This window comes from Falco punctatus, assembly GCF_963210335.1.
Source record: "Falco punctatus genome assembly, chromosome: Z".
NCBI classification, from domain to species: Eukaryota; Metazoa; Chordata; class Aves; order Falconiformes; family Falconidae; genus Falco; species Falco punctatus.
This window is the reverse complement of record NC_137586.1, coordinates 73,010,471-73,082,369: the sequence shown is the minus strand read 5'-3', so window position 1 is coordinate 73,082,369 and position 71,899 is coordinate 73,010,471. Positions and strand designations below refer to the sequence as shown.

The 71,899-nt window shown below is 44.4% G+C and overlaps 1 protein-coding gene and 1 long non-coding RNA gene across 2 annotated transcripts; one reads left to right on the top strand and one right to left on the bottom strand.

Moving 5' to 3' along the window:
- Nucleotides 1-23,338: 23,338 nt before the first annotated feature.
- LOC308056841 lies at nt 23,339-24,235 on the bottom strand. Its single transcript, XR_013924990.1, has 2 exons — nt 24,107-24,235; nt 23,339-23,922 (listed from the first exon to the last, which is right to left on the bottom strand). It is a non-coding gene; the product is annotated as an uncharacterized lncRNA (long non-coding RNA).
- A 12-nt stretch (nt 24,236-24,247) lies between these two features.
- On the top strand, nt 24,248-29,176 carry TOPORS (TOP1 binding arginine/serine rich protein, E3 ubiquitin ligase). Its single transcript, XM_080372685.1, has 2 exons — nt 24,248-24,515; nt 25,622-29,176. Exons 1-2 carry the CDS (start codon nt 24,351-24,353, stop codon nt 28,625-28,627), a joined length of 3,171 nt encoding a protein of 1,056 aa, XP_080228811.1. The 5' UTR covers nt 24,248-24,350; the 3' UTR covers nt 28,628-29,176.
- The last annotated feature ends 42,723 nt before the right edge of the window (nt 29,177-71,899 follow it).

The window sequence follows — 71,899 nt, the reverse complement described above, 5'->3', positions numbered from 1 at the left end:
GCCACCAGCTGCTGTGTTATCCCATGGCTTGTTGCAGAGTCGCTGTCTTCTGCAAAGCAAGTTTCTTATGGTGTTTTAGAATTTATTCAGACCCCGTGTCCCTGTCAGGGTCTTTTCCATGTTTCCCAGCCAGGTGCTAGCTGCAGCACATAGCCAGGCAGCAGGAGAAAGACTGGATAAAGAAATTCTCAGCAATGTTTATTTGACAGATTCAACCACTGTGCTCAAAGACCCTGTCATGGTCTCATTGAATTTAATAGACATTTTGCCAATAACCTCAGGAAGGCAGGATCAGATTCTCCCTGATTTGTGGACAAGGCCATCATAGCTTTGGGAGAAATTAAATCCCTTCCCCTACTCTTTGGGTGGGGGGAAGAGGTGCGTATCATGCTTCCTCTTTGGATGATGCCTGTTCGCATAACTGGCAATTATCTGAGGCAGTAGCTGGTGTAGCATGTGTCAGAGGAGCGTGCTGCGGTCGTTTCTCTCACCATCATGTGTCGACCCCAGAGTCTGGTAGTTGAAGTCGTACTAGACAGAGCTGAGCTAAGGTTACCTCCATGATCGTAGCCATGCATTTCTAGTCTGTGCAGGTGCTGGTGCAGCAGAACCCAACTTTGAGCTTCCACTTCTTTTTATTCTTTCCTAGCAGACTTGGTAGAGGAAGGAGTGTTGAGGTGATTACTCTGTCTTCTCCTGAGATTTATATTTTTGGAATATGTCTTAAATGTATTTAGGGAAAAGGGATGAAGTTCAGCACTAGCAGAGTAAATGTTTTGCTGATGGTAGCTCTCTCCCCCTTGATGTTAGCACTGAAATTGTTCTTGTATTCCTGAAATGCCTTTGAACACTTCATTTCTTCTTTGGAGTGAGCTGAGATAGTCCCTTGTGTGAAAGTTAACTTTGGGAAGAAAGCCTCTTACAAAAGCAAAGCCATGCCTGTGTTTAGACTCATTCCATCACCCTCTGTGGCATGTGAGCTGATTCTTCTTTTTATGCCTGTCACCTTCTCATTTCCTTTGGCTGGGATCCCTTTCTGCTGAACTGTTTGGAGGGCAGGCATTTCCCTGGCTGCCTGCAGATGAAAAGAGATCAGCTTTCAGCACTGAGTTGTGTAACAGCTGCCCACTGTCACCACAGAGCCGATTTGGGGATAGTGTCATCAGCTTTGTCAATCCATATGTCCCAGGGAGATTTTTAATGGATCAAAGCTTAAGTGCACATTAACTGGGTCAAATTCTTGAAAGTACATACAAGATCTGAAGTGATGAATGGGACATCCAACTTCCATTAATCAAACAAAACTGTAATTCATTGATGTAAGTGGAAAGTTTCCATGAATTCCAGCTATCTATAAGTACATGATCTCTGAATGTTTGCCCCATGCTCACCTCAGTCTGTATATAAATGTGTGTGAATGAAAAAGAAAAATTTTAGTATTCTCTTCGCAAATTTTGCATTGTTTTTTAATAAAGCTTGTAATTGTTAGGTTTATGCTTGCAAAAAGCATATCACAAAAAGACCAGCGTGAATAAATTCAGAGTTTCGGTTCGACAGAGATAGTGTAAAAGGGCCTGGTGGAAGCATGCAAAGATGTATTGTAGCTTCCTAATACTAAAAATGTCTCACTCGTCTTAGATGTGGGACACTGTGTCCTGGAAGATTGCCTCTTGTTACCTCACAGCAGAGCGTTCTCCAGTGAGGCCATGCCCTGAATTGCTCTTTGCAAGTGAATTTCTTTCCGAACAAGGTGACAAGACCCCAGGGCTGGTAGGTCAGCACTACACAAGTTGCATCAGATCCCAGGTGGCTTCTGCTAGGAGGATCAGCATCAGCCCATCTCATCTGCACGTGCTAGGCAGCTGATCGGCTGCTGAACAGTATGTGAAGCTCAGACAGCTCATGATTTACACAGGTTTGCATAGACAGCTAGATACCTGAAGCACCGTGTGCCTCAAATGAATCATCTGCAGAGAATCTGCTACTGAAAAGGAAGTCTCAGGACTGAGTTTGGGCATATTTCTCATTGTCTAAACACAAGAACAGGATCAATTCATCTTGCTTCACTTACCTGGTTTGTACTAGTTAAATTTTTATACAGTATTATTCTTTCAGCCTAATAGGGGCTTAGCTTCATCCATTACCTTAATATTTCTTTAACTGGCTCAATTTAAATAAGAAACCAACCACATCTGGTGCAAAATTTGCTGAGTGATTAAGATGTGGGCCTGCTCAGTAGCTCACAGTCTGACATTAGCTGTAGGTCACTTCTCAGTAGGCTTCTGAGCAGCCACAACATGACAGCAGCCTTCAGGGTTGCCAAAGGAATGAAAAAATTAATGCTTGTTGTTTTTATTTTAAATAACCACCTGATGTTATCATAAACTAATAAACATACCTTAGCCACATGTGCAGCATTTATAAATCAGTATAAGCAGCAGCGTTCCTCTGATACATTGGTGTGTATTGATTTCCATCTTCCACTGATCAGACCTGCCTGCATGAGAGTAATCCCTTGCAATTATATTGTCTTTGAAAAGTGAATTTGGCCTACTTCTTTGCAGGACTGGGTAGCTTTTAATAGGAAATGTCAATCCAGCATTCTGGGTGCTTTTGGACAATGTGTTTCGTTATGGAAGTTCCCATAATAATTTTTTCCAGGAATAAGCTGTTTTTTTCAGGCTGGATAGATTCCAGCTCAAGTAATTACACTTTGCCTTTCTTGGTTCTCCCAAATATCCAATTAATTCAGGCATTCTTAGCATAAAATTGTTACATGCTGCCACTGTACACAGCTGAACAGCTGTTGTACTTCCCCCCAATGATGAATACATCTCAGTGGTGTGTGAACTGATTCCCTTACATCACTCTGTTGTGGTAAGACCAAATGATTTCAGTGCTTGCAGTCCTCCAAGAAAAATGCACATCAGTTATGCATACTTTTATTATGGTCTTCCTAGTCCTGCTGGTTTTGCTCATCCTTCTTTACTGGCTTTCTCATTCAGAAGAAAAGATGGGAGGAAGGAGAAAGTCCTGCTGGTTAAATTTTCTTCTGGATCTTGAATCACCATATGAGAGCAAGGTCTCAGAGCGAAGGGTGGCATGTTGCCAGAGGTGTCGGGCACACCAGGAGGCTTTACTCACATGGCACATGCTGTTCTGAATACTAGAGAGGGCACTCACTACTGAAATAATTAGTTATATCCAGGTTGCTTAACAGACCCATGACATCAGTGTGTTGGCTGTTTTCCACCAATAGTGAAAGAGGGTTGTAAAACCCCAGAAATTTAGTGGAGATGGGAAGCCTACAGCTGTAGTGGTGCCTGTTCTGCTTTTTCTTTTGAAAGTGTTTTCACCTCTGCTTTTTTGGCCAGGTCTTGGTGTAATTGTTGCAGCAGCAGCATGATGTTTTGATGACCACCAGTTCTCAACTGTAATTATCTGATGCGACTCCCGTGGTCTGTAAAATCAGCTGCAGTGCTCATGCCTGATGCTTGTTGGCAGACTGGGACCAGCTGTTGCATCAGTGCTCAGAGCTTGTGAATAGAGGGCTTTCCAGGTCTTCTCCAGCTTTGGAAAGCTTGCCCCTATCATAACTGCTGTGGTAGAGAGGCTGTTCCAACATCAGGGTTGAAAGGCACAGCCTCTTGCTGTTATAGTTTGAGCAGCTGAAAAGCAGTGTGCTGCCCAGAGGTAACCCCCAGGCTGCACAGACTGCCTGGTGGGACCTGTGCGCTGCTGCAGCAGTAGCTCACGGCAGGAGGCCTGCATTGACAGAGGTTCTCACAAAAATAAAGCTGAGTATGAGAAGGATCAGAGGGGGGAGTTTCTCTACCACGTACTTTGCTGTTTGACCTTTGGGGGTCCTTTTTGTCATGCTGTGGGATTTCCAGTTGTGTGTGTCAACCCCCAGCATACGCAGCCAGGTCTGCATGACGCAGTGGGGAGAATTTGTTTTGTGGAGCTGCAGCAGGCCAGGATAATCCGCACTTCTGTCTCCTCTGTGCCTGTGGATGCATTTATCTTTCAGCCCACGAAGAGCTCAGTTCACCTTCTTGTATTGCTCAAAGGACAGGATTTCAGCTAGCAGCTTCTGGGTCAAGCTGGCTTTGGCAGGTGGGGCAGTTCTGGGAGGGGGAAGAAGTTCAGTGCAGGGTGTCCTGTGCTGGTGTCTCTGATGCCCACGAGAGTCTCACTCAGTGTTGGTTTACAGCTTCCTTCCTGCCTGGCTGGCAGGAGTAGCTGTCATCCTACCAGACCCCTCTTCCGATGGTGACACTAATATCCTCTGACCACAGCGCAGGCTGAAGCCACAGAGGTGGCATGTGCCCTGCCACCAGAAAGCCGGAGAGCTTGCCGTTCCTGCATGTGCTGCCAGTATCAGCCAACTCACATTTCATCTGAGCTCAGTCTGGAGGTGGACACATTCAGCACGCATTCTTCCTGGGGAAAGCCTGTCAGCCCTGAAACATTGCTTCCTCCAAGCATGCTGGCTTCTGTCCTGGTTTCAGCTGGGACAGAGTTAAATCTCTTATTAGTAGCTGGTGCCATGCTTTGTTTTGGATTTGGTGTGAGAACAATGTGGATAGGACACTGATGGTTTTAGTTGTTGGTGATGTTTATACTAAGTCAAGGACTTTCCAGTTTCTCAGGCCCTGCCAGCGAGAGGGCTGGAGGGGCACGGTGAACAGGGAGCGGGCATCAGGACAGCTGACCCAAACTGGCCAAAGAATGGCCCATTGTCCAAAAGCACCCAGAATTCTGGATTGACATTTCCTATTAAAAGCTACCCAGTCCTGCAAAGAAGTAGGCCAAATTCACTTTTCAAAGACAATATAATTGCAAGGGATTACTCTCATGCAGGCAGGTCTGATCAGTGGAAGATGGAAATCAATACACACCAATGTATCAGAGGAATGCTGCTGCTTATACTGATTTATAAATGCTGCACATGTGGCTAAGGTATGTTTATTAGTTTGTTTACAACATCAGATGGTTATTTAAAATAAAATAAACATTCCATGCCAAAGAATGTCATGCTGAATATATAAGCTGGGAGAAGAAGGAAGGTGGGGACATTCAACATTATGGTATTTCTCTTCCCAAGTAACCGCTACATGTGATGGAGCCCTGCTTCCCTGAGGATGGCTGAACACCTGCCAGTCCATGGGAAGTGGCAAATTAATTCCTTGTTTTGTTTTTCTTGTATGAGTGGCTTTTGCTTTACCTATGAAAGACTCTATATCAATCTGTGAATTTTCTCCCTTTTACTCTTCCAGTTCCCTTCCCCATCCCGCTGTGGTGGGAGTGAGCGAGTGACTGTGTGGGGCTTAGTTACTGGCTGGGGTTAAACCATGACAACTTCCAAGGCATGATGTGGAGCAACTGACCAAGGGGGTAGAGAGCTAGTTAAAGCCATTAGGAAAACAGGTTTTGTTTCACATGTGTAACAGAGTTCCTCACATAAGAAAGTGGAATCATACTGTCTTTTTCTTCATCTGCCTCTCTTCATAAATGCACCTGCGTTGCACTTGGGTACCATGATGTTGCAAAGTGAAAGTATTTCTGATTTTTTGGTGCTAGGGATGTGGTCTGTTTGCTCTTTGCATTCCTGCTTTGCCAAGTATGCAAGAAGTGTGAGACCAGCACTTCTCAGACCCAGAAGCACATCTCCCTGCCAGGGGGCAAGTTGACCAAGTTGAAGTCTGGCTGGCTGCATCCATGGTCAGGTCCTTTGCTGATAGCAGCAGCTGTGAAGGAAGCTGGAAGCAAAGACATGCACCTCCTTTCCCAGGGGAGATGCTTTGGGGCTGAGCTGTACTGGTGGCCCTCACCACACTGCATCACAGCTGCAGTCAGAGACATCTCTGCCCAGTCTTGTACCTCCCTGATGCCGATTCTGACTGAGACCTCTGCCTCTGACGCCAACCTGACCCACACTTACCACTCTGCATCCTGGCACCTGCTAGTGAGGTCCCTGCTTGCACCTGCACTGCTATGGCACCCCGCTGCATGTTCACCCTGCTCTGCAGGGAGGCTGGCCCTCAGTGCTCTGCAAGTCCTCTTCCACACCTGATCCAGAGGTTTGATTTCTGTCCACACCAGCTCCCAGAGCCTCGTGGAAGTTTGTCCCTATGGGGCCAACCTGGTGACCCCTCAGCATCTTGGGACTTTTACCACGTCTCTATGACATGCTGTTGTGGTGTAACCCCAGCTAGAAACTAAACCCCACACAGCCACTCGCTCACTCCCGGCCAGTGGGATGAGGAATAGAATTGGAAGGGTGAAAGTGAAAGTAAAAATGTAAAAGTAAAAGCAGAAAGTAAAACAAAGTCATGAGTTGAGATAAAGACACCTTAACAGGCAAAGCAAAAGCTCTGCACACGAGCACGGCAGAACAAGGAGTTCATTCACCACTTCCCATTGACAGGCAGGGGCTCAGCCAGCTCCAGGAAAGCTGGGCTTCGAGCACTGCTCAGCAGTAATAAAAACATCTGAATTTTCAACACTGTTTCAAGCACAAGACCAAAACATAGCGCTGTACTACCTCTTAGGGAGAAAATTACCTCAACCAAAACCAGCACGCAAGCTGTCCACCTCACTGTTAGATGCCTGCATAAATGGTGACAAAGGTTTGTACATAACCTCAAAACTTTTAGAGGGGGTGCCTCACCTGAGCTGAGGTGCTGGTCTTATCTATTCCCTCCATACAGGTCTGCATCTCACCAAAGGTGGGCTGTGAGGCTGCTGGCCCCCTCCCCACACAAGCACCTGCCCCAGCAGGGGTAGCAACCGGGGACATCTTCTGCCGAGGAGAAGGGGTGTAAAAAGCTGGTGCTACAGTACCCTGGTGCTTGTGTTTGATGCCAGGGGCTGGCAACTCTCAGGCCCCTGAAGGTGACTGGTCCCCAGAAGAGCTGCTGAGGGCTTAGTTTTGGCTTGCGGGCTGCTCAGCCAGAGCTTAATTTGCTCTTCACGATGTGCCAGATAGGGAATCCCTGTGAGGGGCAGACACTGGCACCAGTCTTACCCCCGGGCCAAGGGTGTGCGGATATTAAATTGCCATTCTTGGGATGACCTCCTGCCTCTGTGCAATAGTCGCAAGAGCTAGTGGAGATACAGCTCCCCTTCTCCTCTTCCTCAGCTTTCCCACTCTGTTGTCTCAGTTTGTTCATCTCCCTGTCCTCTTCTCCTTTCTCATTAGCACCTGCATGACACAGATCCATATGGCCTTAACAGAATATCATTAACCTGCAGCACTGCAGAAGGCTGATGCTTTCTGAAAGACATGCCACTGTTTTTACCCTCTCTGAACTACAGGCGCCTCAGTCCAAGCCGAGGAGGTCTGACCCACTCCTGTGTGCTGGTTTCGGCTGCAGCCTCCCTGCCCAAGTCCTGTCTTCCAGAGCTTCAGAAGTGGATGGACTCCAGGTTGTGTCTGTTCAGACTGTGGCCCTGTCCCAGATTTTTAACAACACCATGTCTAAAAAGGGTAGGAGGAAACATGTTTTCAGATATGCATATGCAAATGAGTATGCCAGGAAATTTAAAGAAGAGTATGGGGTTTTGTTTTGTTTCTGTATTTCAAATACCCTTCTTCCCCCACCCTCATCTCTTTTTTCTCCTTCTGCTTTCACAAGTGCTGCAAGAAGTGAGATCACTTGCATTGTGACGCTTACGAATTTGATGTGGTACAACATGAACATGCCTGTGCTCCCTGCCCAGTGTATTGTAAGTTTGTCTTTTTCACATGGCTTTTTTAAGCAAGAGTCTGATAATAGTTTGCATCATAAATAAAAAGGGACTCAATCTAAGTTGTATTTTCCTCATTTAACAGCTGGATAAGCAAATATTTACTGCATTTACTTCACGTGGTTTCTTTTCTGCTCAGTGATAATGATATCCTTTTATGTAGTACGTTGGCATATAATTTTTTTGGGAGGTAGATTTTTTGAAGGGCAATTGCAAACATTTTCAGCATTTAACCAGCCATTGTGCTAGCAGCCAGTTAAATCACATCCATTGTAGGCACTGAAGGTCCAGCACTTGCAATGGGAAGCACATGGGGCTTCGAAGCTATGGGTAAATTGCATTGTTGTGAATGTCAAAAGAAGTTATTTTGCCTAAGAGTTAAAAAAAGTCTAGCACTGTGGGATCCAGCTGGACACCTAACTTTCCAAACTCCAGGAATTCTAAAATTAAAATTTGAAATGAAATAACAATCAGACTTTGAAACCTTCCCAAGTCCCCATGTTTCAGCATGAAAGGCCACCTTAAGTCCTCAAACATCTAGGGCTCAAAGCATGTGGATTGTACTGATATGCCTGAAAAAATATTTTTTTGCAGCAGTTTTTCACTTGGGTGTTCAAACTCTGAAGCAGAAGAACATAAGGCATAGAACATAGAATTTGATATTCCTCAGTGAGAATCGCTTACATAACTTAAATGTATATGATTAACAGAGGTCATGCTTTGCAGTATCAGTCTGACTCTGAGAACTCACCACAGCTGCAGAGCATGCTGGCTCCCCAAACCAGGCTGTTCCAAACTTGCTGTTTAGATGTCTAAAGTATATTTCCTTTTTTTAATAGATAGATAGATAGATAGATAGATAGATAGATAGATAGATAATTAATTGGGCAGCTGGCACATTTCCGCTGCTTACTTGGAAATATCCTGTGCTGATAGAGAACTGCAGTTGGAATGGGACCTCATAATTTATTGTGATTTATGTCTGTCATGGCCTAACTGTTCACAGATGGGTAAGAGAAGGGTTTCTTTTTTTCTTTCTCCAGATGCAGTGTAATGAGGTGACATACCCAAAATCTGCATTTCCACTGCACACAAGAAGCAGGAGGATAGCCCTGAAAGCCCTGCTGTGCACAGGGCTCAGCTGTCGTGGAAGCAAGACAGAATGCGAGTGACCACTCACCTTTGTTTTTTCTCTCCCTTGTGGTTTCTGCTGGACCTGGCACATCCTCTTTGTAAGGATTTATTACAGTAGAGTGTCACTTCACTCTCTGTTGACAGGTGTTTCTGTCACTTCAATCTCTGTTTACAGGTATTTCACAGTTGTTGGTTGCTTTTTTTTTCCCCATAAGAAAGCCAAGACATAAGGACAGATAATTTTAGGATGACTCTGGCTAAGGCTTCTAGTCAAATCATTGTGCCGTTTGTATTTCTGTACAAATTTCCAGGTAAATTCTTCAGTGCACAGTTCAGCTCTTGCCTCAGGATCTTACTGCAGCTCCTTCAGTCCTAGGGATGGGATGATGGGGTGCTTTTTCTGACTTCACCCCACCAGGGAAAGCATGGGTATTTCATCAGTGTTCAGGTGTGCCATGCAGCCCCCATTCTAAGGTCCTGTGTTTCTGCATTTAGGGCTGTGTGCTCTGAACACATTGCACTCAAGCACCTGATGCTGCCCCAGATCACACAAAGTTATGCCTTGTAAGCTTTGAAATTCCCTCCCAAAGGGTACTGTAGAAAGCCTTGTACGTACTGTCCTGCTAGCATCCCTTTCCGAGAAGGATGGAGTCATTGCTGGTTTTATTCCTCTCCTTTTGAGGCATTAGGCAGTTAGTGTGTGTGTGTAGACTGGAAACGGAGATATTGTCACCTAAAAGGATAATTTGCATGCGTGAAAAGTTCTATAGGCCTTTTTTTTCTTTTTTTTTTTTTTTTTTTTTAAACCTATTAGTGAGTGTGGGAGGTTTTCACTGCTGTCCTTGCCTATCTTTGAAAGCATATGATTTAATTTCCCTGCCTTGTCAGGATAGTTGCTCTTGCTTTTTTTCTCCTTGCCTTCCTGCTTTTGTAAATGGCTGCTGTTCCCAGTGCGGATTGTGTCTACTTTATACAACTCCTGCTTTCTTGCAACTCAAAACTGCCTTCAGTCTTGAGCAGAGCACAACCAAAAGCAAAGCACATCACAGCCACAGAGCAATATTGTCTCATAGAGCAGCTTTGAAATAACAACCTTGGTTTCTCACTTTGCTTAGCATCTTCTGTTTCAGACCCTTTTGACCCAGTTTTTCCAGGGCTTGAGAACTCATTGCATGCTTTACTTGGTGTCTGCTATGTGGCTCACTCTGTTCAGTGATTTCCGCTTGACCTTTCCAGTTTATCTTCCTTCTCTGCCATCAGCCACCCAAAGGGCAGGTGTTGAATATGTTTAAGGCAGCAGGTTGCTAATGCTGACACTGCTCAGCCATTGCATGTGCATCCCTGCAGCAGTGTGAGGAATGATGGGGGGATCTACAACTTACTGGTAGAAGGCAGCTGGTCTCAGAACCTGAAGGCTTTGCATAGGAGAGCCTGTGCCAGGGAACATTAAGTATATTACTCCATGTCCAGAAATAAAACTCTGCAGATGCTATCATGCTGAAAGGTATTTGTATCTTCCTTTCCAGTTGTTATCCAGAGAACTCCTCAAGGCCGGCTTGTAATTTTGCAAAATTTTGGTCCCCTCTGCATGCTGTACACATCTTGTCTTTTAGATTATGGCGCTGTTTTAGACTGTATATGCCCTTTCCACCCAGGAGACCAAACCTGTGTGGTTTTGCTTAGAGAATAATAATTTTAAAGTTAACAATTCTATTTTTAAATCCATTTACCCTTTTCCCCCAGTAACATACTTATTTTTAAAGGCAAAATAGCTTACTAGATTCTAGGGACCTGGCAGCTTAAAGAAGAAGTTATGGGAGCTAAACCTTTGCTTTCCAAGTTGCTGACTCAATTCCCATTGACATGTGAGCGATGTTACCATCTGACAGCTGCCTGAAGCTAACATCAAAATGAGATGGTGGTTCAAGTCCAGTCCTTGAGGCTGAAGGGAAACTGAAGGAAAGCAAAAATAATAAGCCCCTCTAATTTCTCCTGAAGGTTGAGACCCTGTGGGCACCCTTGGCTAAGTGCCAAGAACAGAGAGAGAAGATGCACACATGGTATTCTCTGCCTGGAAAGACTCCTTGTCTCAGTGAGCAAACTCACCCTGTCATTCCACAGGCCAAGACGTGACTCGTGCTCCAAGGTCCTTCTCAGCAGGGATGACCTGACTACCCAAATGGTAATTTTAAATTGTGTTGGGTGCTGGCTGCTTTCTGTTAGCCGAGAGAGGTGTACCTGGTGGCTCAATTTTCTTTGAAGAGACTAATGTTTAAAGAAGTCTGTAATTTCTGCAAAATGTGTGCATATATACTTTGGAATTCTTGAAATTCCTTACATCTTCCAAGTGTAACACACTTCAAGGCTTTACAAGAATAGGGAAACAAAATTTGACCTCTTAGGTGAATCATCTCCTGTGTTTGCAGAGGCACTACCAGATTTGTGGATTGATACGGTGCTAACATGGTACTGTTACAAGCCCGCATATGTTGCCTTCAGAGCTTGCCTGTAGTCAGAATATTGCTGATTTCATATCTTGATTTCAGGTCACTAAAAGGCAGCATAGGCCCTCTAGGAGATGGAAAGACTGGAATGGGCAACACAAGGAAAATAATTGGCGATGCCTGAGCTCCAGGAAACAGAAGCTCCCCTGGGAAAATGTCTTTTCAATAACTTATACTTCAGCTGCCTGCTGATAACCCCAGGGCCAGGATGAGACATTAGATTAAGCCCATCAGGTGTGCTGGATGGCACAACCTGGCTGATTTAATGAGTTGCTTCAATAGGAGTTACAACTGATGTGAATTAATGTCTTCACTGCATGACTGGATCTCATTGTTAGAAGTCAGACTGCCTGGTCTGGCAGATGGTGCAGCCTGGAAGATCAGCTCAGCAAGCAAGGCCATTGAAAAGCGTCTTCTCTTAGGCAGAGATATGATTATACCTGCTGCTTAAATACTAATCTATTCATTCTTTAATTCCTGAAGGTGTTAGGGGATGCTGCCCAGTCTTAAAGAGACAAAAAAAAAAAAAAAAAAAAAAAAAAAAAAATCAGTTTGTTACAGCGTTGGTCTCCTCCAGGTCAAAAAACAGTAGAAAAACCCACCTCGCATGGAGTTTGCCTATCTCCTCACTCCTGTGTCCTCACAAGTTTTATTTAGAGATACACAATTCACATGCCAGCTGTCCCTTGTGAATGGTTAGTGCCAAATACAACTCACCCTAGATAAGCACTCCTGATATTTCCTTCTTATGCTAGCTCTGTCCTCACACAGGAAGAGCCAAACATGGCACCTCTTGTGTGCACAGGAGGATTTGGGAGTGGAGGGATCTGCAGTCTGTGTTGGGAAGGAGAGGTGTGAGATAAGACGAAGAAGTTAAGGACATACCTTTCTGTTCAGCTTACAGTCCTACTACATCAGCAGACCCTGATGAAAGGCTAAGAAAAGCAAGGGGGTTGATTTTTGCACTGTCAGTTCAGACTTCAGGAAACTGAACATATTTTATATAAAACATGCCTGTGTAGGTACTTAAGCATGCTGGAATATGTTGGGCTTGGTTAGTGTTAAATAATACCTTCCTGAATCTTTGTTACCTTCGTTATCGTTATAAAGTGATTGAGGGGTTTGTCTTTGAACAGTGAAGCTCACCTGATAATTTTGCAGCATTTACACAGCTTTGTTGCAGGTTGTCTCTTTTCAAGGTCAATGGGAGGATGAAAAGATCATTGACAGATGCAGAATTCTTAGGGTGAGGCAGCAGGAGCAAGTCAAGAAGGCAAACTGGAGGGCTAAGTTGCTGATTATACTTCATATGTCAAATGTTATCAAAACCAAAAGGCATTAGACATGAACAGGAAGAGTGTCCATACTCTCACACCATGCACAGGTTAAATTCTGCGTTGGCTTCTTCCTCTTCACATACTCTGTTTAATAAATGACATCATTTAAGGTTAATTAATTTAGTTTCACACATCTTGGAAGCCAAGGAAAGAAGAGCAGCAAACAGATGAGATGCTCAGCAGAAACTCACTTTCTATTTCTGGTTTTGAAATTGTCCCATCCCAGAAATACCTCTTTGCCTTAAATTTCTTCTGAAAAACTCATTAATTCTGATCATTTTTTTGGTAAAATCTTTTGTTTCAGAAGACATAAAACCTCCACACTGAGTCTGTGCAAAGAAAGTCCATGATCTTTGCCTGTTGCAATATAACCCTCTTGCCTTGCAAGCTTCTGTACATGCAATGCTGGGCAGTTTCAGGGAGAAAAAGTGCAGGTGCTGTCCCAAACTCAGACAGTGGTTAATGCATATTTTCCCACCCCTGCTTAAACTGAAGTCACTGATAGATTTTGGAGTTAACATTGCTCTGGTGTAGCAAGATCGCCTTATAGCTCTTGCCCTTGGATGTCTGTACTGTCATGCAGGTCTAAATGATTTATGCCTGACTCCCATTTTTCAGGCACTCCCAAGAAATTAGAGAAGAAAGCAATAATTCATTGAGGTGCCAGCCATAAGCCAGCTGAGGTTGGTCCATGAGTGAAAACGAAGACACCATATGATTCAGTAAAAATTAGATGGCCTGGGATGGTGGCTAATTTAACTAATTAACCTAGCTGGCTAATTTAAACTAGATATTTAACTCTTGGGTGTGTTAATGTGATGAGACACATTGCCTGTCTTTGTTCTCATAGCTTGGCCTCATCAGCTTCACACCACAGTAACTGAGCTTATCCACAGAGTTGTGAGAGGAGGATGAGGTCTTTAAACAGTTGAAGATTTGTAAACGTGGAGTGTAAAATAGGTACTATCTTGTGGCTTTTAATTGCTGTTAGTTCTGTATGCTGCTTGAATGCTTCATTCAAGGCTTCTAATAACAGTGAAAGACATCATCACCTCTGTTAAGTGAGGCTACATATGAGGCTGCTACACTGTAGAGTAAGATTTTGTGGCCTTTGTCCTTCTTACTGGATTTTCAGAACTTATGCTTTACGATTTTGAAAGGAATATTGTGTGAACTTAGCAAAAACCTGACTTCAATTTGAGTTTTAAAATTTAAATTTGTGGCAAGTTTTGCTTAAACTTCTAAATGTAGCACAGTAAGGAGTTTTTTTTTTTTTCTAATTCTTTTCAAAGGCATGACTTTGTGTGTGCTGAGCTGGTCGTGTCAGGAAAGACAGTCAAACTTTAGCTGGTGGAGGTGGCCTCATTTTCTCAGGGGCAAGTTGTTTCAGAAGCCTCTACTGATGCACTTTGTCCCCTGGCAGGCACTGGGAGATGTGCCTGATTTAAAGCTGACAGTTCTCTACATTCATATGCATATCATCAGTCTTACTCTTTCTTCATTTGGGCCTTTTGCTCAACACTAACAGGGAAAGAATAATTTCTTTTAGTGAAAAATATGATTGTGAAAATGTAAATTATCAGCTGGCTGCAGGCATAGCTTGTCTTCTAAAACTAATTGTAACTCACTTTTATTAAGCACTTAACATTGTCCATTTAATTCAGCACTGAAGCTTTATACAGGTTACTAAAGCATCACTTAGTTTCATTATCTGACTTCAACAGCAAAATTCAACATAGGTGAGCTATGTTTAACTCAAACAAACAAATAAAAGAACATATGCTTATTAAGCAATAATAAAGGATTCCTACTAAGCTATTTCTGAAATTGCTTCCCAAGCTATAAGTATGCATTCTTCAAATGAATATTGGGTACTCTTTTCCCAGAGGGAGCTGGTTAGTAATTGTTATCAATATTAATGTGGCTGAGAGAGGTATGTTGGCCAATGACAGATTGTAGCATGAGCAAAGTAGTTTTGAGGTGTAGTTATGTATCTTCCTGTTGGGTAAAGACTTCTGTCTATCTGAATTTATCTAAAGAAAAATTGGCAGAGCGATCAATATACTTATTCACAGACAAACTGTGAGTGAATCTTGCACAGAAAACACCATAAGAAGTTTATATCAGTCTACTGATATCTGTTAAGAATTTGTGGTTTTCTGAGCTTTTACTATTTTGAGAAAATTGAAAATTATATTTATTATACATATATTCAAATGAAGAGTTAGTGATCTGACATACAACACTCTATAAAGCATATGAAAAAATATATTTTTACATAACCTTTGTGCTACTACATATTAATATACCTTGGTATATCTGGAAAAGTAATTAAATAGTTGTTTCTGAATTCTCCACTCTGCTAACATTTGGTGTAAACCCTTTCTTTTTATCACCATGCAGTATTATTTTTTTCCTTTTTTTTTCTCCCCCCCCCCCCCTTTTTTTTTTTTTTGCTAGAAGGAAGATTTAATGGACCATTCAGAAAGAAACAATCTCTGCAAGGAAAGATGCAAATCAATCATCTGTGAGCAGCTGACGGTCCCGCACAGTCACTTGTGCTGGGCAGCCTACGGGGGATGGAAGAATACCTCTCCCTGCCAACCTGCTTCATCCTGGGGAAGGCAGTTTGCCATTGCCTGTCAGGTATAGTTATCTCCCCTCCTATCCTATCCCTCAGACCGGGATTGTCCCTCTGTCCACCTTGCTCTCCAGCATGCTCCAGGCTTGGAATGAAAGGCAAGGAAAATGTTAGAGGAGAAGACTCACTGGGGGCAGAAAGAGCACCTGGAGAGACCAGAGAGTGACAGAAATGTCAGTGGCTGTAATAAACACAGACTATTAATAATTCACAGACAACTTAAAAGCAAGGCAGAAAAAATATTTGCAAAAGGTGAAATTTGCTCCTTTCTCTGTGAGTTCAGGTGAGCTAGGAGCTGTTATCAAAGAAGCTCTTGAGGAAAAGGAAAAATCTGTCAGTGGGTTTGAGAAAACAGTTAGGATGGTCCTGGGACAGCAGGGTGACTCTGCTGCTACAGACTGCTGGTTCAGGAGCAAAACCTACATAAACTGTGATAAACTGATCCTGCTCCACTTCTGTTGGCGGCATGGCATGATTACGAGCATTTGTCTCCTGGACATACATAATGCAAAGAGCTCTTCTGCAGAAAGAGGCAGATGACTGCAGATTTCGAGGGAACAAATTTATTTCTTTGCTCTTCCAGTTTATTGCCATGGTAGCCATCAAATAACTATTGCCTCAGGTTTTACAACATCACTCATCGCCTTTGAATCTGGGCAGTCCACTGTGACACTACAGGATTTTTTTCTGTTAATCTCTACATCCCTCTGCTGTCATCTATTTGTAGCACAGTTCCCATCACAGCTGTGGCTGTTTTAGCAGAGTTTCACAAGGCTTTAGTAAAAAGTGTATGTTAGCTGTTTTTTCAAAGGCTCTTTAAAACCCTATGTGGCCTGGAAAGATGCTCTGGCATGGGACCGTCAGGAAGACTGCAGTCAGTTGCTAGCTCTCAGCCTGCTTGTGAGCACAGCCAGCTTTCTTATGAGCTCTTCTCTCCTCACCTTCTACTCAGGCAAGCAGTCAAAACTGTATTCCCCTTCACTTTTTGCAGCAATTCTACATCAGACTGTAAACTCCATGAGATGTATGCTGTTCTTCACACTCCCACAAAAATCTGGGCATCTCAGTCTTACAATTATGTATGCCACCAACACAACAGTGCTGACAGACCTCCCTGAAGTTGTTACCTGCTGCTGTGCTTTGGATCAAATGCTTAATGATCTACATTTATTTGATGAGGGGTTTATTATTAAGATGACACCTTTATCACTAGACCAAATTCCTTGGTTCTTTACTGAAGCAAACCCCTCCTGGTTTTAGTCAGTAAAATCTACATGCTGTGGCTGGATGCTACGTGTCTGAAACAAAGCGTAACTTCTGATAGGTGCCGTCTATTGGCACAGAAATGGAAACAAGGACTGGAATGTTAACATGGCTTAGTTTAGTTCTGTGGAGGTGAAATACCCAAACAGCTTCTCTATGGAAAATAGTGCTCAGCATTACAAACATAGGGGTTGTTGAAATGAAGTCTTGGACTTTCTTCTTTTAATCAGTGATGGGATGGTAATGGACGAATTCAGCTGCAAATTTCACACAATATGTGGTCCTCAAGCCTTTGGAATACAGATACTGAGCAAGCAGAGACCAGCTGAACCCTGTGGGCCATCAGGACCTGGGGGCCCACTGCTACCTGCAGTACAGTGCACTAGATGTGACCCCTTCTGGGAGGTACAGTACTTGGGTACATCTCGTCCCTGTGGTCTGATCCTGCAAACAGGATATGGTATGGGAATTTAAGATAAGTGATTAGAAGGTACCACCAAATGATACAGAAATACTGATTAATAAACAGCAGCCCTGCAAGGATTTTAGTCAGGAGCTTGTTTGGGAGCTTTTTTGATGCTAGGCTGAATTAACTGGTTTTATGTCCAGATTCTGGAAGTTCAGCATGTGCTTTTGTATGTGAATAGTTCCCTCGAAGTCACTGGGAACAACTGTCAAGGTTGTAGCAAGCTCCTTCTCTGCCACGATTTGAAGCCTACTGCAGATGTTTACACAAAGCACTATTTTTTAAATTGCATGCTGTCATTGACTTTGATAGGATTATTTGCCCAAAATCATGATGAGTTGTTTGTATGGATTGGGATTTAATCTCCTAGGGGGAGTTTCCTTTTCAATTCCTTTCCCTTTTCCTGCACTACAGATTTCTCCTTCTTGCATTAGGCATTTCTACCTGCTACAAAATACATTGTCCACCCACAGGTACATCTGAAAAATGACAACAGAGAAGACAGAGTGTGTTATGCTGTGTTTGAGAGCCTCTGTAGAAATGTGGAGTGACAGCAAAATGACTACATCTGATGAAAAAACATAAGATATGGTTATCAAGCTGCATAGCTAGCAAATTATTTCAATAGTTTGAGTTTAAATCTTTTGTCCTTTTGGGCTCTATTGCTGGCACTAAGCTTTTGGCTTATGATGAAAAATATATATTTAGTTTTAATTACAGTTCATCACTTCATTATTTTATTAATTTTTATTACTTTTCTACTTGAATCAGCACAAGGATAGAGTCAAATTGGAAGAGAGGACTAGGAAGATAATGCTATCAAAACACTGTTATGTTGGGTAAAAATATATTGTCATTGACTGTAATCAACAGCAACCAAAGGGTAAAGTAAATGCTGTCCCTATCTGCTGGCAATGTTGCACTCTAGCTGCTATAATTTCAAAATAATCCTCACATGAGTGAAGAATTCCTTCTGCGTTTCCTCGGAGTGACTGTTCTCCTGTTCTTCAGTGTGATATGTGACATGGAAGAAAGAACTAAAGGTACTTTCTGCATATGTTTTTCCATCTTACCAAGTCCAGAAATCACTTTTAGAGCAATCCTGTATAGTCACAAAGCTGTACCAGTTAAAAGATTATTGTGACATTATTATTAGAAATGGCTGCAGCAACAACTTGCCAAACGAACCGTTAACAGCAAACCATGCTCACTGAACCACAATAAAATTCATTAAAGGCTGCTTGGGGCAACATATGGTCTTTGAAGGTCTTTATCTTTTTAACCATTTGTCTCTTCCAGTATCTGTGGCAGAGCCCTCCACCTCTCTGTTAATCTCATTTGAATGTAAAATGCCATTTCAAAAACTGCAACTTCCTTTTAGTGACAAGCTCATTTGGTGGTATGTCACTGTTAAGTTGTACGATCTACTGACATGGAAACATGAATTAGGTGGGGGAAAAACATCTTTGTACTATTAAGGAAAATGATGTGTTCTTTCTGCTTTGGGAGCTCTGCTTGAGTCTGGCTGTTGCTTTCCCCCACGAGCTCCAAGTACCTCTTTTGTGGTGGTTGTTCTTGAGGCTGAAATTTCAAAGATGCTAAAAAATTTTTTCTTCAGGTGACAAAAAAGGAGGTCCAAAACTGATTCCTGCAAATGGAGGACCCACAGTTAGAGGCCACTGTGCAAAATACAAGCAGTAGCTCGTCTGTACCTTAGAGCCTGTGCCACTGCTGCCTTCTAGCTTTTGCAAAGGTTTTGTATGCTTTGCTTCACTTTAGTTGCTAACATTCGTGTGTTACACAGCTTTGTCAAGCTTCCAATGGTGAGTCAAGGTCCTGTAGCATTACTTTATGTTCAAATACATGTGTTCTTTTCCACAGAAATGTTTGAAGTGGTCACAGCATGGGATAGGTCATGTGTGTCATGGCAATCGGCAATCGGCAAGAAAGCTCCCAGCCTGCATTTGCAGATAGGGAACTGAAACTCGTCTGTCCAAACTCTCATGGGATTTTTGGCAGCACCACAACCGAGACAAACTGGTCCCAGGTTTGTTCAGTGTTGCTAATCACAAAGCACAGGTAATGTCCTTGGACAGGGTCCTCTGACATGTGACCCTCCTTTGGGATCAGTGGTGCCCTCTGCTCTCCTGTGTCTCCTACCCTTATGCTTCTCTGTCTCTTACCATGCATACAGCTTTTTTCTCTTTCACCACGGCATTTGTAGCTTTTGCTTCTTGGTCTCTGGTGACCTGGGAACTACTTGTAGTTTGAAGTACTGTCTTTAGGTTTATATGTATGTCTGGTCACCTTTGGGATTTTAAAGATTGTTAGGTTTCCATTTACCATGAACTTGCATGCATTTACAAAAATTTGTATTTATACAGCTTTTAGGTTACAGGTGGTAGTGTATAAATAATAGAGAGGATAATGAAAGCATATAATTATTATTAAGCAGGCAGAGGGCTCTATTAAAATCTAGTTTGAACTTGCATAATTCCTCCATTTTCAAACAATATGTAATGCAGGAGTGAAACAATTATTTTCCAGCTTCCTTGCTGGTGTAATTTGCGAGAAATTTATTATCGTCAGTACGTTAAAGTGATTTAAAGCTGAATTTAGCCCACAGTTGCCTGTGTAATGATTTTGTTTCTGTTTTTGACTGTTTTCAATAGACTTCATTAAACAACTCAGCTACAACATTAACTATCCATACATATTCTTATCAACCTTATAATTAACATGTATCCATGGGTACGGTGAGACAAGGTTGTATTTGAAGGAGAATCTTTTGTATCTGTTAAAGCAGCTGTTAGTGTGGCTGCATACTTGGCTGAATCAACTAATCATTTCATTAAACAAGTCCTCTTAGCATTGCTAATCAAAAGCATGCTGATCACAATTTTTCCAAACAGCCCCCTGAAACCAAAAAAAACAAACAAAACACTTCAAGACTAATAAACCAGTCTTGCTCTGATAAATCATCTATGCTTTACTAAAAAGGATTAAAAAGAAAGAAAAAAAAAGATCTGAGGGGAATTTCATCAGCATTATGAATATATTCCTTTAGCCGTCTCCAGTGATCTCATCTGAATGGTTAATGCTGCCTAAACATAGTTATTTGCTGTACCATTTTGAATGTATCAGGAAACACATGATTTCTGCTCAGCACTGCATCTTCGTGGGTAAGGAAAGGATGAGGGATGCTGAGAGCACTGGGTCCAAGCCTTTCTCAGGACATCCCAGAAGCAAGCTGAAGAGATTTGCATGTGCTTCTTGACTTACATGAACAAGCACATGAGCACAAGCTGAACAGAGATTTTGAAAGGGAGGGGGAGATGAAACTTTAACATAGGTGATAACACTCTAAGTGAGCAGCTTCAGAGACAACTTCTTCAGAGAGGGGTAGCTCAGTGTATTAAGAAATGAGACAACTGGCATCAAAATTGCATAGGAAGTAAATTTTTAATACTGCTGGTGGTGATATGCTGGACTTATATTCTCTTTATTTCTAATGACTAGGTTTCTACTAGAGATCATCTTAAATTACTCTCAATCCATGTCTCAGGAGCTTGATCATGGACAATGAACCTTATATCCTTGTCTTCAAGACAATGCTTAACTTCTAGGCAGAAGAATCCCACTCCAATGTGGGAACCTGAGCTGAATTTAAACCTCAAGTTTCTGGTCTTCCTGTCATTACATAGAACTGTGTATGTTTTATGATGATTTTAGTGGCACAACGCAGAGACTTTTGTTGCTGAAGTGGCAGTTTCAAAACCTTAGGATGGACGTAATTCTAATTCTTGCTTTCCTGAACGAGCTGCTGTTATTGGGCAAGTAGCAGAGGCAAGCAGAAAGGTGATCTGCAGAGACAGAAGCTGCAAGCTGTGTCCTCCTCACTAAACTTGAAGGAGGTATTTCCCAACCTCTGGGGGGGGGCTTTGATCCCACTCCCATGTTACCTGAGAGAAAAAAGTTGCTTCTTGCTGCTGTTGTCATCCTGACATGGCTTCAGTCAAATGTCAGGATGTGGGGCTGAGAATGTTACTTAGACCCTTGAGACTGACTCTGGCAAGGTGCTTTAAGAGCAGCACAGGTGAGAGAAGAGGGAGAACAGTCAGGGCAGAGCAGAGAAGAAAAAGCTTTTCAGATTGTCAGTTCTCTTAGTATCTGCAGAAACATCCCACGATTTTCTGTTAGTTAAGGACCATGCCATAAAAAGAGGAAGTTTGCTTTCTGCCTCCTTGCTGTCACTGTGCAAGGTCCTAGCCAGCAGCATTTTCGGGCATTTAATCTCTGTTGTGAGCAGCCGTAGGCTCTGTTGTGGGGACCAGAGACAACGGGCGGGTCCCGGTCCTCGAGGGGCTGTTAAAGAAGGCCCCCAGAACACGCAGAGCAGCAGTTAACCCAAGGGAGGAGAAATTCAGCCGATGCTGCGGCTTCCCCGCAGCCCTGCGCGGCTCCAGCCTGCGGTGCTGGCAAGCGGGATGGGAGGGATGCTGGGGGAGCTTTGCCATCTCGTGGCAGCTCGCAGGTAAGCCAGCCTGATGGTTGCCGTGACGGCAAACGCAGGCTGCCCGTCGCAAACACTGGCTACGCAGGAGAAATAAAGCCAGGATGGGCGATTTCAGTCGCGGTGGCTGCAAAACGACAGTTGGAAGGTTTGCAGCGTAGCGGAGCAACCCACACTCCTGCAGTAAGCGATACCTGCCCACGTGCAGCTCCAGGTGCATGCCAGTGGTGGCACCTGACCGAAGGCAGGGAAGCTAACTGTCATGTCAGAGACCGTTTCTAGCATGGCCGGCCAGCCCCATGCCTGTCACTCCTGCTCTAGGCGCTATGCCGCTGGAGGTGCTCAGCTGGCCAGGGAAGGAGAAACCTGGCAACTGTTTGAGCACCATGGTGAGGGCAACAGTGCACGTAAGGTGAGCTCTTATTGTGTGGACAGCGAAGGATGATCTGGCCACTCAACTTTGGCTCAGAGAAAAATGGAGAGGTGGAGAGCCACTCTGTTAGCACAGAAACCTTTGTAGGGGCGCTGCTGCCATATGTGACAACTTTCATGTATTTGTGGGGTGATGCCAATGTCCCCCCACCCCCAGGAATCCAAGTCTGAGCCTTCTGCTGACCTCCTTCCCCAGAGGAGCTGTTGCTGCCCTGCCTAAGAGGGCATCATCCCTGATGTCAGGGTGAGCCAGAGAGGGGCTGGGGGTTGCCCCCTCCATGGACTGTGGGTCCCACTGTCAATGGCTTGGGCACTGCTGGTACTGTGGCTGCTGCTCAGGAGGACATGAGACCAAGGCCCCTCGACTCTCTCATTCCCACAAAGCTGCTGGTGAGGAAGCTCCCTGATGCTGGCCAAGGCACCTCAGAGGACTCAATGGCCCACGAAGCAGGGCCAGGCCTCCCATGGGAAGGCTTTTCTCTGCCTTCAAGAGGTCTGTGTGTGGGATGGGGTGCTGCTGGTCTGTGCAGGCTGTGGGAGAGGAGCCACAAGACTTCTGGTATTCTCAGCTGTGTAGAAAACCAGCACCTCAAAACAGACCCATATAACTTTCAGCTGCTTCTTTCAGCTCATAAATGAAAATCCCCCTACAAAAAGCCTGGGGCACCTTTGATCTTCCCATTTTGGTAACTCAGGGAGTTTCAGATATGGACTCTTCTAGTGTCTCCAAGGGCTCTCCACCTTGCCTAAGAGCTGACACATGCACACTGCACTTACCAAGTCAAGTGAGTAGGAAGGACTATTAGGGATACAGATCCTTCTTACCTTCGTGCCAGTGATAGGAGTGTGTAAGGGTCTTAATGCCAGCAAAGGGTGCAGGTGACAGTGAGGGTCTCAGCCCCAGCTGCTGGGACAGGACCGGTATGTATACCCCAGGTGCAGCTACTGGGGAGACCAGTATGAGTAAAGCGAGTGAGTCTTGGCACCAGCATGCTAAGGACTGCAGGTCACAGCCCACACGCCTGGTGCTGCCTGCTGGGGAGCCAAAGCAGTTGCATCTCCCCCAGCCACCAAGGGGAAGTGCTGGGAGTAAGGGTGTTAACAAACTTCAAGGTGGTCTAGCTGCCAAGTAGGAGTCCCTGGGTCCAGGCAGGGTATCAGGCACAGGCCTGTGCTGGTATTTGGTGAGATCTGTGGGTGTGGAGTGCCCATTGGCTAAACGTGTCAGTGAACATGTGTGTTTTGCTTGTGAGCAGAAAGCTGGACCAGCTGTTGCGTAGGACTAAGAGGGCTCAGGATATGGGGCAGGGTTATCAGCTGGACAGAAGGGCTGTGCTGGTACTCAGGGGATCTGTGAACCCAAGTGTGCTTTCACTACTGAACTTCAATCCTTATTGGCTGTAGAGGAGAAAAGGGACATGGCTGGCTGCACTCACGTTTTATGCAAATTGTGGTGGTACTACACAGATGTGCTACAGAACGCAGCACCTTGCCTGTGACAGTCTGCAGAGCTGGCCATATATCTCTTTTTTTTTTTTTTTTTTTTTTTTTTGCATATGGGTATGTGTCTCTTGCAAATATGCACTAGTACAGATCAGTAAGGAGAGCTTTTTTTCCTAGTAACTGTTTATGCTTTATTTGCTTTCCTAAAAGCTACTTATCATTTGCTCGCCAAACTGACCACAGGGCTACTCCAGCCTTCCGATGGATTCCTCCGTACCCTCGGGGCCAATGCCGAGCTCCTGGTGGTGACTCACGGGCTCCGCCATAGCCTAGGGCAGCCCCCGGGCCAGGAGCTCGCTCTCCAGCTGCCGCTGGGCAGCCACCCGTGCCCCGTAGACGAGGAAGCCCCAGGAAAGGAGCACCACAGCAGCCAGCACCTGCGGAACAAAGTGCATTGCGCATTGGCGGCGGCGGCGGCAGGTCTCCAGCCCGTTATCCCCCAGGTCCTGGTGCCCGCTGCCCTCACCCGGAGGTACACCCAGCCCAGCTCCCCCCTTCCCCCAGGGAGCAAACCCGCCCTCCGCCAGCCCCCCTGGCCGCGCTCCCGGCCCCGGCACGCACCAGGCGGCAGAGCGGACGCGGGTCCCGCCGCTCCGGTGGAGCCATGCCAGCCTCGCCCCCTCCTCGGCCGCCGCTCCGCAGCGCCGCCGCCCGCCGGTAAGACGTCGCCACAGCGAGCGGAAGTGACGCCATAAAGCAGCGCCCGCGTTCCGCTCCCGGCAGGCAGCGCGGCGGCCTGGCGCTGCCCCGCTGCTGGTGGCGGGGGGCAACCGTTCCCCTGGCAACGCCGCTTCCGCCGCCGCGGATGGCAGAACCGTTACGGCGCCTGGTGGAGGGCGCCCGCCGCCGCCGTCGCCGCCCGCCCGGGGAGGAGTGGCGGGAGCCCGCGGGCTCCGGGCGCTGCCGGACGCGCCGCAGGCTGAGGGCGGACGCGGCCCCAGCCCGTGCGGGGATCGAGGGCCCGGTAGCGGTGAGTGCGGCCGTGGGGCCGGGGCGGCGCAGGGCCCTCCCGGGGGCGAGCTGGCGGCTGCCGGTCCGGCGGCCCGGGGCGCGGCGCTGGGGAGCGGGGCGGGGAGGCGTCCCGCAGCGTGGGGCAGGTGGTGCCGCACTGGGGCGGCGTGTGGCCCGTCCCCGCCGTGGGTGCGTGCGTGCCCTTGTGGCGTCCCGCGTTTGGGCTTGTGATGGCCGCCGCGGCCGGCCGCGTCCCCGCGCTTGTGCCCCCCGTCCGTGCGTGTCCGCTTGCCAGCCTGACAGGCTTCGTGCCCGGTGTCCCGCAGGTGGCTACGACCTGCGTCTGGGCCTGCTGGGAGGTGGGGTGATGAGTTCTGAAGTAGCACGGTAACTTGTTTACACCGAATTATAATGTCTAACGGTAACGGTGGTACCTAAAATAACTTTAAGATAGATGGATTTATTACTAACCACGCCTGACAGCCTGACTAGACACAAAGGCAGCGTGTACCTGAGGATGAGTGTAGGAATGACACCTGGTGGCTCCTGCTTCAGTCATAAAACCAAACAATAATTTAGGCTGGAAGACATCCCTGGGGGTTCTCTAGTCCAGCAAGCCAAGTGTGGTCCAGCATGAGTGCGCAGCAAAACAGGGGCAGCGGGTGCAGGAACGGGACAGGTCCAGCAGAACTTGGAAACTGGTAGTTTAGTTCAAGTGCAGTTACTTGTTTTTACTTTGGTTCCTAAAGGACAGAATTAACAGTTCTCATATTTTTCATATGTGAAAACTGGTCTCTTTTGGAAGTATGTTTTGGAGGGTACCATGTTAATTATAAACTACTGACCACATCAAAGCAGTTATTTATGAGTGGGGATGAAGAGAGAGTCCTGCCTGTTGTTACCTTTGTATGCGCCGGTGTGATTCAAGCTCTGTTTAAAACTTGCAACACTGAAGAACTAGATCTCAGCGTGAAGAGAAGCCAAGCAAGGTAGTTAGGTCGTGCTGCCTCTTTGTTTGGTGTTCTGTCAGTGCTGATGCTGGGTTTTGCAACCAGAAAGGTGACTGTTCTGGGTTTCTGTGTCTTGTCTGAGACTAGAATAGTCTTTTGTCTCTTTCTTCTGTAGAACATGACTTCAGCAGATAAGGAGTTTTCAGAAGAGAGCGGCGTTTCACCAAAAGCCAGCACCAGCAAGCTGCCAACAGATGCGTCTCCTGACTCTAAATGCCCCATCTGCTTGGATACATTTGACAATGTTGCATATTTAGATCGCTGCTTGCATAGGTTCTGTTTCCGCTGTGTCCAGGAGTGGTCAAAAAACAAAGCAGAGTGCCCCCTCTGCAAGCAACCCTTTTTTTCCATTTTCCATACAATTCGTGCTGAAGATGACTTTAAAGAGTACATACTCAGCCCTTCAGAAAATAACTCTTTTGCCAGCCCTGATGGCCAGAGATTTCGTTACCGTACCACCATGACAGGGGAACGCCGCACTGGTGGTTCTGCTTTCCAAAGGACACTGTCCCCTCCAGATAATGGGATATTGTTTGAAGGATTGTCAAGTGAACCAGTGCGGCAGAGAGATGGAGAGATTCAGCAGATGATAAGGAGGCTGGCCTCAAGGAGGCAGGCTAGTGCAGAGGGCAGATCTATGCGGCAGATTGAGGAGGAGGACATGATCAACTTCCGCAGAGCTCTGTACCGTACTGGTGTGCGTATTCGTAGTATTCAGGATGGTGGCCGCTATCGAGACATTTCAGCAGAGTTTTTCCGCCGCAACCCTGCTTGCCTTCACAGGCTGGTTCCTTGGTTGAAGCGAGAACTTACAGTCCTTTTTGGTGCCCATGGATCTTTGGTTAATATTGTACAGCACATTATCATGAGTAATGTGACTAGGTATGATCTGGAAAGTCAGGCCTTTGCTGACGACTTAAAGCCATTTTTGCTGAATCGGACTGAACACTTCTTACATGAATTCATCAGTTTTGCCCGTTGTCCTTTTAACTTAGAAGCATACGATCAACATGCCAATTATGACTGTCCTGCACCATCATATGATGAAGGAAGCCACTCAGACTCATCAATTATTACAATATCTCCAGATATGGCATATTCTCAAGGGCCAGATAATAATTTGTCTGCTGTGACTGGTCTTGGTCAGGCCCCCTGGGATGATGAAACTCCAGGGCCTTCCTATTCCATTTCAGAAGAGGTTCGTGCAACCATGGCTTCTCCTCTGGAGATGTCAGAAAGTTCTGATGGGGACTCTGCTACAAAGAATCAAGGAACCAAACTGCAAACTCAGTTACAAGCTAATGCTGACTCAAATAATAGTGACTCTTCCTCAGACAATTGTGTTATCGTTCGGTATGTTAAGCCATTAGCTGAGAGGACACCAGAAGTGGTCGAGCTGTCCTCGGACTCTGAGGAATCTATCAGGGAAGAGAAGAGAGAAGATGTGAAGAAACAGCAGCCAATCCAGTGTGGCAGCTGGAGTGACAGTGAACCAAGCAGGAGTTTCTCACCATGTTCCCCCACATATAAGGAGGGTATCGGTAGTGGTAGAAGCTGTTTATCTCCTGCAGTTGAGAAGACAGAGTCAAAAGATGTTGAGAAGAACAAATACAAGGTAAAAGATCTGTCTCCACAGAACTTAAGCTGGAGCCCCTCTCCGGGGAGTGACACAGTATGCTCCCCTTGGAATCACAGATGGTCCAGAAAGAGGAAGTCCAGGAGCCCACAATCGTGTTCACGGAACAGTCGAGGTAGTCATGACCATCAGTCTAAGAGGGAGCGTCGTAGCAAAAGCCAATCTAAAAGGAAACGATCAAGAAGCAGAGATAGTAGCAAACACAAGAGCAAAAGAAGCAGCAGGAGGTCAAGGGCTCATGACACCAGAATCTCTCTCAAAAGCCAGAGAGACTCCCTAAGTCGTGAGAGCACGCCATCCAGAGAAGCAAGCAGATCACGATCACGTAGCAAAGGCCACAGCAAAAGGAGATCAAGAAGCAGAGACAGTGATCGTTATTATGTAAGACACAATTATAAAAGTAGATACCAGTGGAGTTATGCTTTCTGTAGTCGAAAGACACTTGGAGATGGCTATGAGTCCTCCAGCAGGAGGAGGACTCAGTCTAATACCCTCTACTCAAGGCAATCTCCTAGTCCAGAATACAGGATACGATCATTTATTGAAAAGAGAGATCCACATGCCCAGAGGGGACTCCATGAGAGACACTACTACTGTTATGAAAGATGCAGGTCAAGGAGTCGATCAAGCAACAGGTCAAGGACTCCTTCTGGAGGAACTGACAGAATGAAAAGTGAAAAGCCTGGTGGAAAAAGGAAGTACAAAACTCGCCACCTGGAGAATGCATTCATGGAGAGCACAAGTCTAGAAAGAGAAAATGACCCTAAGAAAACTTTCTCAAAATTCAGTGACTGTTACAAAAATGAAGATAGCCTTTCAGACAATCGAGGAAGCAGCGAGACAAAGCATAAGAAAAAGAAAAAAAAGATGAGGAGTCCAAGTGTGGAGATAGTCTATGAAGGAAAAGCAACACACACAAGACATCTTAAAAAGAAAAAGAAAAAGCATAAGAAGAAACACCGAAAACATCACATGAGTAACACGGCACATTCTTCTCCAGTAGTGATTACAATTGATAGTGATAGTAGCAAGGAGCCAGAAAGTACTGAATGTGACAGCAGTGTTACCTGGACCGGCACAACTCAGATAAATGAGAGGGAAAATGAGTCACCATCTTCTTTTCTGGGAAGGACAGGATGTGAAGATATTTACAGAGTTGGTGAGGGAACTGGAGGAGCAGCCAAAAAATGCAGTATTCCTACCAGAAGGGGAGATTTAGATGGTGACATTAAAAATGCTGATGTTGAACTTCGAGGCACAGTAGCTGATCAGAATCTTACGATAGTGGATACCAGCAGTAACACTCCTCACAGGGAAGCTGTAACCAGCTGCTTTCAAGAAGCACCAGCAGCACCTTCTGGTCAGCTGCCTTCCCCTAGGACTTCCTTCCTAGAGCGTCCAGAGAGACAACCATTGATACTAAGACTGCCAAAGAGACTTGTCAACAGATCCTCTTGGTTTGATTTTCCAAAAGAAAAAATGTAGCACACTTTCCATGGAACACTTCTTAAAATTGTGAAGTTGTTTTAATTTCTTTTTTAACCTTGAGAACAAAAATACCTGATGTTGTTCCTGTATTGTAGAATATGTCTGGGAAATGTGTAAAACTTACAAATCTGTATGCACTTTTAAGTCAAAGAAGATAGAATATGGATAGTACATTAGATAAGTCTTAAAGTTTCTAAGAAGAATATTTGGAAGTTTTAATTTCATAAAGCCATCCTGTATTCTTGTAGTAGGTAAAATATATCCAGAGAGTATTTCAAAGTTTTGTTTAAAACAAACAACAAAAAAGGAGCCCAAACCAAAAGCTAGAAAGTGCATTTTATGGGGATTGCTTATCTTAGGAAAAAGTGTTTAGTTCATAAGAAATTATTTAGGCTGAATTCTGTTATTATTTTAATCTATTTGTTTTAAGCTGATCTCTGGTGAAAACCAGTGATTTCTATAAAGAACTTCAAAAGGACTTCCAGTAATGTGAAAGTGTGCTATGTCAAAATCTGAATAAAGCAATAAGACTGTTTTCTAAATTAATTCGTAAGTGTGGACACTGTACTTTGTGGACTGTGTACTTTTCAAACAGAAAATTTATCTTTCAGTTTTGGGTGTCTTACCAGTACAGACCATTGTTGTTTGTGCTGTCAGGAGTACTCCCGGTTGAAAAGGACATCTGGAGGTAATCAGGTCCCAGCCTTCACTGAAAGCAGGAACAACTTTGCTCAGGTTACTGTGATCACTGAACTGACCTGTTCAGTTTTGAGTTTTCCCAAAGCTGGATGGCTTCTCTGTGCTACCTCTTCTAATGTTTGTGTATTCCCGGGGGAAACATTTTTTTTCCGAATTTCTTTGTCTTTCCGTTGTTGCAGTCTGTGTCTTCTACCTTGCATCCTATTGCTGTGCGGCTCTTGAGGGGCCTGTTTTCCTCTTCTGTATGGTGTACCACTAAATACTTGAAGACATTTGTTTTCTCTGTAGCTTTGTCAGTAGAACAGCTCCTCCTGACTTCCTTGCTTTAGACAACATTTACTCAGCTCAGCTCATATTAGATGTCCTGCTGCATGTATGTGCAAGGCACAGGGCTGAGGCAAGGTCTTGTTCTCCAGATCTGGGCCTTCTCTGCGTGCACAGCAGTAGCTCTCAGGGCTGAACCAGGAAGTTGTCTTTGGTCTCTCCTGTATTACTGCCTCTGTCTGCTGGGTTTGGCCTTGGCTGGTTGCCTGCCAGATACCCACCAAGGTGCTCTGTCACTTCCACTCCTTCACAGGACTGGGGAGAAAATAAGATGGGAAAGCTTGTGGATTGAGGTAAGGACAGGGACGTCACTTAATGATTACCATCACAGACCAAATGGACTCAAGGACAATGAATTTAATTTATTGTCAATTAAAAATTGAGTATGATGATGAGAAACAAAGACAAAACTAAAATCACCTTCCCCTCCCTTCTTCTCAAGCTTAGCTTCACTCCTCCATTCCTAATTCTTCTACTTCTCCTCCCCAGCAGTGCAGGGGCATAGGGAATGGGAGTCGTTGTCACTCTGTAATACTCATGTCTCTGCTGCTCCTTTCTTCTTACACTGTGCCTCTGTTCTAGCATGGGTCCTTTCTACAGGGTGCAGTCCTTCAGGAACAGACTGCTTCAGTGTGATCCCCCCACAGGGTCACAGGTCCTGCCAGAAAACCTGCTCCTGTGTGGGCTCCTAAACGAAGGCTGCAGCTTCTGCCAGGAGCCTGCTCCTGTATGGGGACCCCATGGTCTAGCTTCCTTTAGGATATCTCCATCTGCTCTGGTGTGGGGTCTTCAACAGGCTGCAGTGTGGATATCTGCTCCCGCTGTGGTCCTCCATGGGCCGCAGGGAGACAGCCTGCTTCACCATGGTCTTCTCCAGGGGCTGCAGGGGAATCTGCTCTGCTATCTGGAATGCCTTCTCCTCTCCATCTTTTCTGACCTGCAGGGCTGTTTCTCTCTTGTTTTTCTCACTCCCAGCTCCTTTTCTTAAATATGTTTTCACAAAGGCAGCACCAGCACGGCTGATGGGCTCAGCTGTGTCCCACAGTGGGTCTGTTTTGGATCCAGCTGGAACTGTCTCTGTCTGGCATGGGGCTCAGAGGCCACCCGGCAGCACTCCCTGCTACCAAAACCTTGTAAACACAGTACGCTCTGGTTTAACAGATGTTGATCCCATGTGTCAGCTGTTAGTTGATTGTGCAGGGATAGCGATGAGCACATCTGACAGCACTGGAGACTCACTATCTAAATCCCAAATCAAGCTACTGAACATGTGTTGCAGTCTCCTTTGTTACCTGCAGTTGGTGGTGATTTCATAACTGTTCTGGATTAATGAGGTGACATACACACCTTCTAAGGTTTTCCTCACTTGCAAGGGTGCTGTTCTCCCTGGAGCATGGGATATTTTTCGAGAGCTTGTTGAGTCAGTTGCTGCAATGGCAGAGAGATGGAAGGATTTGTATGAGAATGAGTGTTCTCACAGAGGGTCAGGCTGGTGTGGAAGATCAGTCTTTGGGGCTGGTAGGGGAGGAGACCGTTACTGGTGTATACAGAGCTCTGTATTGCCAAGGTCTGTCTGTCCAGTGTTACTGACCACTGATCACAGAACTGGAGGCACGACACCCGAGGGAGGGGAAACTTCTGGTACCCAGACCTGAGCTTCCACCATCAGGGACCTTGCCAGTGTTACGGAGGAGATGCTATCCTCCTAGACAGCCGCTGTGCTGCTGGGGGGACTGAGGTGAGCTTTATAGCTTCCCAAGCATGATGGAGGAGGAGGGAGCAAGGCCTGGCCTAGGGTGGGGAGTGGCGACCACCCTGCCTCCCCAGCCCTGGAAGAGGGATTTGCACATCCCAGGCAGGAAGCTTGGCATGTTCAGGTAGGTGGCCATGGAACAGGCTATTATTATTGCAACTACACTTGCCAGGTGAATGATCTTAAAAAAAAAGTTATTTCACCACTGCATCTTTTTGGCTCCTACATACCTCATTTTCACCTTGGCTATTCGAGTAAAGAGGACAACTGGCCTGAGTGCCCAGCAGCTTCCAGCAGGAAAGCAGGCTGGTGGCCCAGCAGAGCAAAAGGTGTCTGCTTGGATAACCACTCCTGCTTTGGGAACCTCATCCCTCCCGAGCCTCTGTCCTGCCAGCTGAAGACCTGCACACCAGGGTGGGTGTGAGTGGGATTGCACCCAAGGGTGTGTGAGTGTTTCCTCTGGTTTCCCTTGTGCTCTGCACATGCTGCTTTTCTGCCTCCATCAATTGTTCTTACAGGTTGTTTGTATAAGACTAGGTATCCCTCTGGGTGACAGCTGCAGGAAGATGTCCTAGATCCAAGGATCAGGACAGACTAGTGAAAGACTGAAGCAAACATGATTTTTTTCAGGACCTCATGCCTGCTTGTGAGAGCCTGCCCATAGAACAGCAGCTGTAGGGAAAGCACTCTTTGGACAGCAATCCCACCACACAGCCAGGAGACCATCGAAGTCAGGTCCCCTGGGGCCTGGGAAAGAGCTGGACAGTTTGCTGTTGCCTGTCTGCACTGCTTTCCCCTCTGGATTGTGGATGTGTGTGTACCCTCCTGCTAATCCCTGAGAGTGTGCTCCACTCCTGAATTTAAATGGGATGCGAAATGTGTGAATGGGATAAGAGCCCCATCACTGAAGTGTTTGTGAGTGCCTCAGTAAAGCCATCAACACATTAACATTCAAAGTCATCACCAGGTCAACCAAAGGCAAGTGCTTCTGGGGGCTGCAGTTGTGTAGATACAAGTAGGAGCAATGAGTGTCAGAGCTGCAGCCCACCCTCCTACCTATCCCTAGGGAAGACAAGAATTAGTTCTGGCTCTCTGAGCAACTTTATCCCAGTGACAGGCAAGTGGAGGAAGAGGAGAATGACTTTTCAAGGAAAGAGACATGTTTCTTTGAGAAAATGGGGCACTGTGCCCCATCATTATCAAATTCTGCTGCCCCAGTAAACCAGGGACAGCTGCTCCCTGGAGCTAGAGGCACAGAGGTGCCCAGTTCTGCTCCAGAAGACTTTGAGAAGTTTCAGCAGCCCAAAAGATTTTGGGAGCAGGCAGCACCAGTGATCCTCCAGGCAGGGCAGGAGGAGTTGCTGAGGGCTGAGCCTTCCAGCCACTCCTTCAAGGCTGGCTTCCAGGTCTGACCAGGATGAGAAGCTGAGGGGCAGAGCAGCAGTGTGCTTCCTCTTTCCCAGTCACCCATGAGGTCACTTTTTAGTCCTTGTTAATTGGTGGGCTGTGAAATGCCCCACTCCCAGGATGTGACTGAAATTAAATGCCCCAAGAAGCCCCTCTGGTACAATTCTATAGCCTTTGTGCTTCAGGCTGAGAGGCAGGGACAGCTGCCTGTCCTTGGGATGTAAAGGTGACAGGGACTTCTGTGCAGGTACAAGGCTGGACCAAAAGCAACAACAGAGAGTGTCATCATATGCCCGTAAAGCAGCACTTTGTGATACGCCAGCCTTTCCACCACTGCCGAGGAGAATAGCCTGGACATCCTGAACCCTGTGTCCATCCTGAACAAGGTGACTGACTGGCTGTCTGACAGGTCTCTACCTGGTCCCTCTGCTGTGGTCCCCTCCTTAGTGTCCTCTTAGCAGACCCAGAGATAGCAGGAAAGAGTTCACACCCTGAAGCCTCTGTACTAGGGCTGTGTGCTGGTGCTGTTGGTCTACATTCAGACCTGATTTTGTGCTGGAGACAGAAGATTCAGAAAGACAAAGAAACTTCAGCACTGTTAGCTGATGTTACCCCACAGCTTGACACAGAGGGCCGATTCTGGGATGCTCTGGGGCAGCAGGTTCATATCTACTGATGTCCCCAAATGCACTGCTCTCTGCTTTTTCCCTTTCCCTGCCTGTATGTGAGGTGCCAAGCCAGCCAAAGCGGAGCTCAGGGGGTCTTCCATTTGCACAGAGGCAGCTTCACCTTCTTCGGAGCCTGTCTTGGCTCTGTTGGACTAGATCACTTAAAGGCCTGAGAACAGATATCAGGGGACACCAGTTACACTTTTTTTTGTTACTGCTTCCTCCCTAGAATTTTGGCTTTGCTCTTCAAACCCGAGCTCCTCCTCATCCCTTTAAAAGAAAGGTCCCCTCTGAAATGGCAGAACAGTTCCTGCTGAGCTGAACAGTGTACCCACAAGCATGCTGGCTCAGCAGGTGTCAGCAGGGCGCCCTGGCAGCCAAGAGGGCAAACCGCACCCTGGGGTGCATCAAACATGGCATAACCGGCCCATCAAAAGAGGTCATTATCCCGCTGTATTCAGCGTGGGGGGGGGCCACACCTTGAGGACTGTGTATAGTTCTGGGCCCCACAATTTAAGAAGGATGTGGAGGTATTTGAATGTGTCCAGATGAAGTCAACAAAGCTGGTTGAAAGGGCTGGAAGGAATGCCCTGTGACAAGCAGGTAAGGACTTTAGGTTTGTTTGGTTTGGAGAAAAGGAGGCTGAGGGGTGATCTCATCGCTCTTTACAGCTTCCTGAGGAGGTAATGTGGAGAGGGAGGTGCTGGTCTCTTCTCCCTGGTATCTGGTGATAGAATGTATGAGAGTGGTTCAAACATGTGCAGGGTAAGTTCAGACTTGGCAGTAGGAAGCATTTCTTTACCAAGAAGGTAGTCAAACACTGGAACAGACTTCCTAGAGAGGCAGTTGATTCTCTGTGCCTGTCAGCGTTTAAGAGGCATTTGGACAATGCCCTGAATAACATGCTTTGACTTTTGGTCAGCCCTAGTGGGGTCGAGCAGTTGACCTACGGAATTAAACTCTGTAACTCAAAAGTTTAAAGTAGGTATGTTTATTGCATGCAGATGCGTGGGGGATCGCTCCTCCACAAGGGTGCATACCCGAAGTGACCAACCATCTCATATCTATACAATAAAACAAATGAATGTTCAATTGACGCCTATACATATTCGTTACCTAAACCCGCCTACTCTTGCTTGGTATGTTAATTAGCTTATCAGTCCTTTGCCTGGAATGTGGTGGTCTTGCAGGTTTGCAGCTAGTTCATGTCCTTGTCGGTCATCTAGCTTTCTTTAGCAAGGAGATCTCTAGATAATATTGGAATGTTTCTCATCCTTTTTATAAATAGCCGCTTTGTTAGAGGAAGAAGAGTAGGTATTTCCTTAAAACTATACGGTTATGTGACCAATCACCATACCTACACTCCTTGAGCAGACATATACAATCACAATCGATTTTTATTGTCCCTATTTTGCACTATTTCTCCATATCGCAGTTGGACTGGATGATCATTGTAGGTCCCTTCCAACTTGAACATAATATTATGTTCTGCTCTGTTCTATACTATTCTATACTATACTATTCATTTTCTCTCTTCACAAGGAGCCATATGGAGAAGACAAAGGGCAATGGGTACCAACTGCAGTGGGAGAGGATTTATCTTGACACAAGGAAGAAATTTTTTACAGTAAGAACAGTTCTTCCCTGAAAGCCAGCCAGACTACTGCCTGGGGGAGCTCTGGGGTGGCAGATGTTACTCTGTAGTGGATGGTGATGTCACTGAGCAGTGGGCTCTGATGTCACTGAGCAATATGTCACTTCACATCCCTAGCTGCTTATCTTGGGGTGCTGGCAGAGCCTGGGCCTGGCCTCCTGCCGAGCATGCCTGTGAGGTCTGAAGGGTGAAGCGAGGCATCTCCTGGTGCTGGGTGGTCCTTCAGCAGCTGCTACCGGCAGCTCTTGGTGCCCATCCCAGAGCCATCACCTGTGTTGCCCAGACACTGCCTGGATCAGGCAGCTGGGCACCATGGAGCTCATTTGCAGCAGCACAGGAGAGCTGTGTGGGCAAACATCCCCTCAGGGTGTCCATGGGGTGGGTGATGAGGCTCAGGGAGCTGGGACAATGTCCTTCTCCAGGGGCCTTGGCATTTCTTCCTCCCTTCCCCGGGGACAGTGAATGACCATGGCCTCTATTCTGCAGTGTGCAGTACCCACTGCTGTGGTGCCAGCAAGAGGGAGCAAGTCCTCTGTCCTCAGCACTCCCCAGCTTGCTGCAGCACACAGAGTATGGCTACTGACAGCAAGTAGAGCTGCCCCATCTGCCATGACAATCAAGAGGATATCACCTACGTGTCACCCTGTCTCCACGAATTTTGCATAGGCCTGTGCTCTGTGCTGGGCATGGCATAAAGTGAACTGTCCCCTGTGCAGGTCAGGGATGAAAGTCATCTTGTTCTCGGTGTGGTCTGATGATTATTTGACATTTGACATCCTAGGTGCCATAGAGCCTCTGGCTGAAGACCTCCAGGATAAGCAAGGAGATGTGGAGCTAGTGCCTAGACCTCAGATGGGCAGCTTCCCTCCTGAAGTCTGGAGGGACTTTCTCAAAAGCCACCCAAATAACATCAGGCCTCTTCAGCTGTGGCTGCGATGGCAGCTCAGGGTCCCCACTGAAGGCCAATGGTGGGAGCTGGCTGTGGTGAAGGGCATTACTGTGGCCTGATATGGAGAAATAGTGCAAAATAGGGACAACAAACATCGATTGTGATTGTATATGTCTGCTCAAGGAGTGTAGGTATGGTGATCGGTCACATAACCGTATAGTTTTAAGGAAATACCTACTCTTCTTCCTCTAACAAAGGGGCTATTTATAAAAAGGATGAGAAACATTCCAATATTATCTAGAGATCTCCTCGCTAAGGAAAACCAGATGATCTACAAGGACATGAACTAGCTGCAAACTTGCAAGACCACCACATTCCAGGCAAAGGACTGATAAGCTAATTAACATACGAAGCAAGAGTAGGCGGGTTTAGGTAACGAATATGTATAGGCGTCAATTGAACATTCATTTGTTTTATTGTATAGATATGAGATGGTTGGTCACTTCGGGTATGCACGCTTGTGGAGGAGCGATCCCCCGTGCATCTGCGCGCAATAAACATACCTACTTTATAACTTTCGAGTTATAGAGTTTAATTCCATACGTCAGGCCCACCCATGCCTGTATGGGCAGGATGAGGAGGTGTAGGTGCAGCAGCCTGCAAGAACACACGAGGACATTCATCCACCAGCTCATCACTGCTGCTGTGCGCTTGTGTGGCAGGGACATCCACAGGCACCTGGACCAGCAGGACCCCTGTGCTGCTGGGGAGATGGACGACAGCCCTGCAGCCAGCCCCAGCCCCATCACTCCTGGGAGGGGACTCCCGACTCCAGCTGGGCCAGCCCTGCAGGCTCCAATGGGGAGGAGGAAGCCATGCGCATGTTGGAGGCCATCCTCTGCAGGGGTTCTGGCCGCCTCCCATCTGCTCCTGTCCCTGCAGAGCAGCAGCAGACCCAGGAGGAGCCAGGGCAGACAGCGGTGGTGGCTGGTCTCTGCCCAGGGCTGCAGCTGCAGCCCCTCTCCGCTCCTGGCCAGGGCAGGGACTGCTCACTGGGGCAGCCCCAGCCCCCCGCAAAGAGGAGGGCCACGGACCCCCAGGACTCTCCCCAGCCCTGCAAGAGGCAGCCCCGCTGGCGGCAGTAGGCAGGTGTCCCAGGGGCTGGTGAAGCAGGGGCCAAGGCACACCAGGAGGCTTTCCAACTTGCCTCAATCTGCTTACTAGAGAAAGAAAACAAAGAATAAAAACTACAGAAGTCTTGGTGTCTCTTTTGGTCTGGATGGCATTGCTGTCTCCTTCTGGTCTGCCTTTGGTGCTGCACTCACCTTTCCCCTCCGGTGTCCACTGCAGCCTGGGGTAGATGGGATCATCTGGAGGGAGCTGGGGCATGAACACAAAGCCCTTTGCTGCGCAGGAGGTGCGCTGTTAATGCCGACAGCTCCTTCCAGGTAGCCCAGGTGTTGTTTCTTCGCTTCTCCCCTGAGAGTAAATTCTGCTCAACTCCAGGGCTGCATCTTGGCAGCTTGTCCTGGGGGAGGCGTTTGCTGCCAGGGGGTCTCCAGAGCCATGCCTGCACCCCATCACTTGTCATCCCAGGCCTGGCCACCTCCACTCCTTGTCCTCTGCCCCCACATTTCAGGGCTTTGCACCTCTGTCAACTCATGCTGCTCCGTATGGCCTCAGTACGTAGCACCACGGCTTGATGCTGCTCTCTGTGTAAAAACAGAGCTGCACCCACCAGTGCTTTTGGTAGGTAATCCCAGAGAAAGCCCTGCTCTGTGGCACAGCAAGGCTGAACAGCCCCAGGCAGGAGGCCTTGCACACTCGGTGCTCTGCTGCTAGCAGTGAGGGTGCCCTGCACAGCTCAGTGATGCAGGTTGCTGCATGCTGCATGGCATGGACTACAAATACTAGAAAACAGCAAACTCTCAAAAGCATTAATATTTCAAAGAGACGTTTACACTGTGGGAAACTTCGTTTGGTTGTTTTTCATAACATGCATTGTTAGGAAATTGACATTAAAATGCAAAGGATTGTTTTCTCTGTCAAGGGCAGTGAGCTCAGCTTAGGAAATCAGAAGTCTGCCACAGGCAGCCATGGCTTTCCAGTGCTGCTTCGGGTAAACCAGTTCATCACGCTTGCTGCGCCCACCTGCAAAGTGGGAATAACAAGCAAGCTGATTCATGACATCAGCTGCTATTAAGCAACCTACTTCTGCTGAAGGGAACCAAGCTGCATTTATTTTCTCTGGGTAGAAATGAGACCTGTTACACCTCTTCCAGTGTTCACCTGGTATAATTGTAGGTTTTGTAATTTTGTACATCAGAAGAATTCTACAGGCAATGGTGCTGAATTTAGTGGCCCACACATCATTACCTGGTGCCTTTGCGATTCACTGGATACTCTGCCTGGCTTCCAGGTGCCTTTTGAGGAAGAAGATGTCTTATCTGCCAGACCTGGGGCATCTTGAATCTTAGGAGAGGTATGTTGGCAGATAAATCCCCTGAAGGTGTCTCCTGCTCTGCATGCATGCAGAGCCTGTCAATACAGGACTGGGATCTTGTCTGAGGACCATCCTGTCATGAATCAATAATAATCCAGGCTGCACTGCAAAGGGATCTCCCTCTTCAGCATTCTCATGCTGTGCTTCAAATGAGTACTTGAAGACCAAGGGACATTCCATGGGTACGTAGTTCATCTCATTGTAGAGAAACTGTGGGGAAGAATCACGTTTCAGTGTACATTCCTGCCTCCAAACTGGACTGGCATCCAAAGGCTGACCAGTGCTGCTAGCATGCATATCTGTTGAACATTTAACTGGTAGATCAATCATTGGCAGTGGCAGAGATGCTCAGTGCCTCAGTTTCAAGAAGTTTCAAGTCTCACTTTCCAGCAAGCTGGGGCTGTCTGCAGTTCAGTCAGTTTCACAGCCTTTGCTGTGGAGTCACAGAGACCTGGAAATGACCCGAGCATAGCTAGGTAATCTGCTCATTTAGGCACATATTCAGTGGTCTCCAAAAGGGGAACTAAATTAGCTGAAACTAATATTCTGGATTAGAAAAGGCTGATGGAAAGTAGAGGAAAAGCCCTCTTCCTTGGGATGCTGTTAAATGCTTAGGTCTAGGAAATTGTTTGCTTGAGGGGTAGAGTGAACCAGCATACAACTAAGTTAGTCTTCAATTCTGATGAATAATATAGCTGGCCACTCATCAAAAACATGTGAACCGGTATGTGTGGTAATATTACCATTTATCTTTTGAAAACCTGTAGCCCTTTAGAGATTGTGTATCCAGTATGCTACATGCAGAATGAGCCTCAACTAAGTGACAAGCTGCTGTCCAAAGCATTGAGATGAAAATTAAGCGCATAGGGACAAAGAGATGCAGAGCTGTGAAATAACTTTAAGATCATTCACCTGGTGAGTGTAGTTGGGGTAATAACAGTTTGATTCTCAGCCACCTACGTGAACAAGATCACGTGACTCTGTCAAACCACAGGGATTTGTGCCTTGAAATCATAGCAATTCCTTCTCTTCCATTAGCTGAAGCAGAAAAGATGTACATATGTGTGTATGTATGTGCTTGCACACTTGCACACATTATGTGTTTATGGGGAGGGAGTGAGAGTGTGAGTGAGTTGTCAGATGCCTATTGTACTTTGGAAGTGCAGAACAGAAAAACAGAGGCCGATGCTGTGCATCTTCTGCATGCACATTTATGTTTTTTGGACATATGAGAATGATCTGAAAGAAAGAAGGAGAAAAAACCCCGCTAGATGGGCTCGTGTCTTCTAAGATTTATGAACTGCTAAATTTAGAAAAGTCATTTTGGTGTTGCTGGTATATTGCAGGCTCTTGTGCATGAGTCAATAAGAAAAAGCTTGAGTCGCTTCCTCTGTGAAAGCATGTACAAGTAACATAGAATAGGTTCAATTAATCTTTTCAACCACTGAATTCACTCTGGATAAACAAACTGTGTATCAGACGTTATGCCCTAGAAAGGTAATCAGCCTTATAAAATGCTTCTCTTCACAGCTCTGCTTTTCTCATTACTGTATTGCAAATAATTTTCTGAAAGGAAAAAATTTTCAAGCAAAATGTTAAACACCATTCATTTGTCATTTTCCTGCGTGGACCAGGCAGCAGCCTGCTGGATCTCAAAACAACCAGTCATTATGAGGCTTGTATTGAACTGTTTGTCTTTTTGGTCCTTGTTCTCAGGTGGTGCTCCTTTGTGACTGGTAATTTCCAGCATTCCTGCTTGAATTGGCCTATGTGAAAACTCTGCATGACTCATACATATAATTAAATACAATGGATCATCACAAGCTAGTGATCGGGCTGTGTTCTAGTACTACACACGTGATCTCTACTGCCTTACCTGTAGCCGTAGGTCATAGAATCATAGAATGGTTTGAGTCAAATGAGAACTTAAAGATCATCTAGTTCCAGCCCCCTTGCCCCAGTGGGTTTTTTTTTTCATGGGGGCCAGCTATACTTCAGACCACATTACCAGGATCATTGCAGAAGAAACCAGTAATTTTGGGCTTAGGCATTAATGAGTGGAAACAGATTTTATCAATCCCTTTGTGTTCTTTATTTTTTGTAAGAACAATAGGGAAAATCTCTACAGTTCGTGTTTTGTGGGAAGTTATAGGTTTGATGCAGAAATAACCCAGTAAGGCTCTTTGTTTTTTGCTATGGAGTGCATCAAAATAAGCAGACTAAATTGTCCCTTCTGGGCAAAAAAAAAAGGGGGAAAATAAAGCTATGAAGATAAAAGAGTTCAGCCACAAAGCAGAGCCTCATGTTGTTTAATGGCAAGGTCTTTTGTGCTGGCATCTCAATTTTAGAGTGTGAGAGATTGCAATCATCATTACACACTAGGTATTGTTGCTAGCTTGAAAAATAATGCAAGAATTCCAGCACTTTGAAGAATGATTAAAGACCATCAATTTATAGTATTTTCATTCCAAATTTTCTATTGCTTTATGTGAGCTTTAATATTTGCTATCAGATTTACATGGCTGTATTTTATTGTACTTTATGGTTGGCTAAATTAGGTTAGGGTGATTGTCCCGGGGAATATTAATAATCCTTGTTTAAATAAGCCAGAATTTATACTATTGTCAGAAGTTAATAGCAGTGTTTTTCTCTTTTTGCATAGGATTATTGATTACTACAGTGCAATGGCAGAAAACAATACTGGTGTACAATACCTATGAAAATAGCCTTATTCAAATGCTAATAGCTGACACCACAGTGAAGATTGCCAAAGAACAAATCGATGTCACAAAATGTCCATACCATGTCCTATAGGTGAAACAGGTGAATAATGACGCCATTTCTGACACAGCACTGAACAGACATGTTGAAATACTATGCAGCACATTACCTGTGCTGTAACCACTACTGTGAGATACGTTCTTATAACAATGCCTCGTTGTCACCAATTAGAAGTTATCATTATCAGTGCCACTTCCTTATCTAATTCCTCCAGTGATATTAATTTATTTAGAAAATGAAGGTCAGCCTTTGCCTATGCCTGTGCTCTGAGTTGCTGATAGCAACTCAGTTCTTGCTGCGACAGTTGGTGCCCTGTGTGAGGCTCAGCCTCAGGACCCTCAGATTATGAGACTGAGTGTAATGAGTGGCAACAGCAGTGATGGCTGTGCTGGGGGACATTTGAAGTTTTGAGCGGTGATGGCAGTGCCCAACGTAGCGGGGACAGGTGGGGATAGCCTGTGATCCAGATCACGTTGAGATAGGTGGGGAGAGCCTAAACAGACACGGGTAAAGGTGAGCTGTTGGGATCAAAAAGAAGGAAGCCTGACCACCATGTATCTAAGAGACTGAGGGTAACGGGGGACAGCGGCAGAGTACATGGCCAGATGTGGCAGCAGCCTGCAGCGGTGGCAGGTCCAGAGGGGGTCTGGCCAGACAGCAGTGATGGCTGTGCTGGGGGAAGGCGCGGGAGCAGCGCGGTGCTGCGGGCAGCTCCCACCGTTGCTGCTGCTGCTCGGCCTGGTGTTGCTCTTCCCAGCGGTTATGTGCTCATTGAAGGTGTCTCCACTCATAGAAGAAATGGGCGACCACAAGGATGTTAAGAAGTTTTTCAGGACATGGAATGATGTGTTAGTGCTGTATTCTAGATCTGCTGCTGCTGAAAGCTCACTCAGGTTATTGTCTGGTGTGGCCCAGGAGATGAAAGGATGAGGTACTGTAGGCTCATCAGAACCTCCCTCTGAAGAAAAAAAAATCCAAGATGTCAAGAAAGCAGGTGAGAAGAAAGGTGATCAGTTCCCAGAAGCTGAAAAGCCCAAGATAAAAGTGAAGAAGAAATATGTGTATAAGTTCAGGGACAAGTTATCTGGACTATATGAAAAGTTTATTTGTGAAAAGGTTGTGATGATTGTTAAATATATAAGGTATGAAATGTTAAGAAGAAAAAGAAAAGAAAAAAGAAAAAAGGAGGGAATTGTAGAGGACTGAAGCTGGGTTAATTAACATTGATAACATACAGCTGTGGGCTGGCTTAGGGGCGGTGGGTTGGCTGATGTGGATAAGGTACAGCTGTGGCTGGTTCTTGCTAAGTAGTTAAATAGCTCTAAGGGGTATAGAAGAAAGGGATTGTATGAAGAGGAGTGCTGGATGAAGAAAGACCTGGAAGAAGCAGAGGGAGGAGAGAGAGCATCCCTGGATGTAGGAGAGGCCCTAGGAGAAGCAGAGAGAAGAAGGGGGCCTGGATGAGGAGAGACTGGCTGGAAGAGGAGCCAGGAGGAGGAAGAATCTGGATGCAGCAGAGGCAAGAAGCAGCATGGACTGGCCTGAAGAGGATGAAGAAACAGCACGGATAGTAGATGAACTTTTGAAACCTTGTGGGCGATTGGTGGCTGTGCCAGGGTAAGGTCCAGGATCTACTTATTGAAGTTAATCTGGTATGTGATGGTAAAAGCATTGTTGTAGCCACCTAGTTTTGATAGTGCTGTGACAAGTTCTGCGTAATTGTGCTTAATGAGATGCATGCCATCTTTAGCATACTTTCAGAGCGTGCTTCCGTCTTGCCCCATGTCCTTAGGCTGCTGGATTTTTAATCCTGAACATTGTCTTGTCTGAAGTGAATTTGGATCATGTGTGGATATATAGGAGACCGTAGATGTAGGAAGGAATGCTTCTTTCCTTATGCGCGGCATGGGACAATGAGCCTAATTTAGGTACCTTTACTTCCTAAAAATGTGGTCTGAGAGCCAAGGTTTCGTAAGTGGATATAGGATGAATGGTGGCTTCATGTTTAACTGAATGCCTTGGCCCATTTCCCTGTTTGAGTGTTCAACACATGAATATTGTGCTGTTTAGTGTGATCCTGGATGCATATAGGTCTCTAGACCTTCAGCTGAGTGGAAGTTATATACATACCTTGGAAGATATGGGCTCCTTCATCACAAGTAGTGAGTCATTACAGTTCAGGAGTGTGAAGCCATCTTTCTGCATTGTAGAGTCTGGGATAAAGAATGGGGACCAGCAGCAAAGCCCTGCTTCTTGCCAGGAGATCACAGGCTCTTCTGTAAGGTCAACATATTTAAGAGTGCTCAATGGCAATCTTAAAAACATGAAACACTTCATAATCTAAGCTTTGACAGTTTCCAAAAGCGGTTGCTTAGTTACCATGGATACTTACACAGAATTGGTTAGCTGGGGGTAATGCAAGAATGACAGAAGTTTGTGGTATTCTGGGCATCTGCAGCACAAGGGCATCCCCAGCCAGAGTTACAAAATACAAATAGCTGAATAGCTGTTGTATGTACAGCACCCCTCCTGGACTGCTTATTTTTGATAGCATTTGACAGATTTCTTTTCTATGAAAGTCATGATTCAGGCTGTGTGACACATCTATCCATCCAGCCACTGTCCCAGACTGTAGGATTGTCTTCACTGGCACCAGGAAGAATCAGCTTCGTTCTGCTAGATGACATGCTGTTGTGACCCTACCAGAGCTGATGTTGCATCCAGTCTCAACTATGCATGCTTCCTGATGGGCAGACCATGCTCCCCTGGACTAGGCAGCAGTTCGCACAGCAGCAGCAATGTTGCAAATACCCAGTGTCACCCACAGCCTGAGACCCTCTTTGCACCAGTCCACTCTGGGTTTTTTGTGCTGTGGTGAATACAGCCTTGGAGAAAGAAGAATGTATAGTTTTCCCCTTCCAAACATATGTCAGCAAGGCGGTCATACCACTTGATATTCAAAAAACAGTATTTGGTAAAATCTGCATGCAGTTACATAGATGCATTTGTTTACACTTAGCGAAGGTGTTCCTGAAGCAACAGCAGAGATGTTGCATGGAACATCTTCCTGTTGAAATAACATAAAGAAGCTCATGAATCATAAAATTCATCACTGATTAACTTCTCTGCAAAGTGCATGATGGCTCTAGAGCTGACATTTCTCCTCCACTCCTTCTCTTCTTTCTTCACCCTTTTCTCCGTTTAGCATCTTCCTTTTTTTTCTGTATGTGCCCTGAACATCTGAGATATCTGATCGGATAGGGCAATATGGGCGGAATGTGGATCATGTGAAGTTAATGTCAGGGCCCTGAGAGCACCCCATTCTAGCCCTCTCCCTGGGGCTTTCCTGCCTGTGCTGGTGGCTCTATCCAGCAGTGTAGCCTGGGGTCAGGCTGCTGCAAGCAGAGGTGCCAGGGGCCGTGCTGGGGCCCTCCCCATTGCTTAGGAGCTGCCTCAGCCCCTCCGGTTCTTCTCCGTGCCCAGGCTCCTGGCTTCCCTGCTGAGCAGCCTGGTCTTGCTGCTAGCCAGTACCTGGTGGGGATGCAAACTGGTTCAGCTTCCAGCTACTTGAGCTTTGTGCTGCCAGTCTTGAGTCTGGCTGGGGGCTGCTCCACGTCCAGAAGTATTGTATCCTGATGCTGCTTAGCACAGGGATAAGAGAAGAAGTTGGAGTGTTGTCACGAGAATGGTTTTGTCACCTCTCTCATGCTTTCAAGTTGCTCACTGTCTCTGCAGCCCTTGGCTAAAATGGCCAGGGAGAAGAATGCCTCTGTAATGGAGAGCTGTTCTGCACAGCTGGTGCAAGTTTGTTCCCTACTTTCCCACTTCCTTTCACACTTCAACTGGTGTTTGTCCATGCATTGGTCATCCACTTCCGAATGTATACTTTCTCTCCATCAGCTTGATCAGGCACTTTGTTTTCCTTTTTCTCCTTTGTGTAAGTATATAGGTATTTCAGAAATACAGCTAAATTGCTCTACTACTGTTAAACTCGCTTGCATCTCTATATATTTTATAGCAGTAAAACTGAAAATGCAGAATGAAGTTGAGAAAAAGCAGAATAATAATAACCTGATTGTATTTTCTCTTGTAATAGAATTCAGTTACATGTCAAGATTAAACCTTGCTGATATTTATAAGCATATGCTTCACACAAACTGTTTTTGTATGAATCTAAAAGATCTGATCTTCAGTTTTTTTCTGAAGGCATCTTTATTTAGAGTCCAGATTGAATCTGTAATTAATAGAAATATGCCATTCATGAAAGCAAATTCTTTTAATTCTTTTGAAAGTACCAGGAATAGAGGGAAAGAAAAGTTTGGGCTATTGAAGTAGAAGACTCATTCCCATAAGTGCTCAGGTAAATTGAATGAGGTTAAAAGCTGTGGCACACTCTTACCTTTGTAGGGATAATAAACTGTACAGTGGTATTGCTATCTACTTGAATTCACTACTATAATAAGTCACAAAAATGAGAGGCAGCTGGCAAGCAACTTCTAAAAAAATGAACAGTGCTACAGTTTGTGTGTGATTTGTGTGCTTGGAAACCTAGACAATATAAAATCTTATGTCTGTCCCTCTCTCTGAAAGAGTTTATTTGTCCAGGTCAGTCTTAGATTATTTAAATCTTTCAAGCAGCCCATATTTGCAGGAGACAAAACAAAAGATATCATGGACTCGTACTTTTTTACCAGATTTTATTTGGCTGTATCTGAAGATGGAAATTCTCATCTGATTAGGAAGACTCAGATACACTAGTAGAAATGGCTGTAAAAGCTGAGAGGATTTAGCTACTGGTACTATGAGGATGAAATTTATGTTTTTAATATTGAGCAAAGCCCAAGAATTTATAAATAACATGCTTTCTTGCCAGGAGCTTCTTCCATATTTTGTCATCTGCTGTCCTATGATGTCCTATTTCTTCAGACTGAAAAATGTGCGTTGAGAATCATCAACATTTTCTGTGGTTGAGAAATGTCCTGCATGCTTGGGATGATAATCCAGCATATGAACATCGTTGTCTATATTGAGTACTGTCATCCACAGTATGACTTGCACATAAATTCTGACAGGTTACCAGTCACTTTCTCACAAAAGTTGAAGCAAAATATATTTACTAGCATTATGCAATGGGATGTGATGGCCCTAGTGTAACCTTTTTTAAAATCTCTTCCTAAGAAGATGTTAATTTGGCACAGAGGAAAACTTTCCTGATTTCCACAAGCCCTAGTTAGTTGTACTGTTGTGATAGGACAAGATCTTAGCAACCAGGAAAAGACATTATTTAAATTACCAGTCAGAAGAACTAACAAACATCTGGCAATTACTCAATGTTTTAAAGGTAGCCACCAAAGCCTTGTATGAAGCTTCTTGCTGTCACCCACTCTTCCAGAGCTCTTAGGGACACTGGAACTTTGTTGCAACTACATTTACAATGTATTTTTACACTATATTTACAAAACTTAAACTGGAGTGAAGCTCTCTAAAAATTCCCAATATGACTGGCAAACTTACTCTGAATTTACCTATTTAATTGAATTTCCCCCGGATGCATTCCATGCTTTTTTCAAATAACCAACTTCCCTCTCTTCCAGGACACAGACATAAAACAGGTGAGTGATATTTAGGATGCTTCCTAATAATGCCAGACACTTGGAACGATTATGTTATTTTTAGTAACAAGACCACTTCCTAATAAAACAACTGACTTGTTTTTAAACTAAACACATGAAAATAATTGAACTTATGGTGCTTTTATGAAAGCAATGTACAGCTGTTGTTCTAGGTCCAAAGACTGAAAGGAGGTCTGTCAGATGAGGTGCTGTCAATCCAGTAAACTCCTATAAAATTGGTAGTAGACAGTTTTGAGCAGTAGCTACATAAGTGCCTTGTAATGTGCCTTTCATTATGGAGATGACGTTGCATACCTGCTGCTGATTAATGCTATCTGTGCTACCATCTTGTGGTAGCTGTTATTTTTCAAAAGCAGAAGGCATAGCTGTGTTTGCTTATGGCAGAGACAGTGAGAAAGCCACAAGCATGGCTGTGTTTTTGATGGCTTGCACTTTTCTTCTATGTTGCAGCACTAAAAAAAAAGTGTTTTTGATTCGGGCTTTTGTGCAAAACTTCTGATATTTTCTGTGGTATTGGGTGTCCATGTCCAAGTTTTGGCAGAGGAGGGCTGTTGGGGTGGCCTCTGTGAGAAAAGGACACAGGTGGTTCCAGCCAGCTCCACTGCAGGACACAGCCGAGCCCATCAGCCAAGGTGGTGAAACATCTATGAATATATATTTAAGGAAGGGCAAAACATCACACAGCAGTGTGAGGAGTGAGGAAAAACTTGTGAGAAACAGCCCTGTGAACACCAAGGTCAGAGAAGAAGGGGAAGAGGTGCTCTAGGCATTGAAGCAGAGACTCTTGCAGTCCGTGGAGAAACCATGGTGGGGCAGGTATTTCCCTGCCACTTTTGGAGGGAACCATGGTGCAGCAGGCACTTCTCTGCAGCCTGTGGAATTAAATTCAATACAGGAACAGATTTTTCTGAGAAGATCTGAATTTTTTGCCATCCTGTGTGGATTCAAAAGGTATTCGAAGAAGTAGCTTGAACCTTAATCTAAAAGTATATGAGACGTCACCACAAAGGTTCTTGCAAATGAAGTAATAGAGAGTTTTCTAGAAAGTCTCAAAAGGCATAGTGTAATTTTTTGGGAAGACTTGATTCTAACTTCTTTCCTGTCCCATAGGGGTTGAACTGAACTGCACAGCACATGCCCCGATCTCACAGTCATCAATGTAAGCTGTGGGTAACATCTATAGCATGTCACTTTTCTTTCCTGCGTAGAAGAAATGAGAGTTTGGAATGACAAGTAAAGGATTTCAAGTCATCTTTCCACAGACTAATCCAAATAATTTTAGGATTACAAAGTTTATATCTTCCTAGCATTTCAAATGTGGAAAGAAGCATTAGTACAAGGCTGCTGACATATGGCTGGTGACTGTTTAGCCAGAGCTGAGACTTCAGTGGGGCTAGCAAGTTCAGCTGTAGCACTGGTGGATGCTGTTAATGGAGAAATTAATGAGTCCGATGGTCTTTCTCTTGTGTTCCTGGCTTCGTACAGCCCAGCAGCTCCTGTTTGCATGTTGCTACATCATCTGTTCTGCCTGTATCCCTCTAGAAGAGTTCATGGAAATGCCTTTGCTGATAGCTGGACTTTGGTTCTGAGGTATGTGCCTCCCAGTGAGGGAGGGCCAGGCCCCACAAGCATGGCACCAGCATCTGGTGTTGGTGGTTGCTGTAGGGCTGCAGGGTGCAGAGGGGCATGGGTGTGCTGCTGGAGATGATAGGGGGCTGTTCGGAGGCTGCAATATGAAGATCTCAGTGTTGTGCAAAGGCATGACCTCTGCCACCAGCAGTGTAAGTGCCCTGGCTTTTAGCAGTAGTGGGAAGGCTTCTGCTGCACCCATAGATCTGCAGAGCAGGCATGGTGCCCTGGCACTGGTGAGGACACTCAACAGAGGATGCATCAGAGCCAGGTGAGACTGCACCTTGTGTCTGCCAAAAGGGGAAAGGCAAGCAGCAGTGATGGGAGGCTTCCTCCTGTAGGGTATGGAGGCACCCATCTACTGACCTGACCTGATACCTTGAGACTGTGTCTGCTGGAGGCCAGGTCCAGGATGCCACAGAGAGCTTGCTAAGGCTGGCTTGGCCTTCAGACTATTATCTTGCTACCTTTCAATGTGTACATCAATGCCAAGGAAGTCTTGGAGGGTACCTAGAGTGATTAGAAAGTTCTGGGGACAAGTGTGAAGGGCCCAGCTAATGTTCCTTTGATGCTGCCAGCAAAAAAAAAAATAAAATGCTTGCATAGAAGTGGGCTTATCAGGTGGGTCAGCAACTTGCTGCATGGCTGTTTTGCAGGCAAGATTTTGGCATCTGTTGACTACAGGACCCTTTTCGAGGAGCAAGCAGGGGTGGGATAAGTCTGACAAAGCAGGGCTGGAATGTCTTTGCAAATGAGCTTGCTAAAACAGTGGGGATGACTGTACACTAGCTATGTGGGGGAATGGGTTCCACAGTCTCAAGAGAAATGAGAGCATCAGGATAGAGCAGAGATGTCCAGATGACAACGTGACCAGCAAAAGCAGAGCATCTTATGGCTCATCTCAAATGGCTGCACATGAATTCAGGTAGCCCAGGGGGAGGCGTTACCGGTGGGTATGCAGTGGCAGAGCTCTGACTGCAGTGGAATGACAGCAACACCTGCAGAGAGCTGGAGTGGTAGGATACAGGTGCTGCAGGAAAGGCACGAGGGCAGTCAGCATGTGCACTTTCTGTAAAGGGGTGGTTTGAATGCGTTGGACTTCACCATGGGGTAGGTGTTGAAACAGCAGAGAGCCTGTGTGTAATGGTAAGAGGACAGAACAGCACCAGTGATGTAGCCGTGGATACCTGCTCCGATCTGATCAGAAAAAGGTGGTAGAAGGAGCCACCTTCATCACTATCACAAGCCTTGATGTTTGTAGGTAACTTGAATCACCCCATTATCTGCTGGAAAGGCAATATAGCTGAGCATAATCTATCCAGACGTTATCTGGAATTTATTGAAGATAATTTCTTTATGCAGAAGATCAACAAACCAAATTGCAGAGATTCGCTGTTGGACCTGCTACTCACAGATAAGAAAGAACTGGTTGTAGACATGAAGGTCAAGGGAAAATCCTTGCCTGCAGAGACCATCAGATTTTGCCATTGAAAATCCTGAGAGGTGTGAGCAGGTCAAACAGCAGAATTACAGCCCTGAACTTCAGAAGATCAGATTTTAGCCTGTTTGGGGTTTGACTGGATCCTGTGGGAAACTTCCCTGGGGGCAAAAGGACTAAGGACAGCTGGCTGATTTTCGAGGATCATCAGAGCACAAAAGCAGCCCATTGAAACATGCAGAAAGTCAAGCAAATGCAGCAGAAGCCCAGCTTGCAAGAACATGGAGCTCCTGCCCAAGCTTAAGCACAAAAAGGAAATACACAGGAGATGGAAGTGGGGACAAGACTGTTGGGAGCACATGGAGCAGCAGAGTCCAGCAAGCCAGAACTCAGCTGGAGTTGAAACTAGCAAGGAAGGTGAAGGACAGCAAGAGGTTTCTGTAAGTACACCATCAGCAAAAGCAAGGCTGAGGAAAGCATTAGTCCTATCTTTTACCAGGGTGGGGGACCTAGTGACAAAGAGCATTGAAAAGGATGATGTACTCAATACCTTTTTTCTGTTTGTTTTTGCTGGTAAGGTTTGCCCTTAGGGTGCCCAGGTCCCTAGGTGAACTAGCAGTCGGGGGAGTGAGGCAGGGCAGGAAGGAGAGGATTGAGTTAGAGAGCACTTAAGCCAGTGAGACAAACAGAGGTTTGGTGGGACCTGGTGGGATGAACCCAAGAGTGCTGAGGGAGCTAGCTGGTCTCATTGGAGGCAGTTACTCACTGCCTCTTTAATGACAGAGGGTACTCCCAGCAAGATATTGGGGTGCACTAGTTGAGAGGAATGGTTAGTGTCCTGGAGGACAGCACTGTTATTGGGAGAGACTTAAAGAGGCTACAGCAATGGACTGAGGGGAACCCTATGGGATTTTCCAAAGCTAAGGTTTCATCTAAGGCAGACTCGCCATCAGAGCAAGACATGCTGGAATCAAGTGGCCAGCAGCAGGAACTGTATGGAAATGCCCTGGGGGCAGCATGTTGCTGGAAAGCAGCAGTGGTCCTGGGCAGCAAAGCTGTTGCAGACCCACACCCAGGTCTGCACCAGCACGGGTGCAGCAACAGGGCCAGGCACTGATCCTGCCCTTGCTGCTGGGCACCAGTGAGACCGCACCAGGAGTGCAGGGTCCAGGTCTGGGCTCCTGGCGCAGGACAGACCCTGAGGTACAAGAGCGAGACCAGTGGAGGGTCCCTTTGATGGTCAAGACTGGAGCCTGGAATGTATGAGGGGAGGTGGAAGGTGTTGGGCTTGTTCATCCTGTGAAATAGAAGGGTAAGGGGAGACCTCACTGCTCTCTGCAGATGCCTGGTGGGGCAGTATAAGAAGAGGGAGCCAGACATTCTAGGAAGTCGATAATGTCAGGAAGAGGTAATGGGCACATGCTGCAATGTGGGAAATCCCAATTAGATACTGATGCCAATTTTTTTGATGTTGGTAGTGTAGTACTGGAACAAGTTGCCCAAAGCAATTGCTGGATCTTTGGGTCCTCAGAGGTGTTAAAGATTCATCCTGAGGGGACATTAACTGGGCAAAATCAGGCTGAAATTAAAACATTCTTCAGTACTGTCCAGAAGACTGCTCCTATTGTACGTGGTTCTGTGCCAGTTACTGCATGCATATGTAAATAGATTGCAGTCTAATTATATACTGTTTTCACAGAATGTGATAAACTTATGGGGGTGCATAAAGTTCCATCCTCTATACATACCAGAAATATTGTAGATCTGAGGAAATCACATTTATTTCAGAAGAAAAGAGAAAAATCAAAATTGGGTAGGTAAATTTGCATCCACCTGTGTCCTCAAAACATGCTTTCAGCATTCATATCTTGAGTTGAACCCCACAGCATCCTACTTTCTAAAGGTGGAAAATAAGAGAGCAAGGACAAAAGATATATACTGATATTTGGCCAGCACGTGTTGTCTGATTCTGGGTCTATAAATTACTAATGTAAACAATATTTAGGTTTCATCCGCAGACCTGCTGAAGTGGAAGACCTGCAATGATTTTGTCTCTGCCTTGCATCTTTCCTGCCTCCATGGTAATTATTACAGAAAATGTGGGATACAGAACAGATCAAAAACTTCCTAGTAGAAGTTCTCACAGCTGAGAAGTCATGGTAGCCTGGTGAAGTTTCCATGGACTGGAAAAGGGGAAACATAGCTCCCATTTTTAAAAAGGGAAATAAAGAAGACTGAGGAAACTACAGGCTTCTCACCTCTGTGCCTGACAAGATTGTGGAGCCAGGTCCTCCTGGAAACAATGCTAAGGTACATGGAAAAGAAGGAGGTGATTGGTGACAGCCAGATGACTTCACTAAGGGCAAGTCATGCCTGACAAATTTGGTGGCTTTCTATGATGGGATTGACAGATGAGGGAAGAACAACTGACATCATCTACCTGGACTCATGCAAAGCTTTTGACACTGTCTTGTGCAACATCCTTGTGTCTAAATTGGAGAAACATGGATTTGATGGTTGGACCACTTGGTGGATAAGGAATTGGCTGGATGGTCACACACAAAGAGTTGCAGTCAACAGCCTGATGTCCAAGTGAAGACCAGTGACAAATGGCATTTCTCAGGATTCCATACTGGGGCTGGTGCTGTTCAACACCTTTGGTGACATGGACCTTGGGATTGAGTGCACCATCAATCAAGTTTGCTGACACCACCAAGCTGCGTGCTACGGTTGACATCCTGGAAAGAAAGGATCCATCCAGAGGGACCTTGAGAGGTGGGCCCATGCAAGCCTCATGAAGCTCAACAAAGGAAGTGCAAGGTGCTGCATGTGGGCCAGGGCAACGCCAAGCACAAATACGGGCTGGGCAGAGAATGGTTTGAGAGCAGCTCTGAGGAGAAGGACTTGGCGGTGCTGGTGGATGAAAAGTTCAACATGGCCCAGCAATGTGGGGTTGCAACCCAGAAAGCCAGCCATGTCCTGGGCTGCATCAAAAGCAGCTTGGCCAGCAAGTTGAGGGAGGTGATTCTCCCTCTCTTGTGAGACCCCACTTGGAGTACTGCATTCAGCTCTGGGGCTTCCGACATAAGAAGGATATGTGTGTGTTGGAACAAGTCCAGAGGAAGGCCAAAAAGATGATCAGAGGGCTGGAGCACCTCTACAATAAGGACAGACTGAGAGAGTTAGGTGGTTCAGCCTGGAGAAGAAAAGGTTCCAGGGAGACCTTATAGCAGCCCTACAGTACTTAAAGGGGGTCTACAAGAAAGATGGGAACAGATTTTTTAGTAGGGTCTGTAGAAATAGGACAAGGAGTAATGGTTTTAAACTAAAGGAGGGTAGATCTAGATTGGCATTTGGGAAGAAATGCTTTCCTGTGAGTGTGGTGAGACACTGGAATAGGTTGTCCAGAGTTGTGGATGCCCCATCCCTGGCAGTGTTCAAGGCCAGGCTGGATGGGGCTTTGAGCAAACTGGTTTACTGGAAGGTGTCCCTGCCCATGGCAGGGGGGCTGGAACTGGATGATATTTAAAGTCCCTTCCAACCCAAACCATTCTATGATTCTATTACAATTATATGATAACAGGATATTAGGACAGCAATATGATTTGTAGGCCTAATATCATCAATTTTTTGTGATGCTGCTACTTCAGTGAATTTTCACTGAGTGTCACTTAAGTGGACATTTGCATGTACAAAATCAGATCAGACGTAAAACTTTCTACTGAAAATCTGTAGGATTTATTAGTGATTTATTTCTACAGTTTTGTGAAATCCTGTAGAACAGCATTTCTGTTGATATATAATTTGTGAATAGCTTAATACAAGGGAATAAAAACAAAAATTCTAAAGATGTTTAGGATATTTCCTTTAAAGTCCAATTAAAAATAGAATTTTCCTAAGACCTGAGTTAGGGTGATTCTAGATAGGCTGTAATTCAGAAGGAGTGGGCTCTTATGGGAAGATTAGGAATCCTTGTTTCATTTCAGCACTTTTTGGAGACCTCAGAAATTATCTTTTTTTATACATTTTCCTCTGTCAAAGCTCTTCTAGCATCTTGATCCCAGACCTCTTCCTCCCCTGCCATGTTAGTGAGAAAAGATCACGGTTGAATCACAGCTACTGATTCAAAGGGGCTTAAGAGAGCTTTTGAGCAAGGTGGAAGTATTGAGTGTGCCCTCAACTTCCCTGGGGCACAGATAAGAGACAGCAATGCCCTGTGCACGGTTAGCAGTACCAATACTTGCCATCAGTGTTTCAAGCTCATCCAAAAACTTATGTTGTCTAAAGACTCTGAAAAGTGCACTAGTCAGACATTATTTTCCCTTTCCCTTTGCCTGCCTGGGCTAGGTTTCTGCCTAGATTTGGGGTGCAGAAAAAAAAAACCCAAACAAGTGCAGAGAACCCTAAATCCTTCTACTGCACCTTTTCATAGCATTTCATGACTTCTTGCTGTCATATTTATTTTAAACTTACATATGCTTTGAAGAGGAAACTTGAAAGGCCTTTTACTTTAAATCATGTAGATTTTCACTTTTTTGTAGGATATTTTTTTTTCAGTATCTTCTTTGACATTTGTGCTACACAAGGTAAAAATGGGTCTCCTCTATCTTTGCACCTCCTTCTGCTGCATGGGCATAGACATATATGCATGACTACCTTTATATGTAGTTTTCGTTTCCATCTTCTTCTCTTAAGTCTTCTCATGTTTCCTGGTCCCAGTACAGCCTCTGCATGACTAACTGATCCATCTTCAACAGGTTTCCATCTGATTAAATGATTCTTGCATGTACAAATATAGTGCTTATTGGACACTAGCATTTTAAGAGGTGTTGCACACTTTGGATTTATAATAGCTGCATTTTATAACCATCTGTATTAGTCTTTACTCTGTTTGCCTGTGTTTTTCTTTCAGGCAAACTAGAAACAGACCTGAGTCCTGAGTGCTTTATCTCCAGGAGAGCTTTGAGGTCCTTGCTTCCACAGTTTTGCAGTCTGAGTCCATCTGTGGTTCCTATGTGTGCAGTCTGGGTACATGGCTAGTGAATTCTGACAAATTAGCTAGTCTGGGAAATTGTAGATGGCTCTCAGATACACTCTGTGCACCTCTAACTGTACCGGTATGCTGACTTCCGAGCCTTTGTAGGAGTATTTTGAGTTGTGACTGAGGTCTTCATGGTCACGGACTAGTGACTGGCAGGTGATTTGGCTTTTGATGGTGCTGAAGTCACGAACAGAGCCGGCCAAAAACTGGCTATTCTGTTGCCCAGCAAGAAGCTTCCAAGTTTGGTTCTTTTTCATACATTTAAGCAAAACAGTGATTTATTTTTTTTTTTTTTTTTGCAGATTCTCCATCTATCTGAGCAGTTTGGCTGTGCAGTGATGCAGACAGCATCTCTTCTTTTGCCAAAGGGATACATATCTAGTACTAACACTGTTTTTCCTATCTCTGCCTATCTAAACCTACACTGGGAGCAGTTAGGACTTGGCCTGGCATACAGGAGAGATGCTGATGCGCTGCCTTCTGAATAGCTGCTGAGCTAGGATAAGGAATGGGGAAACAAGAAGGCCATTCCCATTCATAAGACGAGATGGGAGATATACATGAGGGCTTCCAAATCTGTGCCTCACAGCACAGGGAAGGAGAAAGGCAGGTTGATTTCTTAGCCAAGCCCTGGTAGCCTGCCTTCAGGAGAGGAGGCTGGGAAACCATAACTTTAACAGGGATTCATTGGCACTGTCTCCAGCCCAGCCCCAACCAAAGCTACCTAACTGCCTGGACCAAGTCAGGAAGATATTCTCATACCAAATTTCATGCATGTAATGGATGAAGTTCACTTATCCTCTGTGGCTTTCTATGGGTTATAGACTATGGCTTTGCCTCCTCCCCCAAGAGTGCAGCACTGCTTACACTGCAGCTTTTACAAAATTTTAATTGCTTTGGAAATGGTCTTGCTAGTTCTGATCGCTCTTGAAAATGTAAGCAAGCAAGAGTATCCTTTGCTGATACAGAAGTCAGTCAGCCAGCCAGCCTGTACTGCTCAGCTTTTGCTACCCAGTCTGTTATGCCTGTCACAACAAGTTGTCAGACTGTCACAATAAATGGCCCGAGTTTAGGATGTTGTTTTGTTTAGCCTTCGTATGAAATATTTCTAAGCACATTTTAGTAGCAGAGTATAAAGTACTGCAAATGAATTCCCAAAGAGGAGAATAAGTTACACAGTAATTTAAAATTACTAGACTAGGATTTTCTATTTGATTTTTGGTTACTTGAAGTGACTGTAAATTGCCACAGCTGGATTCGGTTGGGAATACTGGTCAAATAAATATTGATTAGGAAATTATTGCCTGAAAACCAGTGAACCAGGAAAAATGAAGATTTAATTAGCCTATTAAGATTACTTAATTGATAATTACTATTCTTATGCAATTAAACTAGTGCAGTCTGTCAAATATTCACCCCATTGAAGGAAGAAAACCTGGTGTTTGTTCCAAGAAATGACAACACATCACCATTAGTGTATTTTTCATTAGGTATTCCTCTCCTGTCTGATTTTCCACAGAGGTCTGTCGTTTTTTTTCTTTCTCCTTTTTATACAGCCTGGAGTTGTTCCTAAACAGAGATGTTAACCTGGTTTCAGTTTTCACTTCTCTTACAGACACTGATGGGCCTATGGTTCTTTGTAAGTTCTGTCACTGTATATCCAACCCTCTGTGTCAGCCATCTCTACAGGAATCCCTTGTGTGTTACCACATTGCTCAGTATGGTCAAAACCAAATCCTTCTGAAACCATACTTCCCAAACCTGCCTTCATCTCCCAAACCATGACCACCAGCAGCATGGGCCACTCATTATTCAGAACTGTGACCTCAGTCATCCTTGACCTCTCCTCATCTTGAATGATACCTACATCTTGCTCCAGCCACACGCTTTCAGAGGCAGTATCCTTTCCCTCACCATACACAAAGAACTTCCCATCCATGTCCTTGTGTTTATCTGCGTTGACTTCCTTCACATATACATTTTTATTTCACACAGGAGATGAATGCCCACCAATTTTCCAACTGTGTCATGGTTAGTGTTTTTAATAATTTCATTAGCTCTCATCTTATTTTTTTCCTTTGACTTCTTCATGACAGTATTTCTGGTGGGAAAGGCACTGGGGGTGCTGGTTGACAGATAGCAGAATATGAGCCAGCAGTGTGCCCAGGGGGCCCAGGCGGCCAGCAGCACCCTGGCTGGTGTCCCCAGCAGGGTGGCCAGCAGGACCAGGGCAGTGACCATCCCCTTGCACTGGGCACGGTGAGGCTGCACCTTGAATCCTGTGTTCAGGTTTGGGCCCCTCACTGCAAGAGGGACATTGAAGGGCTGGAGCATGTCCAGAGCTGGGAAATGAAGCTGGTGAAGAGTCTGGAGTATGAGTCTTATGAGGAGTGGCTGAAGGAACTGGGGTCTTTTAGCCTGGAGGATACTCAGGGGAGACCCTATCATTCTCTCCAACTATCTGACAGGAGGCTATAGGCAGGTGGGAGTCCATCTCTTCTCCCAGGCCACAAGTGACAGGACAGGAGGGAACAGCCTTAGGTTGCACCAGGGGAGGTTTAGATTGGGTACTAGGAAAAATTTCTTCACTGAAAGGGTGGTGAAGCATTGGAACAGGCTGCCCAGGGAGGTGATGGAATCATCATCCCTGGTGGCATTCAAAAAACACATAGATGTGGTACTTGGCAACATGGTTTAGTGATGGACTTAGCAGTCCTGGGTTAACAGTTGGACTTGATGATCTTAAGGGTCTTTTCCAACCTAAATGATTCTATGCTTCTATATCTTTGCTTCTTTCCATTGACCTGCTTGTTACCCTCTGCTCTGTCTGGCACTCCACTAACGTGTTATGGTGCCAATTTCAACACACCTCTCTCCTTTTGTTCTTACTCGGTTTTCCATGCTGGTACACAAACCTCTAAAGTATAGTGCTTGGAAATTTCAGTGAAATTTAATCTAATTTTCAAAGATGCAGGCAAGATTTCCAGATCAAAGAGTGGTTAAAATGCATATTATCAGAATATCAGTAGATTCTGATAGGGTCAAAAGGGTCAGCAAATGCCCACCTCAGTCTTTATTCCTAAATGTCAGCTTCCAAGCACTTGCTGAGAAGAGCCATCACTGTAAGCCAGGATGTCTAGGCTAGTTTAAGCAGTGTCAGGTCTGCAGGCCAAGCAGAGAAAAGAGATGCCAACAGTTTGCAACTGATGTAACTGGAGAAGTGTTCTCAGAGTGCACAGTTATCCTAACTTCTCTCCCCAAATGCTTGTGTTTCACACATGCCAGCCAGACTGCATGCAATTTGAGGGTGGAAAGCTTTTGTCTTTTGGGACCCGGCATATGGAAGAAATTACCAGAAGTGATGAAATAACAGTATTTCATATAGAAAATGTTTTTATTTCATAGTAGGCTTTCATATATGCAAACATTGCAGAACATCACAGACACAAGGAAAAATTATAGGGTGTTATTTTCAAAATTAAAGAAGAAATATTATTAATTATTTTTAAGGAAGGGATGGGAAGTGTTGAGTACACCATATAATGTAATTAACTTTAAGAATCAATGCAATTTATATTGAGTTATATAAGTGAATGTATATTGAGTTATGTAAATGAGTTAGTACTACCATTGTTTATGTATACATACACAGAGATTCATTTTCTGGCCATATGACCACATCACGAAGATTCAGAGCTCTTGTGGATATTTTGTGTTTTAGCAAAGAACAACGAGGACTGGATCAAGTGACTCATATACACATAGCACTGTTAATGAGCCTACTCATTCCAGAGAGGTTGCTGCTGAGAATAAGCCTTGCAGAAGCTGACCACTAGGCAAAATTTGTGAAATTATCTCCTCACTGATCCAAGTCAGCCTGCATGGGTTAGTGTACAGGATAGATCACCCTGTTCAGCACTGCTATAAGCTTCAGAAATTTCTGGACTGTTTTTGGTGTGGAAAGGAATTAGTGAAGTGGAAGCTGGCATCTACCCTCCATACTCTGTTACTAGCTGACACGTTCTGCTGCAAGACTTTGTTATGGTAGCTGGTGTCTCTGACAGGACACTCTGATGGCTGCTTTGGATAAGTCAGACTGTGCTTGTATCCCTGAGCTCTCACTTCTTTCTACAGGTGAAACGTGTTACCCTTGCCTGCCCACTCCTCTCCAGCTGAGTAAGTCAAGCAGTACAAGCTTCCTGAAATGTGGTGGAAGGAAACAACTGCTCAGAGATGCCAAACTGCGACTGTGGCTATTGCATAGCAGCATATTAACTAAGAGGCTTATAAAAACATCCTTAGCCAGATCACACAAAGATTAATCTTTCCAGGAAGTGCAGTGGGAGGGGAAACATCTCTCTGTGCATTTCCAGTTGCATGCCACAGTGAACTCACCCACAAATACATATTTCATGGTCCAGGCAGAAAGTTTTGTCCTCTTTCTCATCTTCTCTCCTTTGACTTGCTCTCTTGCACAGCAGAGGCATGCCCAGGGGCACAGAGAAGCAATTTCATTGGTCCATGCAGCTGGAGATGGGACAGTAGACAATGTGGCTTGCAGAGCCCTGCACTAGTGTCTGCCACCCAGTCCCTTAGTGTCACTTTTGGACCTGCCCAGGCTAAACTTTCTCTGGGGTACACAAGGGGGTGAGGAACCTGAGAAACAAACCCCTGTGTGATGTGGACACTTCTACTGACAGCAGCACCTGCACTGCGACGTGCCCCAGCTTCCGCATGACACTGTGTATTGGCACACAGCTGCCCCATTGTATGAGCTGGAAAGCTGTATGGAAGAGAAAATAAAACATCTCCAGAGCCCTCCTTCCCTATTTCAGTTCCTGTAGCATTATTTTGATTACTGGAACTTGTTTTGCTATTAATTAGGTCATTTTAATTTGTAGCTTATTCAGTTTAAAAACATGTTTGACTAGTCTTATTTCTTTATTGAATGTGATAGCAAATGGCTGTACTATCAATGCTCTGTAGAAAATGTGGTCCTGAGCTATAGATCACCATCAATTTTTATTCTAGCCAAACAAAACTGGCAAAAAAGCTACCTGTAAGTTTTTGGAAGTCTAAACAGTTGACTCTTCTGAAGAGGTTTCATTGGAAGGACCTTATGCCACTTTTCTGTTAAACAAGTACCATTTGTATTTTCCAAAATGTTTTACCATTAGAAAGGAAAATAAATTTTAAATATCAGGTGTCAGACCTGGGATTATTTGTTATCTTATCTGCACATAATGCTGTTCTTGATGCATGCATATATGTGTGTGACAGGTGTGGAGGAAGACTTTGCTATGCCTCTTGCAATAAAAGAAAGGAAGGCAGGTTGTCACCAGCAAAAAAACAGCCTTTCAATCCACACTAAATTTGCAGACTTTCATGGATTTCAGCTGAAGATCTGGCCCAGCGTGTTTGTTATCTCCAGACAAATCTGCCTAGTTTGAGTGTGTTCTGTACAAATGATAGTGAAACTAAGTGATCCCCAAAAGGAAAGAGTCTATGATGGGCTTACAACAGCTAAAAGCCGCTGACTAGATGGATGTGAACTTCAGCCTGGTACACTATGATTTGATTTATGAGATGTGCACATCAGCCCTGTGAGAGTTGCTCAGAGAGAAAATAACATCTGCTGTATGACTGCCTGGTAAAACCTTTTTGTGGTTGTAATCAAGCAGCAATTATTTTGTTGGAGGGTAAACAAGATAAACAGTCCATGAATTAACAACCGCGCATCATTTCTTATCTTACTGCTGGAGAAGTACAGCAGAGCCTAAAATACATTTATTGCTTGCTTTTAAACTAGTTCTAGTTGAAAGCTGAACCAGAAGAGACTTCTCTGGATTCACTGGAACTCGCGTTTCCACTCTTATCTCCGCAGAGCTCAGACCCATGTGCCCTGACCAGAGCTTCCCCCCCTGCTGTTTTCCAGGTTGCCTCCACCTCTTTCAAAACTCAACGTCAAAACAATCCCTCTACTGACCTCAGAAATTTCTGGCTGGTTTGTTTTGAGAAGTATTCAATTTCCACCAAGTTTGTTTTTTTTCAAACCATGTCCCACTGAGAAGCATTTTCTATGACCATTAGGCACTCAGCGGTTCTGAACTGCTGTTGTGCCATTTCCCTTGTCTGACTGCAGTGCTCGTGAGCTGAGTGAGGACCACAGCATTCCCTGCAAGACCTTGCACAAGGACTGAGCATTGCTGACAGCAGGGTCAAATGTCAGTCTTGAGAAACACTTAAAAGCTGAAGCTGACCTCCTCACTTGGCTACTCAAGCCCGCAGCACCTGTTGTTGTACTATCTATTTCAGCCCACTAGAAGTTGCTTTGGTGTATTTCCTGATGCTTCATATTTGTTGAGGATCAGCTTGAACTATTTTGCCTGGACTCATAGACAAATGTTTTGGGATGAATCATCTGGCACTTTAACACATTTTATTAATACTGCTTTGTAAGTGTGAAACTCCTTACCTGCTGCCAGTAGACCTCTCCTTCTGTCTTTTGCTTCTTTCGATACATTTCACATTAACCTTTCTCCAGTTACCACCTTCTGCTTTATATTCTTTACCAGCAGCTTTCCTTTTTTTCCACGTAATGCACACATATTAAACGTCCCATCATCTGTGGCTTTCCCTGTTTCTTTGTTCAGCTGGATTTTTTAACTACTTTGGCCTATGAGAATGTAGCATTTATAGAAGCGTGCTACTGGTGGGTCCTGGAGCAGATGCTGCCAGCGTGATGTAACTGTTTTACCATGGAGGTTAAACGAGGTGAAATAGCGGTCCCTCCTTGTTTGAATACATGTGAAGGAAGCACAGAGGGGAACAAAAAAACGTTTGGAAACAAAATGCTCTACACCAGCGGCATGATTCCAATAACTTTTCTGGAGCTAAACAATTTATCCAAGCTGAGGATGGGTCCTAGATGTTTCAGTTTTTGAAGTGAAAATAGAACACTCCTAGAAGCATGCATATTTGAGTAGGTATTTTATGCAATGAAGTAACACAGTGAAGCATCTTCTTGATGAACAAGCATCCCAGAGACAAACTTGAAGCAAATTTCCCAGTAAAAAAAATGGTTCTGGGGGACAGATTCTTCAAAGTGACAGTAGTAACTTTCATTTTTCACAATGTAATTGGTGATCATATACTTAGGTAATATTTAATAATTCATATTCTAATTACCATATTTGATTATTTAAAAAAAACCCACCAATGCATTTTGCCCATTGGAAAAACATTTAACAAACAAGTATTTAGTCACTATCACTAGAATTCCTAGTTTACCTGCTTGTAATACCTAACAGGCTGATCTCTTTTGAGGTGAAAAATATAAAACTGCAGAAGAAAAGGTGCTTGGATATGCTTTGGAAATCAGTTTAAATTTGCTCTAGAATAATCTGTTTTCTTAAAATAGGTAAAAGCTTTCTAAGCCAAACATTTTGTCTGCTACATAACCTGGGAACACAGAAAGTAATGGCAGTGATCCAACCAGCTCAGTGACGTTCCCAAACCTGGGCACTATCAGCTGCACCAGAAGAGTGTAAAACCCATCTTACTGGACAAATGTGAGAGTGCATAAAAAATGTTCTGTTTCATCAAATCTGATTTGATTATGGACAAAAAGATAACAGCTTGCTCCCTTTATCATATTCAGAATGATCGTAAGTGTTCTTACAGCCCAAGGAAATCAATGCCTTTGAGTGCTACAAAGCTGCTCACCTCAGTAATGTGTTTCCTGGCAGTCAGCTTCACAAGTTAATTATGCACTAACAAAATGCATTTCCTTCCATTAGTCTGAAATGTGTGGTCTGTCAGTTGCATAGGCTATTTCCTTTCATTTTCTTTTTTGCTGTTGCTGGTGGAGGTGGTGGTGGTTCAACATCTTTTCCCTGACTGGTTCCTGCTTAACCAGCCAAAACCCCTTTAGGGGTCTTATGAGGCTGGTGAGGAAATGGGCACTATTTGCCTGTCAAATCCCAGCTGTCTTTCATGTGTGCTGAGTCATCATATAATTGCTTTATACTTTAAAGTTCTTTGTACCTTACATGCAGAATCTCTGTGTGGAGCTAAAAGCAGCTGTACAACTGACCAAAGAGAAGGTGGCAATAAGCTCTCAACAAGACAGGAAAACAATACTGGAAGAAAATATTTCTTTGAAACAATTTGTTGCTACTATATCTGTTGATATAAAATGCAAAGCTATATGAAATTATGTTTGGCAAACAAACATTTAGAAATCTGAAGTAATCTTAAAAAGCATTTTCCCTGGAAAGAACATAAAATACTTGTGCAACCATATTCAAGCAGATAGAGTGGTGCTGTGGTAAGCAAGTTCCTCTCGACATTGCCCGGTAAACTCATGCCATCCATGACAACCATACTGCCATTGTTGTATTACTCTGAAACTCTTCAATGTGATTCTGTAATTCTTCACTTCATGGTTATTTTTAGGGTTAGAGGGACTAGAAGGAACAGTGTGTTTCCTTCTGTGTGCCTTTACTGTACTAGCTGCTAAATAGCTGTGCTTTTCTGTTGGCTATATTCTGCTGAGTATCTCTGAATGAATAAATAGAGCCAGAAGAGGGGCAGTAATATATTAATAAGCCCTTTCGCCCCATCATAGCTCTTTGGGAGTACTTTGGCTAGCAATAGTAACAATGCTGATGCCAGGTTTTGTAGTCATAGTCTTTACCATGTGCAGAAAAATGCCAGGGCAAATAAGACTGAATACTGGTAAGACCACCAGCATTGAACTTCCTGGTTAACCAGAAGCTTCCTTTATGTGCAAATATTTTAGTTGTAACAAGTGTAGAGGAACTGAATGAACTATTAGTGTTCTGGAGTCCAGAAATGAGAACTGTTTCATTCTGACTTCTGACTGCTGCTAGTTAAATGGTATCATGCAAATAGTGCTACATGGGAAAAACCAGTAGAGTTTGGTGTTAAGTCTGTATGGATAGATTTCTTTCACTGGTGATGTAGATTCCCAGTAGGTTTAATAGATTCTTCTTTCATGCAGGGTTTATTTTCCTTCCTGCCTGGTTCCACTGTTGCCGTTCAGCTGTGCTGATGGAAAACAGTGAAAAGTATGTAAAAATTCTAAGGCAAAGTGGTCTGAAGTGTCTTTTACCACTTAGTTAATAAATATTTAATTCAGAATTTTTATATGGAAGCTATAATTGCTTGCTGAGCGGTTGTGGTGTCAAATTTTGAGACTGAAAGTTACCACCAAAAAGATAACTGGTCCAGAGTTATGTGCATTTCTCAGGGCAATGTTTATCATCTAGTTACTAAAACCATCTCCAATACATCATTACTAGAACAATGTCTAAAGCCTCTGATTCTAATTCTAATACCTGAAGTAGATCTGACACTATATCTACATGTAACTCTGTCTGAAGTTATCACCGGTATAAGATTCCTGCTTTGGTATCAGAGAGACAACAAATGCAGAAAAAGTAATAAAGGGCTTTCTAAAAAATGTATGGAAAATTACCTCAATCATTTATTGTATTTACTTTAAATTAGCTGGCATGGTCTTGATATTGTATGAATTCACTGTGGGATAGAATAATGACATCTTCAATGTGTATTGTGTTTGTCAACATCTTGTAATGCTATCCTGTTAATCCGTAGACCTTCTGTGTCTGTCGACATCCTGTTATACGTCTACCTTTTGTTGAAACCTAAGCTAACATCCTGTTATCTGTTGTCCTTCTGTTACGTTCAAACTTAAGCTAAAACACCCCAGTGGGGGGAAAGACAGATGAAGCGAGAATTGGTTGAAACTGGTTCTACAGGTTTGGAAAACAGCCAACTCAGCCAGCTCAGCATTTTCTGGCAAAAGGTGAAAAGTACACCTTGAGGAAGACCTACGGCCTTCCTCCCAAGGACGAGGCCCACGTCCCGAGGACCCTTGCCCACAATTCTTGGAAGAATTTGCGCAAGCACAAAAGACTCATAAGCTAATTAACATATGAAGCGAGAGTAGGCGGGTTTAGGTAATGACTATGTATAGGCGTTAATTGAATAGTCATTGTTTTATAGTATAAATATAAGATAGTTAGTTACTTTGGACATGCACGTTAGGTGGAAGGATCCCCCGTGCATCCAGTGCTGCCAATAAAGGATACTTAGTCACTAAGAAATTTTGACTACGTTCTTTAAATCAGTCTAGAATCTGATCTGTGGAAGTCCATTATAACTAGAATTCGGAGGATATTTACACTGTAATAATTATTGACAACTGAAATACGTATCCTTCATATTATTTAATCTCCATTCCAAACAAACTGAATTATGAGGTTATACAGAAATATTTACCGTTAATATACATAATAATCCTGCAAGTAGTTATTGAACAAAGACTTCTAAAAGCCTCATTCATTATGATGATTCTACAGCTTTCTTAAGTTCTCTGTAAAGAAGTCTTGCATTGTCTTAGATCATTGTGAAATACTGAACAGTTGATATATAGATAGCATCATCAACAAATTTGTTTATAAACATAAACATTGCACACAGGACCTCTATAAAGTGTTCAGACAACTGATGTTTATAGCTTGCTGTATTTAAAAACCACAGCTTTTACAAGTTTATAATGTTAACCATTTATTTAAAAACAACTTGCTCACTTGGAGAAAAGTGTTCTGCTATAAGCATTGTTATTTGAACAATCCAACACAATGACTTTGGGCAATGACTGAAAAGCTCCAGAATGACCTCATTTTGTTAGGGTTGATCATGTCACGCAGTTGTGGCAGAAGATGATTGTCTCAGCTGCAACTCTTGTAGTCTTTGCATGACTGACTTAGGCAGAACGATTATGAGAAGTGTTTTCCTTACTTAAAACATCCTACTCTTATAGTGAAAGTGTAAGATGCATTTGTAAACAACTGAAGCATAATATCTGCAATATATCATGTAAATGTATAATCACTGTCGAAATGACAAGGCAGCATCATAGAAAGTGACTGCTGTAATTGACAGAGATGATGATCAGGCTCCAAAACTGTTATCTGATTGCATACTCGTTATTCCTCTCTCTAAGATGCTACAGTTACTGTGTGAGCTGGTCTAAGCAGATGTTTTAACGTGACTAGAGTGGAACCTTGTACTATGAGATCTGCAAGTCTAATCTTCAACACTGTCCCCTCCATGTTTTTTCTAAATGTCTGTCTTGACATGCAGACTTCGTTGTGGGACACATCAAAGAACACATGCATGCAGGAGCACACCAGGCAGTTGCATGCATGTTGCCAGACTTATAAAGCAATATCCCGATGTCTGTGACCATCCAGCCCACCAGCCAGTAGCTGTGATTGGTGAACACTCGTTCAGGAGTAGCAGTAGTTTCAATACATGCCCGTGAACCGATCATTCATCTGAGTTGCTTTCTGGCATTAGACAGCAATTTGTAAGCTGCATCTTTTATTAGCTAATTGGCTGGTTTGGCTTTTAGGCAGCTGATTCCAACATGCTCTGACATAACCACAACCGGTGAGTGAATCATAAAGTTGCGGAGGCTTGCAGAAAAAAACCTCCTATGTCTGTCTTGTGAATAAGTAGAAGGCAATGATCTCTCTCCTTTTCTGACGGTGAATATTACATTTTCATTCAAGCTCAGAGGAAGTTTGGAGAGAACAAGTCAAAGACATTATCTGTTCCTATTCTTCCTTTCATTGATTGCATTTCTGACACATTCAGAAGAGTTTGGGCAATTTTCCAAATAAAAGCTGATTTTTTCTCTTTTCCTAGGAAGTGACAGTTTATCAGAAACTGAAGCTCTATAAAACAAGTACATTCCTGGAGTTTTTCCACTTTATATAAATACATACTCAGCAGGCCACAAAGGAAGTGACTGTAAGGGACATTTGTAAAGAATGTGCAAGAAACATGTGGGAATTGCACATTAGTGCCTGTTCACTCCTATTAACGATCCTACCATTAAACCTACACACAAAAATTTTAACTTGATCTCAGTGCAAAAGAAGATAGGGTGGGGTTTACAATCTTAAAAATATATTGTGCAATGGGGAACTACTAATTACTACCCACCTCGACTCAGGAGCAAAGAAAGTGTGCACTACAGGATGTAATTCAGGACTCAAAGGCCTGTGAGGGATCCCAAATAAACTGTTGTTTGTTTGCATACTGTCTTGTCTTATCTTTGACCTTCCTCAAATCACGCCCTTTCCATCAGCTTCCCGGGTGTTTCTGCCCACGTCTTCATGGCAGAAAATCCAGAAATCTTAACATCCTCTAATGTTGCTTTCCATGCAGTTCACATCCAAAAGCCGCCACGCATGGCAGTCATAAGGATTTGAATATTGTCTTTTGGCTATAATTATGCTTCTGAGTGAAAGGAGAGAGGCACCTGTCTGCAAAGCAGGCAAGCTCATAAAATGCTGCACAGACTGCTGAAAGCTCACTTTTGTGCATGAGGGACAGTGGCCAAAATAAAAGGCCACTTTGATTTTGCTCTTTTTGTGCAGCTACTGGAAACACTTCTGTATTTGTTGTACATTAAACATGACTAAATCACATGACTACTGTACCTAAGATTAAGGCAATAGGTCCTGGTATTTTGACAAAACCAGCCAACTGCAAACCTAGACTTGCAGTCCAGTTAGCCTGGGTTTAAGATGTTTGCAGAGAGCCAGCTAGTCAGCCAGAGAACACTGTTGAGACAGGTTCTATAATGGGGAAAAATTAATATGGCAACGCCATAGACTGCTTGCAGCATTTCTACAGTTCCAGTTCAGTTTGCAGCAGACACAGAAGTATTCAGCTGATCTGAAGGCTTTACTTGTTATGCTCATTTTTGATGCATGCCTAAACAGGTGAATGCATTTAAGATGTACGGAACTCCAAAAAATCTCCTCCTCTCAGGACACACCATGCAACCTTTCAAATGTCTCCCTGTTCTCCCAAAATCCAGACCAGTAGCTAGATAGAAAGAGTGAAACCATCTAAGATGGCTGAGCTGATCAAAGAGAAGAGCTTTAACAGAGAGGTCAGAATGACCTTTCTGTCTGCCTATCCCCTGCTGTACAGACCTACCCCCTCCTCTGCACCTGCTGTGAGAGCCTTCAGTAAGGTCCATGACCAGTGGTGACATCTACTCACTTCTTCTGAGCTTGTGTGTCCTTCAGTGCCCTCAGAGAGTGGCTTCTTCTCATTTTCTTAATAGGACAGTGGCTGTGGCACACTGCTTAGCTGCTGCTCTCCTTGTATTCTGCTGTCTGCTAGTCATGCCACAACGACCAGAAGTCATTCACCACTACTGACTTGCACAGGGCTTTTTCCAGAACTCGAACAGTCCAGACTCCAGTGTGGAATGGACACCAAGATGCAGCTGGCAAGGCAGAGAGACTGTGACCCTGCTGCATTTACATTGAAGTGTATGAATGAGAAAAAGGTCAGCTGAGAGCCTGCATTGCTGTTTTCCTGGAACCAGCTGGGGGTAGGTGAGACAGCAGCTTTTAGCTAAAGACACATATCTCTCTGCTTGCTCCTTCCAGATTTAGTGTGTTGCCATGGTGTCTTCCCTGGGAGCAAGCTACCTTGGACCTCTGGGCTGGCTTCTCTTAGCCAGAAGCACAGGCATGTGGAAACATGCCCTACGGCCAGCAGGTGACCTTTTCGTGCAGGTGCAGCCCAGGCTGAGGTACAGCCTTTAGGGATAAATGGTTCCCAAAGCAATTTGAAGTTACATTGTGGTTTGCATGGGACTGTTAGTGTTGTTGAACGTTTAGTAATGCTACTCTGAAATAAACAAATGGAACTAGGCAGACACTGGGGTTTCTGTTTCACACCAAATGTGTTACTTTTCCAGACCTGGGCAAATCATCAGCTTTCCAGCTGGGTGAAGTGCAAAAAAGCCCCCCTTGTTCTATCTAAAATGATTAGCTCTATTTTATGTTTGGATGTTATGCTTTTTTTTTGTTTTTGTTTGTTTGACTTTTAAATTTTACTTCTTTGTAAATAAATATATAAAAATGAAAGAACGTTAAAAGTAGTCACAGTTTCTGGTTAGCACTGAGACTAGCCTCCCTCAAAACAGGTTGCACTTACACCATATAGTTATGATTGTCCATCACAATTACAGTCATTCCAGTTTTTCATCCAAGTACCTCTTTTAACTGACATAAGCACAATGTGTTGTGAAAGATGCCTGTGTTCCAAACATCCTGGTGTAGTCAGTAATACAACTAGACTAGTAAAGGGGTGTTTCTTCTATAATTCCTTAAATAATAAGAAATAATCTGTGTGTTGGTAGAACCTACCAGTAACTCTAAACCACTGCTAATTCAAGGTTTTCCTTTCTGCTCCGTATGGTCACATCCACTGCGCAGACACTGGTCTGGAGACTTTGTTTATTATCCAGAAATACACATGGTAGCCTCTGCTCCTACATCTCTTGAGGTTCAGGACAGATAAGCTTCATTGAACACTTCCTGATTCGCTGTTCATTCCTACATGTCTACATTTCTGGATTTCACAAGCTATTTTATATCACTTTTGTGATAGTAATGTAGTGTTTGTTCTGATCCAACCCTGTTTTTCTCAGCTGCAGGAAGCAGGGAAGAGAAATAATATACTAGTGAATTTCCTGCTCAGGCTATGGTCTCGGTTGTCTTTTCAGGCACACAAGGCATAATCTGTAGTTAATACTACAGAAATTTGAGTGTTTACATGACTGGATCCACTTTGAAGATGTGAAGCCAGAAATCTGCAGAGCTTTCACCAGGGAGAATCTGTTTACCCTTCTGGTTCTCAGGTGTTGGCATCTTCCACATTGCCTCTTCTATTTGGCAGAGCAATCCTTGCAGCTGCCTTTGGCTGACAAACTGTGTCCAGCATTTTGAAGGGAGAATTGCCTGGTTTCCTTCTCTTCTGTGACTGCTGTAGGTACGGCAGTGCCTGATAACATGTGTCTGAGGATTTAAAGTGCTCTCAGTTATCAAACCTTGCAATTCTCCCAGCAGACCAGACCCTGTAAAAGAACTTCATCAACTTTTGGGGCTCTGGAATTATCTTTAATCTAGTTCTCCTTTGTTTAGGTGGTGTTTTAAGGACATTGTGCTGGAAAGACTTATGCAGCCCTTCCCAGGTGAAGCTTGGTTGTTATATTGCCTGGGGCAGAGCATTGAAGTCCCCTAAAAGGACTTATATGCCCAGGAGGAACAAGGACTTCAGAGACGTCCTGATAGGACAGGAAAAAATAATATTGTGAACAGGAGAAAGTGTTAAACACGAAAAGGCTGATCTGTCTAAAAAGCACGATCTAGCAAATTCCTAACAGAAGAGTACCCCTTAATATTGCTTGTTGAGAAATGGACTGATGAGGTTGTTTGTTATTGCCAAAAAGTATCAAATTTTTATTGTGAAAGAAAAATCACTGCAAGCTCCATGCTAACACATACTGTCCAAAGGTTTGGTAGGTATCAGTACATATGGAACATTCATGAAACACAGCGTACATCATATCACACAATGAAGAATGATATTATGCCATAGCTTGGGTACAACAACTCTTGCATCATGTAAAGGGACAGACAGCCCTTTATACTGCAACTGTTGACAGAAGCAGTTTGTTCAGCAAAAAAACCAGTTCAAAAAAATCGTTGAAACAAACCTAATGATATTCTCTTCCCCTATCTGCATGGTCTAGAAAATATTTGTGATCATGTACATTTTGGAAGAGATGACAATAAGGATGATAATTTTTATCAGATCATGATACATTTTTGTGATTCTACCACTTCTTAAAGATGTCATACACTGATGTGAAACATTGTAGAGTTTGAAATTATGACCTGATAAAATTTGTTCAGATAGTGTTAACAGCCTTATCAATTTTTGGCACATGCTGGAACATTTTTTTGGGGGGGGGGAAAAAAAAGAAGAAACCCATGGTATAATGCAGTCTGGGAAAAAATGAAACGTTTTGTAGAATTTTTCCCCATTTTGAAAAAAAAATGACAAGAAATTAACATACCTTTCAGTTTTCTTATGTCAAAGCATTTCATAAATGTCAAAACACCTTTTGCTTCAATTTATAGAGTATATTAATGTGCTGTATGTGTATATATCATAAATAATATTAGCATATACTTAATATTCCACCTTTAAAGTTTTGTAATTGAGGGCCGTCTTTGAGAACAAAATGTTTTAATGGTGTTAGCAAATCTTTAGAAGTTTACGAAATCGGTATTTTCGGCTTTGATTTTCATGGTAAACTTTTAATTTCATGGCAAATACATGAAGCTTATGACTTTTAATTTCTTTGTGAAGTTATACTTTTCAGCTAACTGCTAGCAATATCTTTAGAACACAAGTTCTATTTGATGAGTTTTCGTCACTTTTTCGAGATCTAATGGTGCACCATTTTTCCCACGAGATGGCAGTGATGAGTTGTGAAATTTACGGGAAAAGCGGTATGTAGACCCATGAAAACCTCTGTGAAAATAGAAGACACAGGTTTGGAACACTAACGAGAATGAGGATATCACAGAGTCACAGGGAAAGCTCCAGCTTTAGTTCACTCTTTTGTGGCCAGGAAGAGCAGCATGTATTTTATTGTAAGTGAGATCATGTATCATGATGCTTTTAGATAGCCAAAATTGGCTGCAAGATCTAATTACAGTCACGTGAGGTAATTTTAAACTGAAGTGTGTGTGTTTGTGTGTATAGATTTCTCTCACATGCGTATTTTTATATTGATATAGCTGCAAAGTGTTCACATATGAGGTCTGCTGTTAACTGAATAGCTAGAATCTGAAAATTACTTTGCCTGGAAAAAAAAATCAAGCAGAAAAGACATCTCAAGGGACAAAAAA

What these genes read in the sequence shown, in the direction of transcription:
- TOPORS (XM_080372685.1), top strand. Translation starts at nt 24,351, where the DNA reads ATGGCAGAACCGTTACGGCGCCTGGTGGAGGGCGCCCGCCGCCGCCGT. An exon ending in GGATCGAGGGCCCGGTAGCG is followed by an intron (nt 24,516 to 25,621) that starts GTGAGTGCGGCC and finishes TTTCTTCTGTAG; the next exon opens with AACATGACTTCAGCAGATAA.